Source organism: Seriola aureovittata, chromosome 11 (genome assembly GCF_021018895.1).
Source record: "Seriola aureovittata isolate HTS-2021-v1 ecotype China chromosome 11, ASM2101889v1, whole genome shotgun sequence".
Classification (NCBI taxonomy): domain Eukaryota; kingdom Metazoa; phylum Chordata; class Actinopteri; order Carangiformes; family Carangidae; genus Seriola; species Seriola aureovittata.
Window position 1 is genome coordinate 4,414,544 of NC_079374.1, and position 72,089 is coordinate 4,486,632.

Consider the following 72,089-nt stretch of genomic DNA (forward strand, 5'->3'; position numbering starts at 1 on the left):
ATTCTATTGTTATTTCATGTAAAACGGTTCAGCAGACTGTTTATTACAACTCAGATGAGGGAATAATGTATTTTCAGATATCTGTGATCATCTAATCAGAGTGCGGTTTCTTTTGTCTTTTTCTCTATATTCTAAAATAAGACATTGATATGATTTCTCTCTATTATAATGTTTTTTTCCATCCAGCCAAGGTCTGGATCTTTGGGGACACCTACAACCTCTTGCAGCGATGAAGGAGGCCCTGCACCACCTCCACCTGCAGTGTCCACACATGAAGATCTTCTCTTCCCAAACATACACACAGTGTCTTATATGATAATATAGTAATTTTTAATGTAACACTTGTGGCCATAACATTGTCCAGTCTTGTTCCCTACACCCTCACTGTCGTATTACACTCTCTGCCCTGTGTCAGACATACAATCACATGACTTTTGGACTCCACTGTAGCTGTAACACATTGTCAATAGTTTAAAACATTAGAGTTCATATTTCATAGTCCTCAGCCATTATATATATATCAGTGTGCTGTTCCAACAGCATCACTTATTTAGAGGGAGATTGTTACTGGAGCAAATAAATATTAACTGTCTCACACATTAGGACTCATGATGAATAATTATACTTGTTACTAAAGATTCTGTTGCACTGTTGATTAAACTGCTTCTTTTTATTAAGCAAACTTACACATGACAGTGAAATTCAGCTTTAACTTCATATACAGCTCGCTTTAATCAACAACATAAATACTAGAAATATTTAAATGCTGTCCGACAACACTGACAATGAAGGATCAGAAAACTTGCTGATGTCAGTTGGTAAATACTTTCACCTGTGGAGGTGGGGACAGTGCTAGAGTTGATCCATCACTTAATCACAGCTTAATATTTATAAATTCTGTTCTTAAAAGTGTTGCTACCATCACCTGTCAACAACAGCAGAATGAAGCTGCAGGTAAGAAACTGAACCTGTGAATACTGAAGACAGAATAATAAACAAACTCATCAACAATTGGTCTGTCATTTCCTCAGAGGAAGATGAACTGGGAGGTTTTCTAGCATCATCATCATCCTCATCATCATCATCACAGCACATTAGAGAACTAAGGATGTCCATGCAGTCTCCCTTCTCCACAGCCAGATGAATGGAAACTAATGAGCTGCTCTGTACATGAGCTCCTCCTTCTGTTGCCACAGATCACTCAGTTTTCAGTGTGGAAACCTTTCAAATGACAATAAAAGACAAACACTTGAGTTAAGATGCGGTGGATCACAGTTAATCACAAATATCGATCAGCTGTCAGGATAGGTGCATGAATGTCTGCTTCAGTTGAGGACTGGTTTGAGTATTAAATAAACAATCTTATATATGACAAATATTTGTCTACACAAAAGCCTTGAAGGACTTAATTAAATCACTGTAAATACATATAATACATTACATTTCCAAAAATGTGACCAGATATTTTGTGAGTCACACACTGCTCATGCAGATGTTGCACTACCTGTTTTTCTTGGCCACTGGGGGGCAGAAGAACTATGAAATGTTGATTAACCCACAGTCTGACATGTTGAAGTTGGAAACAGGACAGGTCATTTTAGAAAAAACATGTTGCAGCCATATTGTAGTTTTTCAAATAAAAGAAGATGAAGGGTTCTGTGCAGTGGCTGCAGATAACAATGATATTTAAAGTCTTAATACAGAAGCATCGAAGTCAAAGTAAAATAAAAAATTTAAATAAATTGTGAAACCTTTGTTTTGTTTGTGAAAATGAAAAAAGGGACATTTCACAGCTTCTTTCTTCATGTAGACACATTGAACCAGATCAAAAACCACGACACCCAGACTTGTCAAATCTGAAAATTTTAATCTCGAAATTTAATTGATTAAAAAAGAAGGTGTGCAAAAGTATGTTTGTTTGAAACTTATTGAAATGTAATCAACCATTGGCACAAAGGTTAGAAACTGTAAGTCTGCTGTCACTCTAACACAGGCACTACATTGTTTAAATCATACTGTCATGTAAACACAGCTAAAAGCCTAAAAATCATATTATCCACACAGACACTGAACCTGTAATTAATTTGATTAGCTCTGACTGATGCCTGTACCTGAACCTGTAATTATGAGCAGGAAGTGAACCTGTGCTGGAGGCTGAGGACAGGCTGAGTGCGCCCTCTGGTGGATACAAACCATCATCGTTTCCCTTTTTCTTTTCCTCTCCCCCCACCTCCAGCTTTACATCCTCACCTCAGCACACAGTTGGTTTAAATACTCATTCATCATTCAGCTCTAACACACACCTCATACATTCCCCCTGATGAAAACAGCAATAATGTCACAGCTGCCAGTGTTGCCCTTATTCCTGCCGCCAGTTGCAATTGAGGATTATTTTCATTATTGATTAATGTGATAATTATTTTCTCAATTAATTTTTGGCCTGAGAGTGAAAAATACCCATAATTGCATTTTCTAAAGAACAAATGGCTTTTTCTGTCCGACCTACAGCCCATAAACTTAAAAACAATTAGTTTATTATCGCATAGGATAAATGAAAGCAATAAAACCTACAACTGAGAGGCTGGAACAAGGGAATGTTTGGCATTTTTAACTGATTAATTCGTTGGTCATTGGTGTTTTCCCTGTCAATCTACTGTATTGATTAATAGACTATCGTATTTTCCCAATCAAAAAATGGAAGAAATTCAGTAGAATAAGTTTCCACATGCAGCCGCCCGCCTCCCTGCCATAAAATAAGCAGCAGTGACCATTCCACATAAAAAGAGGTTCTGGTAAAAGTCTTCCTCATAGGACACGGCTTCGCCTCCTCTCTTCTTCTGCAACACATTTAAGGGAGTGGAACATCCTCATTTGATTTTTGGGTCACAGGCTCGAGGACGCTGGAGCGAGGATGGGAAGAGTCTCCGCCCTGTCTCGTCTAAATCCTGCTTCCCTTTGAGCCCAGAGGCTGCGGAGGGAAACTGGCCAGCTGTTGGCACATTAACATTTTAATCATGCTGATAGTGTGCATTGTCCTTGTTTAATAAAAGTGGATCAATGCTTCTGTTTTATCTACCATCTTAGAAAAAAGGGAGTACAAAATAATTGAAGCAGTGAGAAAGTTTCTTTCCAGCAAACCTTGTCCCAGGAGACACTAGAGTATTCTGTTTTTGTAATGTAAACTCTTTAAGTTCATCCCTATGACAAAGTTGTAAAGGCAGAGGGTCGACTCAGTTCACACACATTTGTTGTGCCTTTCAGTTGCTGCTCTGCTGTGTTCAATAGAGTAGAGATAAGAATGAACTGTCACACCTCTGTGTTTGTGATCAGACCACTTCATCTGAAACGGACTCAGCCTTTCATGACATAACATAAGCAAACAACTGACCCACTTCTGTTTGCCTGTGTCTCTTGTCCCGGGTCGCCTCCTAACAGGAGACAAGTGGACGTGAGGGAGGACAGGAAACAAGGGTTTTATTAACAAGCGCCATGAGCAGAGAGATCAAGTCTCTGCCAACCTAAAGATGAAGTTTAAGGTCTGACAAAGGGAAGAGAAAGGTCTTTAAATAAAGATTTGGGATTGTATCTGTCACTGCCCAAATTTCCAAATTTCCCTTCACACCAGTAAAGTTTCACCTTTGTCTAGGTCTAGCTTCTATATTAATACTGTGAAAGTATCAAAGCCTCAGTCCACAGAGAAATGCACACAGCCTGTATTCAGAAACTGAGCCTTAAAACCAGCCGTCAGGACTTCTGGAACTTTGTGATGTCACAACAAAGCAGTCACCAAGCCCCGCCCACCTGGACCCTCCATCCAACCTTGCAGGATTTCTGGGACCTTGATCCCTTTAAATTAACCCACACATGAAAATGAACACTGACTTTATAATAAAATGAGCCAAACACAGTTTTAATCATTGCACACATGTATTTATGAAAAAGCATTTAACTGGTTATTTGTTTAACATATATTATGATATGGATAGTATAACTACTTGGCTAAATAAAAGTGGATTACAATGAAGTGAATAGTTGTGATTTTTCTCTCTTTTTTTTTTTTTTTTAAAACAAACAACAGAAATATGGCAAACTGTCCAGGCACATGTTAGTTTAAAAAATATCAACAACGCTGTGAAGAAAACATTTGGCTCCAGGTTTTTCATAGTGGCTTCTGGTCATGACATGTCTGTATCAAAGTCCAACATCATTTATAAGCTGTCCTTTTAGTCTCCACGGTCTGATTGACGCTGAGGTCCTCTGCAGGAGGGAGAGGGACGTCTCCACCACAACAGAACAACGAGGAGCCGGGACAGAGAGAAGGTCAGATTAACCTTTTCCTTTAAGATATCACTTTCTAAAAAAATAAATTTTCAATGGTATTTCCAACAATAGTTTCTTAAGGAAAGGTAAAATACTGAGTGATTTCCCACAGTGCAGCAGGAGTACAGTAATGCTGCCACGTTAATGCTGTCCTTGCTCACGTTAATCTGAAACCTTTAATGTTGTTTTTGTAGTGTGGATATTACAAACATCTGGTGAGAATGAGATAATAATAATAAAAAATAAAATAAAAAAAAGGAACCACAACTGAAGACTGAAGAGCGTAAACAGGAAACAGACACATCAAAGTAAATATGATCCGGATGCACTGTGAGACACATTCTTGAAATACTCTTTTCATTCTGTTCATTAATGAAAACACGTTTAATATCTCTGCGGACACGTGTCACGACTGAAGTCTTCCCTTGTTTCCATTGTTAGGGACGTTTGTGTGAATGGAAAAAATGGACTTGAAGGAATTCCTCAGAGCCTTGAAATGCACTTAAGGATACAATCTCATTCATTTACAGAGAGGACAGTACTATGGATGCGGCTTCCCTTAAATTAGTGCACCTCTAAAGGGAGAAGAGCTACTGAGGAAAACGTTATTCTAAGATGCTTTATACAGGAAGGCACAGACACATTTATATGAAGATACTTTTCAGCTGCCTATTTAGCAAGAAGGCACAAGAACAATTATAGGGATTTTACTGTATACGGCTCAGTGTGGGTTTGTTCCCACGAAAGATCATAAAATATGGGGGGGGGATAGAAATCTATGAATTCTGCTGCAAATTCATTCACCTACATCTTTTGCCTGAGTGTCTCTGAGAAGCAGGTGTAAAACTTGCAGCAGAGTTGTGTGTACGGAGGCGGTTTTTATTTATCGGCTGTGTCACGGTTCAGGGATTCATCCTTTGAAGTCAACAACATAACAGGCTGACTAGTCAAGAAGTCTATCCGTCATCTGTTGGACAGTGGATTCAGGCTGTCCTCAATATTGTAAAGTCAGTTACACATTTTATTTATCACGTGTCGGCACTCAGTTGGTCATAGGTGATTGGAAAATACATCACATGATGTACAACAATGAAATAAAAGTAATCGAGCGAAAAATCCTTATTATATACTTATAATATATTATCTTTAAGCTGCTACATTGTTCACCACTTCACACATATGTTTTTATGGAAACGCCTGCCAGTTAATTTAACCACCGGGTTTTATCCCTTCGTTGTCCATTTGAGGGCCTGCAGTGAGAAATTTGAAGGTTCTAAATTACAAGAGTGCCTGAACGCACCATACGTTGTGTGTAACTGTTAGAATGAACCCACTTTTGCTGGTTGCATCATTCAAAAGAGGTGACCCCTGAATGTGGACACAGCTTTCATCAACAAGCCCGAAAACCTCATCAGTGTTTTCTTTGAGACCAGACGAGCATCTACTGCCATCACTGAGCATTTTGTTGAGATAACTGCATGATCGCTGATCTAAAACATGTGAACTGGTTTCTTCAGTTTCAGTTGAGAACACACACACACATACACATACACATACACACACACACACACACACACACACACACACACACACACACACACACACACACACACACACACACACACACAGCGAGGTGCAAACCAGTGCGAGTCTCAGTATAAATCTGATTACAGATTACGTGATTCTTAACGGGCTGATTTCTCGGAGCGAACTGGCGCAGGACTTACTGTATGCATTCGCAGCATTGCTTTACAGAACACAACAAAACATGTACAGGTCTTAATTAGCAGCAGTGCATTCAAATAATCTCGACTGCAGCGATTGCTTATTTTCAGTTTTAGTAAATACTTCACTGAAATGGAAATAATAACGCAGCGAATCAGAATGTTTCATCCCTGACAGTTGCAGCAAGCAGAGTAAACCTGACCCTCAGAGTTGAGTCTGCTGACAACCAAGGTTTCTGTTGTTTCCTGACGTGTTAACTGTTGGTCTCTGACTTTATACTGCACACAGATAAACACATGTATCAGGCGTTGATGCGTTCTGTACATACGAGACCTTCTAGTGAAACAAATATGTTATACAGTATAATTACAGATTGTATTTATACACTTACATCAAACTCATTTAAGGATTTCATTTAAAATATACAGATTATTATCTGCAATATTATGAATTTGATGGCACTGCTGTGTTTTTCAATGATTTTTCATGCTCATTTTTACATTGATGATGACAAATTCCATTTAAAAAAGTCTCTATTTGTCAGCGTCAAAAAGTTTAGACTGATTCTATTATTCAGTTTTTTCTTTTTTGTATCTAAATCTGGGAAATAAATGGATGACCCTGGCTGAAGGTTTCCCTTATAAAAACATATTTCTTTGGCTCTTTGGCTGAATCACCTGACCGGGCCTCGTAGCCGGCTCAAGCTCCATCCTGTCACACGCACTCGCGGCTTTATACTTCATTATTATCATCATTATTATTATTATCATTATTATTATAGTGTATCTTCACTAAGAACTGACGAGCAACAGCATTTAAACATTGTACAGACTGGACGAAGTAAATATGACAGAGAGTGATACAAAACAATAAGCGTCTGAGGATAAGCACTGATACAGGCAAACTATACTGTGTTTCGTCCTTCTGCTGCAGCAGCAGTGACGACAGGACTCGGCTCTGCTCCGTCAGGTGCGCGGCTGCATCTCGAGCAGGAGTTCAGATGAAAGTCTTTAATCCTGCTGAACAGAGAAGAGAATAAAACACAGTTAAAGGAAGCAGACACAGGAGGATTTCACACAGGAAGAAAATCAAAAAACTAAATGTAAAGTAGCTGTTTGTGACGAGTGATAATTAAGCCATAATATTATAAAGAAGATGCAGCAAATTGATAAAGGTCATTTCAAAATAAAACAGTTTTTGGTTTTATTTTTTTCTTTTATTACAATTTATGTGAGAAAACAACTAGTCAAGTAGCTAATTAGTAATTTCAGAAAAAATTAATCAACTATTTTGACAATTGATTAATCAACTCAGTCATTTATCAATTAAAAGTGCCACATATTTTCCACCTCCAACTTCTCACATATGAAGAATGTGTCTCTTTTCTTTGTTTTATTTTATTGTAAATAGAATAAATAGACAAAACAATCAATCTGAAAATATATTATATTATATGTATTGTGATAATATATTTAATTATGGCCTGAAAATAATTGTCATCATTCTTTTTTTTTTTTAATTTTCTCTTCAAGTGAAATTTCCCACCCACAGTGGGACTTGTTCACCTGTGTCTGTCTGTTGTCCAGGTAGTGCTGAATGTTGAGTGTGTGCTCTGAGGGGAACATGATGTTGCCGTTCTCCTGGTTCATGGCTGATGTGCCCGCCGCAGGCTCACAGCGCCGCCACTGGAAGCAGCAGGAACCCTGCAGAGTCTGCTCCATGGACGTGTCCGCCTCTCTCAGGCCGGAGGACCCAGAGAGAGCCAGCATGTCGCCCCCTGCTGGACTGGAAGAAAAGTGCTGGTCGAACATGCAGCTGCTGTGAGTAGCTGCCTGGCCACATGCCAGCCCCCCCTGCTGAGTGTGGTTCAGTCTGGTGACACTCCTTGGCCAAAGGCCAGTGTGTGGGAATGTTTGGCTTTCTGAAGTTTGGCTATGACACGCTGGCATCGGCTCATGTCCGTTCTGCATGATGCCAGCGTGAGGCAGCTTCTGTTGCTGGCTCTGCGGCCACTGCTGAAGCTGCTGGTTGTGTGTTTCCATAGGGGAGCTTCCCTGCAGACAAGCTGTGGCAAAGGGGATGGGAATATTAGGAGTAGTAGAGGAACTTAAGTCATTACAAGGAATCAGCGGTGGCAAAATGTCCATTACGCTGGGTGTTACATTGTTTGGTTGTTTAACAGAGCTCTGCAGCAGCTGTCCGTTTGCTGCCATTGCAGGAGCTCGCAAGTTGTTTTGAGGACACAGCAGATGTTGGCTGGACTGCGTCTGTCCAGAAATCCCCTGAGGGCAGCCCAAGTGGCTGATGGGAACCTGCCCACAGGACTGAAAAGGGGCTAAGGGATCATCAGCCGAGGCGCCGGGGAGAGCGAGCTCCGGGAGCTCTATCGAAGGACTGAAGATGTCCTGGAGCTGCAGCTGCTGAAGAGGGGGCAGGTTGGTGTCAGCAGGAGCAATTAGGGGACCTTGGTGGGAGAGTTTCTGGGTGCTGCTGAATATCTGGGACTCTAATAAGCCCTGCCCTGTATCCTGCTGGTGGGCATAGACTCCATTCATGGGAGAGAAAGTCTGATCGGGGCTCGGTGTCGGAAACAGCTGTGGCTCACAGAGCTGAGTGGCTGAGAAGTGGGCAGCCTGAGTGAAGGGGTCGTGCTGGTTATTGTTGCCAGCTGTGAGGCAGGAGGGAGGGCTGGAGTTCAGACAGTCCTGTCCCTTCTCCTTGAACAAAACCGTATCAATGTAATCAAATATGTCATTTGTGAGGATGCCGTCCAGCTCAGACCTGACACTGTTCTGGTGATCCTCCTCCTGACTTACTCTCCTGAGAGCGTTTTCCCATTCGATCAGCTCCGCGTCGTCCATCTCCAGATTCTGCAGCGCTGCACTGAAGTCGCCATTTTGAGCCATTTTCTCAAAGTTGTCAATCACGGCCATCACTGACTGCTTGGCCTCGTCTTTCATCACAGCGGGTTCGCCTGTGGTGACAAAAGCTCCATTTTCCTGCCACGTGTCACTGGCAATGCTGACCAGGGCCCGGGTGTCCATGAACACCTGATCCACAGGTAAGGGCGGGTCCACTGTCTGGGTGTAGGCTGTTTCATCCTGCCTCAGGAAGCAGTCCAGCAAAGAGCGGGGGGTCTCATCCTTGTTCACGTCATTGTTGCCATACATTTTGTTGAACTGAAGCTGTGTGATGTCGATGTTGGGGCTGGTGTTGTAGAGGACGCCCTCTCCTGTGGTGAAGTTGAAGGGAACCTGCAGCCTCCTCTGGCGCAGATGGTCCTCACCCTCCGTGTTGCTGAAAGAGACCAAATAAGTGCGTTACCTTACACGTGTTTTTCCATCTATCTTCTAATTTCAGCAGCTCACACACACTTTTCCGACGGAGAAGTTATCAAACACTCACACTAAAACTTTCTGATACGCGATGATAAAATCAGGTCGTCCTCCTTTGTAGATCAGCTTGGCGTTGGCCTTCACCCACACCCAGCCACTGGACTTACTCAGGAGCCTGAAGACAGTCATCCCGCTCTCTCCTGTTTTAATCACTGTGATAAACACAACACACACAACAAGACGTTACCCCGGTTTTAGCTCCACTGCAGTGGCTCCAAGTATCTTTCAGAATAGATTTTAAGGTCCTTTTACTTGTTTTTAAAGCTTTGGTTTGGGACCGGCATACATTTAGATTCTCTGTTGTTTTATAATCCTTCACTTAGCGCTTCTACTGCCAGGCTTTTAAATACACACACATTTTACACACAAGAAAACAGGCAGTGCAGCTTTTTAAAACTATGGAATCAGCTGTGACAGATACTCAGATACTTTCAAACGACAGCTGAAAACCTATTTATTTAACTTGACTTTTAATTAAGTCTCTCACACTGTACTTACTACTGTATTCTTACTGTTTTTATTTTCATTCACATATTTTGCATTTGCATCTCCGTCAAACAGCAAATAACATTAATATTTAAAGTAGAAGTCATGTTGAAATTGCCAACATACTGCGGATGTGGTTGTCGGCGCAGTACATCATATCAGCTGCGTGGATGAACTGGTAGCCGGAGCCTTTCATACACAGTTCAGTCTCTGAATAGCCCAGAACAATCTTCCCCCTGGAGAGAGAGAGAGAGAGAAAAAAACTTGAAGTTTGTGCAGCTGGAATAAGAAATAAATAACAAGCAAAAAATACCAATAGTCAAGCTGGAAGATGGTGTTTTGAAATGGAGCATAACAAAGTCAGAAAGGGAGAATCTGTCGTACCTGCTATCGATGGCCATGGGTGTGAAGTCCAGCTTGTGCTTGGTTTGAAAGAGGAGCATTTTCGCTCTGATCTCCACAATCGATGGAGGCTGAACAGGCATAGCGATGGTGAACAGTGCCAGCTGAGGTTTGTTACATGTCCTGTTGTCCCTCAAAACACTCTGGCCGTGGAGGTACTTCAGACGCCCCTGGAATTTCAGAGCCTGGATCAGGGAAGAAAAAAATAAGATGTAACATAGCAAAAACATGTGTTTTAGTTTGTTGAATTGGCCCCCAGTATTTAATAGGAGCTGCATCAGATGTTGTTGGATCAGATGTCATTATTGGCTATTTTTGACAGTTTAATCTAAAGTATTGTATTAACCAGGAAGCCAGAGGAGTTGTCCAGGAGGCAGCGGAAGCGACACACGAAGCCCCTCTCCAGGAAGGAAGAGTTCTCTGGGGGCAGCTGCTCCGGACTGTACATCACTGTGTTACCACAACTCTGCAGGACTGAGAACACAGAGATAAAAACATGTTTAAAACTTGAATTTAAAAAAAAAAAAAAAAAGCTTTATTTTCCCATTCATAAGCACCAACATTATACACACCGTCTCCATCCAGGTCAACAGACGGGGGGTTTAGAGCAAAGTGGAGCTGCTGTCTGAACATGGTTCGGTCGTCAGTATGGATGAGCTCAAACACGCTCTGGTGAACCACATCTGACTGTGGGCAGAGGAGGGAACACAACACTTTATCAACAATTCAATAACTTGTGGACATGAGGTGTGTACCACTTCAGGCTGCACTAAACCTGGCTAAGCCACGAGTGTTTAGAAACATACTGAACACATGAAACGACTCAGTGCTCAGTATTGGTTTCATAAGGAGTTTGATCCTGTTGTCAAAACCTGTGGGTGACAAAATGACTACGTGGAAAAATGCACATGCTTCCATATTCTGCGTGGTTGGATGAAAATGAGAATTATGTGAATCATGAGCTATCGCCCTCACAGACACACCAGCGCTCCCCACCTCCTCTTATCACTCCTCTGTTGATTGTCACCGACATGAATTCAAAGGAGGAAAATACCAACTGTTAACAGCCACATTTCAAGTCTAAGAGGGATGAAGTATTTGACATTAACAAAAAAGAATTTTGAATCTAACATTAAAGTGCTTGAAGAATGCCAGCAGCTCACCTGATGGAAGCCCAGGTAGTCCTTGATCGTGGGAGAGGTATAAAACACCAATCCCTCCGACGTGATCACCATCACAAACCCGTTCAGCGCCTGCACAGGAGAACAGAGAGTCAGACAGCAAACACACACACAGGTTCCTTCAAGTAGCTTTAAAGTGCATGCACATATAGTGCACACATGCATGCACAGCAGTTATCAGGACACAAATACCCCAAAAATATCTCGTCTTATCTGACAAATATGTTGTTATGGGATATGAGTGCTAGCAGGCGAGCAGTGAAAGGTTAAACTGATTTTATTCTGGATTTTATTTCCACATGCATCAAATAGTCATTAGTGTTTGCTGCTGTCAGAGGACACTGTTTATCAGAGTTTACAGTAAACAGGGTCCTCTGGTGGCAAGGTCGGCTCTGAATATGTTTCCACTAACACAAAGTGAAGGGAAAAATTGAGAGAAAATAAACAACATAGACCAACTGATTACTGCAGATCAGCCACAATCCTCAGAGGAATAAAAGCCATAAATCTGACTCACACAAGATGTTTTTATAATCCACTTTTCACCAGTTTTTAATAGTCAAATATTCAGTAGATATGGATAAGTATAAACTCAAATTAGGTCTCATTCTGTCAAAATTAAATATTATAAATAAAAGCCATTTTTCAGTTTGTGCTTTGTAAATCCTGCTGTCTGCTTATAATCCACAATAACGTCAACAGCTGCTGCTTCTCAAAGGTCCTTTTGTATAATCACCTCCTGTTGTGATTATTTTGCAAAGCAAAGTGTGAAAAGTACGTGACAGGTGATCGTCAATAAACAAGGTTTTGTTAAAAGTCACAAAAGCATGGCCGGGGCTTTTGGCAACAGGCACCAAGGTGAGCAGCGTCACCTGTCACAACTTCCTCCTGGATGGATAGACCTGGATTAGCTCGACACAACACTACCAGCGTGCAAATAAACAAAGCCTGACTAGGTATTTATGCACCTGCTAGCCTCAGGCTGCTCAGTAATCAATCAGGCCATGAGACTGTGTCCTCAGCCAGCAGCAGAAAGATTCAGTCAGACTGTTTAAAGGTGTAATTACAATATTTTTTAGAGTGCCTGGCTTTAATTTATCATTATGACAGCTGGCGGTTTCACAGGTGCTGCTGGTTGGAGTTAGAAATAAATCCAAAACACCTACAGGTAAGACTTGCTGCCTGCTGTAAAACCAAAGTCCTAAACTTGCTGTGACAGTGTACAGAGGCGTTAGAGGCAATAAATACTAAATGTTTAAATGTACAAATGTGAGGCTTTAAGATGCATTTACAGCTGTTAACTCATTCCTGTCTGGTACCTGGAGCAGCAGGTCCCCTTCAGAGAAGCCCGCCGTGTCCACGCTGTTCCCGTTGTGTCCGTTCAGTCCAGGAAACGTCAGACTGCCGCTGCTGTTCTTCGTGGTCGCTGCGCACAAGGTGAGAAAACAGAGAGGAGGAATCAGCAGAGGTAGCATTAACATTAACATGAAAGAGGTTTTCAGAATTTGAAGCGAGGACATAAAAATATCCCTCAGCTACATCGACTTTGTGTGACTGACAGGGATGTAAGAGGGATTTAAAGTAATGAAAGGCCTCGGTGGTTCACGTCAGACCCCTTGCGGATGTTAAAAGGAATATTCAGAATTGGTTTTTTTTTAAGAAACAGAAGTGACTGAGATCTGGGAACTGAGTCACAATTGTACTGCATGAGAAACTGATTGTGCAAAAAATCCACATTTCAACCACATTTTCTGAAAGACTGCAAACACACACAACTACGGTACAGCAGGTCAAAGTTGAACCATTACTTAGCTCTACAAAACCTCACTGACACTTAGAGGCTGGCAGTTTGGATCGTCAATTGAACGCTCACCTTCACTTTCACTTAGTTTTAATAATTTGGTTTGTAATATATAGTTAAACTGTCAGACTGCTTCTCCTGCTGATTTACTTCACTCTCTAATGGTAGACCTCATCTCCTGACCTTGAATTATCTGTTGGATGTTTAATAACCAAGTGGAATAATAGTCAAAGCTTCAACAATAACAGTTCTTCCCTGAGTGATGTCCTTTGTTGGGCATTGGTGAGTCCTGTGCTGTTTCACTGATGGCATTAAATTGTCTTTTTCAAAGTCATTTTTATTTTCCAGAAATGTTCAAATAGGCCAGTTCACAAACCCGCACTTTAGTCCAGCAGCCTTTATTATAATAATAAATTCCTCCTGATGAAATGATCTGAAATGCTATTGTTGGATGTTTATTATTCCACTCATGTTGAATCAGGGGATGAGCAGGTCACTACAGTTAATTTCAACAACTCTATTAAAAACTCGCGGTTCCAAAAGTGACTCCCTGTGAATTTCAATATTATCTGAACGTCTTTTCTTAGGCCGGCCTCTTATCAATCATCACTGACGCTAACGAAGTTCAGAGCCATAACCACATGCAGGCAGTACTAAGATATAAATAATGTCTGACGTGTCATTGTTGCTATTCCACTGAAATGAAGTACATATATTTGCATTATTTAAGTCATAAACTACTGCAGCAAAGTTATGGAAGATCTCTACCCTGATCTCTAAACTGTGACTGGTTACAGTGCATTCAGAAAGTATTCAGACCTCCATCACTTCTTTCACATTTTGTCCTGTAGGCAGCCTCATGATAAAGTTGTTTAAATCTATTGTTTCGCTCATCAATTTACACTCAACACTCCATCATGGAAAAGCAAAATTTTGCAAATTCCCTGAAAAGGAAAAACTGAAATATCTTTCAGGTATTGAGTGTAGATTGATGGAGGATGAAGGAAAAATTAATTTAAATGACTTTAGCATGAGGTCTGAATACTTTCTGAATGGGAAATCTACAATGGGTCCTTTATATAGTTAACCTGGCAAAATGTCAAATAACATACACTTTGAGAGTGAACTACATTCAGCCTTTATTAAGTCCTCTGATGAATTAAACAATTGGGTCACGTTTGAATGGAAATGTAATTGTATACGTCACTATAACATACTCCTTTCCTGTGACTTAAAGAACCTGATGTAAAAGGATACCACTCGCATTCATGTGATTTGCCGAGTGTCAGACACATGGCAGCCAGAGAACAAAGACGGATTAGACAACCATTTCCAGGTAAGGGATTAAGAGGGACCTGGCAACGTCTCTCTTTTTTTTTATATTAGGGTGATGTGTGAGTGTGATAAACAGATAACCAAAGCTCCAGTGTGGGCAGATGTTTCCCCACCTAATCAAAAGACAGTCTGCACCAAGTACAATGGTTATTGTTCCTACATTTGCATCACCTGCTAGTTCTGTATATGTAATCACCTCACACCCACCGTGTCATGTCACGTTTAGATTTCTTCTCAAATTCTGAAGAGTTGTATTGTGAAACATGAGAATCATTTTTCATATTTATGGTTGAAATGGTTGAACACGTCTGTGCTGCCATTCACGATCCCGAATATGATGCAAAAATATGCAAATAAAAGTAGAAGTTGGTTAAGATAACCCTGCAGCAGCAGCTCATGCACTTCGTTCCATTGTGAAACTGGTTATCATGAACAAGTCAAGATTTATCCTGAATTCTTATACATGCTTGTATGACGGTTAAATCCTGTGAAGGACGGAAAAAATAACAGAAGTATACATAACTAAATAAATGAATGCAGAAATAAACAAATTAAACACATAAATAAATGCGGAATAAATATATTTTGTTAATGTAGTAGCAAGCTAAAGCTCCTGTGTATCAGTCAAGTCAAGGCAGAAGTAGTAGATCCATCTGATCGAGCACACCAATATAACCAATCAGGCTTTAGACTGAGGTGGCACTGCCTACCTAATTAACATATGGTCATTTATAAATAAATAAATGTAGCATCTTTCGTTACCAAAATGTATTTATTTTGCATTTATTTGTCTATTAAATGATTTATTTCTGCACATTTACCTATTTATTTATACTTGTGTTGTTTTTGGTCGTTCATAAGCTGAATGACTGAATGACTTTGCTCAGGTGTGATACCTTTTGCTATGCAGACTGCATTCTCACATCCCTGTGTCCATTTGTGGATCTATAAATAATCTGGATGTGAGATCATGAGTGCGCAGCAGAATAAGCAAAGCCAGCTCTCTGGCTTGGTCGAGCTTCAATTGTTGGTGCCTGGCCAGAAGGCAGGTTTTCTCATTGCTGGAAAACTGATCTGGCAGCCTGCATATCCGCACACACATAACACATACACAGAAATAACACACACAAACACACTCGGTCCTCTTGCATCGGTCCCTGGGGGGTTTTTTGTAAGCAATAGCCGACAAGAGTGCTTCCCTTATCTGGACGGCCACTACAGGAAAATCCCAGGATATGGCCTCTCCCACCCCGTCAGTCCAGTCCTGTCACGCAACTTCTTTAAGGAGGGAAGGGGCCCCTGAACGCTCCCCTCTAACACGGATACATAGGCCGTCCCCACCCCTCAGCTAGAACTCACACAGCGTTTACATAAACACCCTGACCTGCACAATCACACATCCACCACACACAAAGCTGCAGGCCTTTGACTTCTATCAGCATGTAGTGTGTGTTACATGAGCAGCCCGGCAACACTGTCATCAGAAGCTATCAGACAAAAATGAATAAATTTTTTAAACTCATGTTGGTCTTGAGTCATAGCAGGTAAAAAAACAACAAACAGGAAATGCAGGAGACGGATCGGTATTAATATAGAAAACAGAATCGCAGCCCTGAAGCAGATCACTAAGAACTGGCTGAATCCCTCATGTCCATCAGTTCAAAGATGCAAGGTAACTGTAAATCTAAGAAATGGAAAGAATAACTTATAGTTAAAAATGAAGAGACAAAGTATAAAAGTTGTTGGTTTAAGTGGATGAGATAAGAGGCCATTCATTAACTTAGGAAATTACTTAAAAACTCAGAGAATTTACAAAAGAGGTGGATTTTGGGAAAACCAGTGCACACATATTTCCAGTTATCTTCAGTTAAAATACGTTATCTTAAAAGGTCCCATATCGTCTAAAGGTCTCTGTCCATGTGTAGTTTGATTATAGATCAGGTCTAGGTTCTATATTAATACTGTGAAAGTATCAAAGCTTCAGTCCACAGAGAAATGCACACAGCCTGTATTCAGAAACTGAGCCTTAAAACCAGCCGTCAGGACTTCTGGAACTTTGTGATGTCACAACAAAGCAGTCACCAAGCCCTGCCCACCTGGACCCACCATCCAAACTTTGCAGGATTTGGTTTCTCTGAGTGTTTACCTGAAATTTCCTACAATTTTAGTTGATCACTTGGAAAACAGTCAGCCAATCAGAAGAGGGAGTCAGAGCCTCCTCTCTACTGATTGGCTCACCGACCTGTTGTTACTAGAGCTCCAGAGAGAAGCCTGAGAGAGGAGATGTAAAACTACACTGAGACGGTTTCTGATTCTTAAAACCTTCTTATGGATCAACACTTCAAATAAAACACAGGAAAAGTGTTAAATACGGGACCTTTAATAAATAATAGAATAATAATAATAATCTATATCTATAAGGGAGAGTAACTATATCCATGAGCAGGTATGAATCTATGTATATAGGTTACCTACAAATATCTGTGTGCATCCATGTGCATATGTTTAGCTGAATATGTAATTACTCTTTTTGTTCCTTCCAACCTTCCTGGTTGTACTAACTTATGAATTAAGTGCAATAAAAGTAAGTAAAAAATTTTATTTAATTATATAAATGGACGTGCACACACATAGTTGATTCTTCCTGATTCAGCCAAATATACCAACAACTGTAGACCATGCTGCTAAACCCAAATCCAGATAATCCAACACATCCCTCATGTATTTCTTTTTCTCTACTCAGCATTTGCGTGAGTAAGTGGGCCTCTTTGTGGCCGTCTGCTTGTTTTCACTCTACTTTACTTCCCCAGAACTCCTCGCGCCGCGTTCCTCCTCCTCCCCGTCTTTTTCCATCGCTAACAGCATTAACAGTTTATTGCGCTGTGCTTTGCGGAGCTCCTCGTGTGCAGTTAACGGTTCTCCACGCCGCTGCAGGAGAGGGATGTTTAATGATACTTGTCCAGAGCTTGACCAGAGGCTGGAGAGACATTCCTGTGAGTTTGTGGGAGGCAGCGAGGGAGGAAAACCACAGATTCCCACTAACATCAAACACAGACGCTGCCTTCACAGAGCAGGAAGGGGGGTGTTGTTCATATGTGATCAAAATATTGTAGCAAAAATAATTTTACCAAGACTGCTGTACCGACATGATTTAATGGCCTCTGTGTTTCCTCAGGCCAGGAAACACTTATATTGACACTGAAGTCAGATGTTTTCTTTTGAGCTGTTCTGGTGGTGTTGGGGCAGATTTATATGGGAGTTTATGTTTGATTGATGCACCGCCATCTAACACTAGATGGATGATTGCATTCACTATACCTGAAATAGTTTACATTATTTCATTCACCTCCTGATAGAGAGGGATCATCAAGGGGAGAAGGTTTCCAGTGGTAATGTATTTGCTGGATCACAAAATGCACATTTGTCTGGTACTAGTCTTTGTTCATCAGGGTCGACACTGACACGCTGCTTGCTCTGGAAATATGTAGAACTACTAGAAACCCAAGCTGACACCTCACTTTCTGTGGCCACGACCTAGCACACATATGTACTCTGTAGTTTCATGTTTGCACAGGTGCAGACTCATTCCGTTGTCATGTTATATTGGTTTAGGGTTGTATTATTGCAAAAAAATAGCTGTACACGTTACATTTTTACATATAGTTTATTAACGATTTCAGAAAAATGTCAGTTTCCTCTTCATGCACAGAACTTAAATGTGGACATAAACGCTGTTCACAAGTATGAAACTGGTCAGAGTTACACCTCAGAGACTCCATCAGCCTGGAAAAGAAGCATCAGTCCGCTCTTGTTCACCTGCCAGCTCTCAATATATTTACTGTACGATTAATTATTTTATATTCTTGCTTGTAAATAAACAACAAAGTGATAAAAAATACATTTCATCTATTCTGGAAAACAGAAAACAACATGGGGGGATGGGAAGTTCTGGCATATAGGAGGCTGCTCTATGGTGGAGCTGCCCTCAGGTTAAGTTTTACATGAGTCATCTGATGTGATATGGAAATACCTTTCTATCAGTCTGTGACGGGATATCACTGTCTAACAGATACAGTTTTCTTCTTCATTTACTTATACCTTGTTAGTCTCACTGTGTGGTGACAGCTAACTTTTGCTGCGATGTTCCCAAACTATCCAACAATGCTTGTCAAAATCCAAGATGGTGGTATTTGCAATACAATCTATGCACCCCTAGATAGAAGTATGACTTGCCTTTGACAAACGAGAGTATGTCGCACTGTTGGTTTGAACAGTCATCATACCATATTTAGCATTATACATGCTTATGCAAAACATTTTACAGCCAACAGCTTCTTCCAAAACTTTCAAATTGTTTTTCAAGTCACGGTGTAATCTGACACCAAGAGAGGCTCCGTTTCAGCATCAAACTATGGCTTCCTGTTTCAGACAACAGGCCATTATAGGATTGGTGAAACACAGAGAGTGCTTTTGATGCAAGATTCACTTCAGGCAAACATCCCCGTCACTCAGGGGATGAGGCAGCCTTTAAAGGATTTGACGTCTTTTCATCATGGGGGTAATTAAGAGAAATCCAAGAAAAACGATAAAAACTATGATGGGCTGGAGTTTTTCTACCTGTAATCTAACCTGAGTTTTCAGGTAAACAAGTCAGAGTAAAATAAAGTTTGAAGCACTGAATATTGAGGAAAAAAAGCACAGACATAGCTGGTTAAAGTCATATATTCTGGGCAGCATTTAACATGTTGGATGGTATTAGAACCAAAAAATATATAAAAACTGGAACTGAACTAAAAAAAATAAAAAAACCTTGAAAACCTGTATGTTGAATTAAAATAACCTCTGTAAACAGTATCTACTTTAAAGTATCAGCATACACACTGAAACTAAGGAGAGTAAAAGGAAATGCTGTCACGGGTTGGATGCCTGCCACATTCAGAGAGAGAGTATAAAGCATGCCAGCAATGCATAGGGGAATATTATCTTGATTTGAAAACATTTAGTTCCAGTAGATCCTGTACAGAGATCTCTGTTCTCACGCAGATGTGCAGGAAAGGGCAGCGCTCGCAGCAAGCAGCAGCCAATGAGCTGGGTCACTCGGTGCATAGGTTCATCCTCCCATCAGTCTTTTGATTAATGTCCCCGTTTACTTTCCATGACTTTAGGGTAAGGAAACGAGCTTAAATTTTTTTTTTTTTTTTTTTGTGGTTATCAGACAAGAGTGTCATGAAAGCATTTCAAGGAAAAGAAAGAAAAGAGCAGCTTTGGAGGGAAAACAGGTTTGCAGAAGCAGCCCGAGGCTTGTTATGGATACGGGGGTACTGCTAATCTGCTAATAAGAATGATGGAGCTAATTGTGGGATTTCAAAGGGAGTTAGGAAGTACAATTTAAAATTACATGTTTTCGTACAGATTCTTTTTATAATCACAACACATATAGTTTCATTGGTATTTTCTTCTTTGACTGACTTTTCTTTTCGTTTCCACACGTTTTGATGAGCAGACGGAGGGTTTGGTGTTTAGTACGGTGGCCCTGAGAGCTCAACGTTCTCTGAATTTGCATTGTGTTTTCTTAAGTTGCAGTGCATTGAGCTCTCAGGTTCACTGTAGTTTAGGGCCCCAAAAACACTTGAACCTGCAGGTTTGAAAAGGTTTGTGTATTGTAGCAAAAAAAAAAAAAAAAAAGACCTTGATGATGGCAAATCAAAATAAACAGATAATACGCTATTCAAGACACGTCGTCTGTTTTTGTGGTGGTGGTGGAGTCTGGGGGCATCTGTTTTATCAGCACTCTGAGCTATTTTTGGCAGTCCGGGCTCCTTTTTATCTGCTTGAAAAGTAATGCCATCAATTTTGGACTGGGCACACACACACACACACACAGGGGGGAAAAAACAACAACAACAACAAGGGCAAAAAAATAAGGCAAAATTCAGGTTGATGTTTTAGGCGTGCCTCACGTATCACGTCGCTGAAGACGTGATTCTTATCAGTCTCCAGGCGGTAAGTCAAAGTTCTCCGAAGGCGACAGTCTGAACCAGAAATACCGACTTCACCTCCTACACGTTTGTCTAACTTTAGCCCCGGCAAATCAGATAGCGTGTGCTTGGATGTTGTAGCTGCTGGTAGATGGAAACGATTATAAATGCTTAAAGTCTGGAAATATATGCAAATTATAATCAACACAGCCAGTTTACTGTCCTGAATAACAATCACAGTTTATATTTTCAAATTCCTTCCAAACTCTGACAGATTTGAACCATCATCCTTAAATAAATGTAATAATACATCTTCTGTGTTTCTGATCCCCACAACCAAACTCTGAGTGGGACGACAGCTGATTTTGGTTCGGCTCATAAACAAACAACAGCATTTTTTGGAAGACTCTAAATGTCACAGAAAGCCTTGGTGGGCGAGCTCGGCTCTGGCCAACGGGGGAACAAGAAGAAGAAGAAGAAGAAGAAGAAGAAAGGAAAAAAAAAAAAAGGGGTTTGGGTATGAAGGGAGATGTAGTGCTGTGGTTTAAAGCTGGAGAAACTAAGAACAAACCTTCCAGAGAATGGAAATTGGAAAAAAAAAAATGAAAACATGATTAAATCTGTCTCCCAGCGGTTGCTCGCATTCTCACGATATACTGAAAGGCGAGTCGTGAATCAAGAGCCAACAGGCAGCTGCTGTCACCACAGTAAGATGTCCTTCTCTCACATAGTATGACACTGACTTGACAGGTGAATTATACTGAGGTTTTAAGGGTATGTACAAATTAAAAAAAAAAAAAAAAAATCCTAATAATGAACCCACCAGGATTCAATAATAAACAAAACTGGGCTTCCCTGCACTGATCCTAAAATGTTTTTCTTACCTCTTTATTCTCCTGTTACACTTGTGTCATGTACATGGGTTTGTGTGTACACGGTTCAGACACTCAAATACCAAATTATATTGAATTACAGCACATAATATGGTGTTACCACATCAACTGTGATTGCTAACAGGCCCTGGATGTTTTCAATGAGCTTGGAAAGCCAGTCCACATTTTTCTCAAATTTCTAACAGCGTCACACAAATATGTCAGCAGCAGTGATCCACAAGCCTTTCAAAATATCCTGCGATGCCTCATAAAGTCACGCTATGAGGCGAACAACCCAGCTGACCCCAGCGAGATCTGCCATTTTTTCAAGGCCACCGTGAATAGCTTGTTTCGCTATCAGGTCTGTAAATCTCTCTTGCACCCCCCCCCCCCCCCCCCCCAACACTGCTTATGTTTATTCTTTTCTCTAAAGCCTTTTCTTTTACCTAACGGTTTATGAGATCTTTATCTTAAATCCTAGGCACGTCCCCACTTGAACACCCATCCCAGGCTTATGTTTTGACTGGGATAACCCCCGAGAGTCAACCTTGGTGATCTCGTTTAGATAGACAGCAAAGTCTCTGTGTTTTGGGAATCCAAAATGTTTCATCTTATCCAACTTGATATAATTAAAATCAGGGCTGAGTTTAAATGATTTAACTCCACAGAGTTTCATACAGAGTGGAACTTAAGAGCTTATTAATACTGCACAGCTGTTGAAATGCAGTTCTGTGTTTGCAACTTTAAGCTATTGCTCTCCAGTGTATAGATGTCTTTAAACACATCAGAAGAAGAGGTTGTAATACATCCTATGAGCAGCGCCACATCTTCAGGGCAGATTGGAGGCTGCAGTGAGTTGCTATCGGAAATGGCTAGCTGGTTAGTGTGCTAACTTCAGTAGAAGAAAACGTGCTAGAAACAAGAGTTAACATTGGTGTTGCTTTCCACCTCTGAAGACAGCTCTTGGAAATGAAGTTTGATGCTGAACTCACAACACTTCTTCTAAACTGGTAAGTAAACAGCTGTTCATGCTAGTGTTAGCTATGTAGCAATAGCAAAACTTAGAAATAGCTCCTTTAATCATTCTCCACCGATACATGGACGACTCAAGTGCTGAAAAACAAAGATGTACTTATGAAACATAAAATGAGGATCTTCAGTTAGTCATAAGCTTATGGACACATGACTAATGACCTTTGTGTTTGAAGCATGGTCAGTAACTTTGTCGGACTTGTACTCTGTGAACCACAGGAGCTCTACAGTAAACACTGCTCCTGTGACTTTATTATCTCATAAAGGTCATATGGATTAATGTGTAATTTGAAGGAACTCTGATCCAGTGTCTGCGAATTCAACGCCTTGGTTGGAATAAAGAGAGAGTATCTTGACTTACTAAAGGTGACTGAAATTAGGCACAACAAAACCCTGAGATACGCGATCGTGCAATCCTATATCCCGCCTAATAACGAACAACACATTTATTTTGGCTCCCAAACAGCCAAGTCACGAGTACAGACCAGATCCTGTTCAGCAGGGCTTTTATAAACACTCAGTGCCAGTGCCGACAGGTTGAGGGTGACAGGCTGTGTTTGCTGCCCGTAAAAGCATTTGTGGACTTTCTGCTTTAATCCACACCCTAATGCACTTTCATACAGGGGACAGGCATTTAACCTGCGTTGGAGCTATTCTTGTGGGACGACTATCGCTGGTTAATCTCTGATCACTACTGTTAGCAGAGACTCCAGTCTGCAGCGTTAGCTACAATTTACTGCTCAACCACAGAATTATGCACAATTACATTACATAATTACCGGTTACGTTTCCTTTCTCTTGTTCATCCACACGTGCAATCTTTCCCTTTTTTCTCTCCTGTTCTCTTTCATTCTTTCTTTCTTATTTCTTTCTTTCTTTCTTCAAAGAGTCGAGGTTTAAAATGACTTTTAAACATTATTATCATCACTTAATTAATTTTCCATCCCCTAACGAGGAACCCTGGTCACCGCAGACAGTGCCAGACAGTGTCTGACCCATTTTTGTCTCAGTTCAGGGGGAGGGACAAGAAGAAGAGTGTTGACCCAGATGTGACCCACATCACCGTGTTACTCTGAGCCTTGACAAACTCATAAGCCACAGAAACCATGATAGTCTCACCTCGTGTGTAAAGGCAGTGGGTAAGCAATGCAAGGTGCAGCCCATATTCTTGATATGTTAATGTGAGTGTGCTGCTAATTGCAGTAAGCACAATGTGCCGACGTGTTAGTGTCATTAGAGGCTCTGTGAAGCTCTGATTATCAGTTTTAACATGGTGATGCAAATGGTTGTAGGAAGCAAAACCAAAGATATTCTGTTGGAGACATGCATCAAATTTATCTCGTCCATTGTTTTCATATTGTTGAATGGTCTCTTGACCACAACTTCCTGTTCTTCCAGCTAACAGCCTGCTAACAGCTACTGATTGCGTGCTTTGTCTTTCTCTTGGAAACCAATGAATATCTTGAAGTGGATGGGGCGTCTTCAGCCAATAACTAATGTACTCTGCTCCCAAGCACTGAAACATAAATATTATTAAAAGGATCTTAAACATCTAAAAAGAAGAAAAATAAAAATTACAGACCCTGAAATTGTCCGTGACTGTCTAAAGAGAATGACTAAACTTAAAAAAAAATCCAGATTTCAGTGTATTTCCAGAGAACTTTCCAAATGAGATCAATGCTCTACAAAGAGCAAATGCCACTGCAGTTGTTAGCGTTCCCCACAGCTTTAATGTTTATTTGTGGTCAAAACTCCAAAATCTGACACAAGACTCAGTTAGCTGGAAACCGGCACTGCATTCACAAGCAAAACTGATTAGGGATGTCATTTTTTCCAAAACAACTGCACATGAATCCACCATTATCGCAGCAGACTTTTGAATCAGTGCTAACATTCAACAAGAATTTCAGGTTTTCTATGTAAAGAACAACAAAATTATTTCGGGTGGGCTGCCTGACTTTAGAAACAGGGGCAGTTGACTCAGTGTTGCAGAGAAAAGTAGTTTCATTTCACTTTTCTGTGGATGTTTATTTTGGCAACGGGACTTTGGTGCAGGGATGTTCTTTGCTAGACCTTTGACTGGAGTGCTGTGGGTCAAAGTTGGGACAGAGGGAAAAGAAAGGGAGTTACTGTAAATGAAGATGGCGGTATCATGTGATTGGTGAGGGACACAAATTTCATGTAATCTCAGATCCTGTTGTTTGTATGTCTGAAAAGGATGACCGCTTTCTCCTCTGCTGAACTTCTTTTTGCAGTATGTAGTTTAAACACTAAAACTGTGTATGCATGAAGCCAGGAAATTTGCACAAACAAATTATACATGCACGAGATTAGGAATGCAATCTCACCTCACCCTCTTTGCATAGGTTGTCCGTCTGTTTGCATGAGCTGCAGCATAGCTCTTTTTACAGTACAGGTTCAAATGTGAGAAATGGCATGTGCATAGTTTTAGCGTGTATGTATCATTTGTACATCTGGCCCCAGGTGTTTGACATGTCTCCACTGATATTTCACATGTGCTGTCTATCTATTTATACAGTAGAGGCAAACCAGGCAGAACCTGCCGTGCATGGATAACTACTTTTTATGATTTAAAGCAATTTATTTTAATTTATGACATATCACATACCTGTAATGTAGCTTTCAAAAGACTAGAGTTGCATAAACTGACAAACTTGTCCTCTCTTGATAAAACACATGTTGTCTATGAATCAAACTGTAGAAATCAAAACATTTGACTTATGCTCCCTGGAATCCATTAGCTGCCTGTTATGAACCAATGCAAACCCATTTAAAACAGGTAATCGAAGCCGAGGGGAAAGTTTATCACAAGTTAAAAATGTCACGTTGTAAACACAGGTGTGCAAAGTTTATGGAAAGGACTATCTGAAATGATTACACGATGGCGCAACTCCAGCACTTCGGCCTATCTTGTCTGCAGAGCAACAAAAAAAAAAAAGGGTGTGAGAACAAGCAGCGCTGGAATGTCACAACTCCTCTGACTGCACGTAACACATCCATTCACACTGAAAGCAAGTTGGCAAGTGAGAGAATCAGTCTGCAGCCATAAACTGATTTATTGATTTATGTTTTCCTTTCACTGCATTCATAATTTCACTGGGTTAACACAGCTAGTTATGTAAAAACTGCCGTTGTAATAACAATACATGTTATTGTGCTTATTAGGTGGCACTGAATACATTAGAGAAGGATAACTGCCATAGTGTAGTAGCACCCTCTTAGACAAATATATCGTAATGGAAAATCAATACTAAGATGTCTAATCCTGATGATTTCATGGTGTTGGAATGCTTTACTTCACTATATTTCTTGGGGGAAAAATTCTTTGATTAAAAAATATAAAAAATCCTTGCTAGCATAGTAGTAAACCAAAGCCCATACAAATTATAACTCGTCAAAGCAAGCAACTTCATTTATATTCTGCTGGTTAGTAAGATAGTCACTAATCGATGTGAGAGTCACATGGATTTGTATAAGCACCACAAAGGTTGAACAATGCAGCGACAATGTACCAAAAAGCAACAGAGACCAGACACATAAATTTTAGCGTCAGTGACGCCAAGAGGCACTAAAGCAACTTACTCAGCAGCTCGTCTGCCAACACCTCAGCTAGTCTGTTTCACTCAAAAGAAAACTATCATTTGCAGGTGGTGGAGATGTTATGTGCGTGACTCACACATATAATGGACTCACGCACATGACTCATCAGATTTCCAAAGACAAACCAGGGTGCCTGCAAGTCTAATTAACTTAAAGTAAAGACTTGGATCTTAAAAAAAACATTTCATTACACACACACACACACATATACGTATATATATATATATGTTTTGTGACTATTGTAGGTGCTGCTCGGTGAGAGGGTGGAGTAAGGTTGCGAGCACTGAGGATGTGTTGTTTCCTAAAACCAGATTCCTGCATGCTTCTCATTCCTGCCTCAGCTGTCAAAGGTACTGCCAGTTTATTTGCATGTGTTGCTCTAAATTCACTTTCAGCTCCAGCAGTGTTAAGTGGTGGTATGACTCTAGTAACTGTCTCAAACCTTGTTTTTGCAGGTTATGACTCCATTGTCTGTGAAGACTTTGCAACAATGTGCAAGCCTTAAAATGAAATTTGGTGCCAATGGAACAAAATGTTTCCTAGGAATTTCAATAACATGCAATTATTCTGAAGCAGCAGTTACCGTATGTCAATCTAGACCGCGGTGTCAGGTTCATATAGTGCAATGTCGAGTGTCAGAGCTGCAGAACGGCTTATTAGGATTTGATTCCCCAGGTCCATGTCCTGTTTCATTTGCACGGACAGTGTTTGACATTTTAGAAAATCTTAGGTAAGACATATTCCTCACCTTTGAAGTAGCTCTTGACCCTCAGGTATCCCACACTGAGGCGAAGGACTGACAGCTTGTCCAGACGAGAGCGGACATCCTCGGAAAAGGGCAGGAGGTCCGTCAGGCGGTCCAGCTCCCCGTTCAGCCGATCCCGGTGTCGCTTTGAAGGGTTTGATTTAACGACTTCATTGCCTTCAGAGACTTTCTTTCTGTGGGGCCAAAAAGGAAAAAAAACATAGCTGGTTATTGATGTGTTAAATATGCTGATTGAAAAAGCCTGTCATTAAGAGTGTGTGGACCAACACTGAGGCAGTTCAGGCCTGGATAACCGGCCCTGCCAGGCCATGGCATCTGTTGTGGGGTGCAGTGTGACATATGCCAATTAAACATGAGCCATATTAACTTTTAGCAATGCTGCAAACAGCTTCAGACCTACTCAGAGAAACAACAGGCTGTCATAAAAGTTACTAATAAATACTGCAGTTCCTCTGAGTCAACATCAGCTCCATTGTTAAGCGTGTTAAATACAGGAGTGCTGTAGCTGCTGAATGCCAACACAATAATCATTATTTTCATTTAGCTTGAAACAAATCAGTATCAGTCCGCTTGGCTCTCTATAAAAGAACAAGTAGAAACTCCCCAGTCCAGCAACAGAAAGTAGAACCATGCCTTCCCAGATGATACTGAACTGTGCTGCATAAAAAGTTCTCATGGGACTGACTTTTTGTTTTTTTAAACATTTTTATGCCAGGGCCGTCTGAATGCTGTACAAAGCTGGAAGTACCACACTGGGAAATGAACCCCAAGTGTTTGTGGTGGTGGACAGAAACTGGCTCTACATAAAAAATAAAAATAAAAATAAAAAAATCAGGAAAAGCAACACTGACAGTGAGAGAGAAAACATCTTCTTGGCATATTTACCTTCTTTTTTAGCCATTTTCTCTTCTTGGTTTGGCACAATATTTATTCCATAACACATACAAAGTTGTCCAGTTAAAGTTAGTTATGAGCCAATATTCAATAATTTAGATTATTATTATTATTTCCCACCATATGCAATGTTTCCATAATATCGATTTTTTTTTTTGCCCTGCTAATGAGTCTGACCCTGACTTTACTGCTTGGCTTACTGTGCATGAGATAAATAAAACTTTGAACTGCTATTTAGTGGCAGCGTCACTTATTACCATACATTATAAAATGTAATAATATATAATTATATCATTAAAAATTCAGCCTCCTGAGAAAATATAGTATATCATGATATTTGGGCCGGACAGTTGCCCAAGCCTTGTGACAGTAATGAAGATAAACTCCTGGTAAGTTACGCTGCTTGAGCTAATGTTAGCTCACAGACAGACAGCATGAGCTACTTAACATCCCCGAATCCTTAAGGTCTCAATTAGGAGTTATTAAGGTTAATAAGTGTAAATCAATTATGTTAGTTGCCTAACTTTTTAACTGGGAGATTCTCACATTCAGGTTGGACTCAACAACTACCTACCTATAGCAGCTGTTAACTACCAATCTGAAAGTAAAGTCATACCATGCCCGAGACTGTTTATCTTAAGTGAGATGAACCAGTCTGTTTGGTCTTATTGAAGGCAAAAAAAAAAGAAAGCCAGTCCACTCTCTATTTTTTTCAAACACGAAAACAAGACAAAGTGGTGTTTCTCTCTCAAGGAAACAATTTCCAGTCCAGAGTAAATAGTGCAGACAGCAGCACGCAAAATATACAAAATTACCACAACTCATTCCATTGGCTATTTATGTAGTTTGTCAAGATGGAATCCAGTGTTTTACCGTGACAGCGGCTTTATTTGCTCCGCTTGACTTTCTCTTGACCACCCATGCTGAAAGCACAGAGCACAAACTCACGAGGCTCGCTGGAGATACATGTCATTACTCACAAATCAGACACACATGTTAAACCGGGAGTGAAACCAAGTGTCAGGGAAAGGGAGCAAATTGGGACGGCACACGACACCGCTGCTGTCGTCCCTCCACCACACACCTGCTGAGGAAAACTCAGAGTGGCTCACAGCTTTTAAGACCCCAACAGGCCTCCGGTACATTCAGCGGTAAAGAACCTTTTCGGACCGTTCAGAACCCACCCACATGAAAATATGTGTCAGCTCATTCCTGTCAGGAACAAATAGATAAGTCTCAAGAGTATAAGTATCTTATTATGACAGTAAACCGAAGGTGTGGCAGTATAGATATTCAGATACATGCAGATTTATGACTTAACTCAAAATGAACTAATGTAATTTCCATCGTAACTAACTTGATGATGTATTTGTTTACTTAGTTTGCCTGCTCCCTCAGGCACATGAGCATCCTCTCTTTCTCTTCTCCCTTTCTCCTTCCTGCCCCCCACCCCCAGGTATTTCTGCCGCCCGGCCTGGGCCTCGTTCTGCTCGAGGTTTCTGCCTCTTAAAAGGAAGTTTTCCTAAACCCTGTTGGGAATTGCTGGATCTCTTTAATCAATATTATAAATAGTAACGTCTAGTCCTCTATAGGAAAAGCGCCCTGCAGATAACTTGACTTGAGCAGGAATCATCTTACAAGTTTAGTCTAGTTCTAGTAAAGTGCTTTCATCCCCTAATTGTTGGGAATCAGTTCTTGGATGAATCTGAATTCTCTCTTGCAGGATTGGGCATCTCTATCACCAAGCCAGCCTCCCTGATGTACAGCTGTGAAGTTGCATTGTGCAGGAGGAGTGTGGAGTCTGATGAGGTTATGTGACCCAATTTGATAGATGAGGTATTGATAAGCAATGTTCCCCTTGATGTTGCCAAACCGCTCTGTCAAGAACATATCTTTAAGCACTAACAAAAGCTTGCACAGTGAAAAATAGCATTGATTTTTATTAAATATGAATTATTAAGGTTAATTAACTTAATTGGTAACTGCTGTTGTTATTTCAGATCAGATCAAACATGGCTACCATGCAAACCCTGAGCATGAGACTGACAGTGAACTTCAGTCACTGATAGTTTTAATGTTCAGCATACAGCTGTTTAAACTGGCTGAGACCCAGCTTACTCTCCAAATCTTTAGGAGGAGGAACGAATCAGTGTTCTATACTGGCCAATTCTAATCACATTAAATCACTTGGTTTCAGCCCTAAAATGCATCAGAGTATTCTTAACATCAACAGCTATTCCAAGTCAACTACCGCTGTAGCATATCTGCAGTTTCAAGCTTCAAGCTCTCTGCCGTTGCCTAAATTTTTCTCTTTACCGAAACTTCGGTTAATGACAGGCTATTAAATTTCCTCCTCTGCCACTGAATAGTCTGCAGGGAATAGAGCCTAAACTCAATTGCTGGCCACAGACCCGAGCCGTACCTTTTCAGAAACGAAGCAGGACTGATCTCACTCTCGAGAAATGCCTCGCGGAGACAAAAGCCAGCATTCAGAACCATTTTTTCCACCTTGATTTGCTATGGATCACGGGGTTGAGCTGCAGACATCAGGGCATTCATTGTAGAAAAGGTTTACCTCATTCATTGATTTCTATTGGGATTCCTTATCTCAACAGTGAAAGGGGGGGGGGTGGGTTCAATCTAAGACATGAACCCAAACACCTCTGCCCCAGATATAAGGCCGCCCATGTTGCAACCAAGTCTACTGACACACATTTGTCTGCTTAAAGAAGATGAAGTGTCCGCCACATCCAGAGGGATGACTCATCGGCTCACAAGTATGAAAAGTGTGCTTTTTATACGCATGTTTGACTGCAGACAAACAAAGACTGCAACTTTGGAAGTGAGTTTACAAAAGCAGCTTCTGGCCTTAGAGAGCGCTTTCCAGACAGAGAGCTCATACAAAAACATGTGTTGTACATAAATGTACAAGAACAAAGAACATGATTGAGTTACAACAAGAGCAGTTCGATCGTAAGGAGCTGAGTGGCAGCAATTATTGTTGAACATGAACAGTTTTGCAGTCGCACAAACGTAAAGATTTCTGACTTAACGCTCATGCCGGGAGGGAACAAAAAAAATCACTCATGTTCACGCCACAGAAAATGGTAAAAATGCTGCTCAGTAGTAAAGCACAAAACAAAATTAAAAAGCATCGTGAACACACAGAAAAGGGCATCGAGGGCAGATTCAATCTGAGGCATCGCCAACAAATGGCTGAATTTGCTATCTCCAGAGGAGTTTCAGAGACGTGAAAGTGGGGTATTTAGCTCTGTTCTGGAGAAACTGTGGACTATCTGGAGACACAGTGGAGAATTGGATGCAGGAGTTTCTATGAGAAGACATTTTTCATTTTTTGGGCAGAGGGAGGAGGTGTCTTATAGGAGTCCACTGAAAGTACCATCCTCCAGGAAGGAGCAAATCAAAAACTTTTTCAGAGGCAGTCAGGTTTGTGCCAAAAGTTTTTTTAAAAGCTCTAGGGCTGGAGTTTGTTTGGGCTGAAAGTTCTGGCGTGTGTAGTCCTCTAGGAAGCAGCCTCTTCAGCTGTCTAAGAGGTGAGGGAGGGAAGCAGTGGTTGCTTCTATCTTATTATCACACATGCAAAGCGTTTTATAACTTTTAGAGATAGTGCTTCACTGTACTGAGATATATTTTACATCATATTCATTTAGCAGGAACTTGGACAAGAATATGTGTTTATGTTTTACCCTGCTCCACCATATAAGACATAATGAATTATGAGACTAATTAAAAACCATTACAGTTTTCAAATTTTAATGAGATAATAACATAATAAGAAAACGAGTTTTACTTGAGGTTAGGGCTATTAAAGTTACTTCAGATCAATATTCCATTCAACACACATCATTTACTGTAGATGTTATTTCAAACTCTGTCTTTGATGGTAATTCTTCCAGTAAGAGTGTTAGACATGATAAAAAAAAAAGTGATTAACTCTTCTTTGAAAATAAAACAAAGGGCAAAGAACAAAGGGTAACTGCGTAGGTGTTCACCAAGAGTGTTTTGGCGTTGTGCCACACCTCTTATCAGCATGTCTGCCTGCAGTTGGTTTGTGTGTGTGTGTGTGTGTGTGTGTTTGTGTGTGTGTTTCTCACAATCCCTTTAGATTACTATGCAAAACAATATTTCCTTTGGTGAAGCATATTATCCCTATTATCCTATTATGGATACCATTGCTTGCTAAAATAAATGGCCACATTATAAAGTGTATAACCTATAATAAACTTATGATCCACAGTGTTAGGTACACATTCACACACATTACCACTTAGCACCCTGGAGGGCTTTTAATGGGCCCTTTACAGTATAATTAACCCATATTTTCAAGATGACTATTTTTCACAGCAACATGTAGCTGCAGTTAAAAAGTAATAATGTACAGGGGTAAGAAATGATGCAGCAGGTTCCAAATGAATTTACTCTGGTGTTACTGTTTATTCAACAGTGCTGCACTGCAAGTACAACAGCAATGTGTGAAAAGCAATGCAATAAATCACTGTCACTTCTTGCTGTTTGGTTGTCAAACTGAAGGACTACAGTAGCGTTATAAATGTGGGCTTGTCATGAGAGGATGGTCGCCAATTTGGAACTTGTGAGTTCGCATTTTTGGACGTTAAGTAAATGATTGAGTGTTTAAGTGGTTAAATGCATGAGAACAATGTTGCTTGCAAACTGACTAAAAAAAGGTTTGCTGTGAGACTGCTGGGAGACTTGTTCTCATTTGCAAAGTGGTGCATAGAAAACATTAAATAGGTACTTTTAATAACATAGTTGAATTCATGGCAAAGCACACTGGCAGCACACACAGAAGGAATCTGGGTAATAAAACAGAGAATTTGGATGGCCAGATCTGCCGTGGAATGCCCTTGTTGAGTGACCACAGCTTTTTACAGTCAGCCTCAGTGGTGCCTTTGTGCAGCTGAGCCCAGCTGGGCCGTCCAGGAAACCTCAGTCCTCAGTGCTCAGTCCCACATCTTCAGAAACAGACGTCTGCATACAGGCCACCTCTTTATTTTGGGATTTACACTGGGAACAGCCTATTCACACTTACTACACTCTGATTTTAAATCATTGTAAAATAGAACTGCTACTAATTTTAAAGGCATTATTACCAATTTGTGTTTACAATTACTTTTGTAAACAAACTTTTATTATTACTTCAGTGTCAGTCAATTTAAAAGTAATGTTTGGACCCCGTCCTGTGTTATGAATTGTGAGGGGGGGCAATTAGAGGTTTAATTAGAGATTACCAGAAGCTATCTGCTCAAGTGTCCCACTTACTATATGTATGAAACTTTGGGTCACTCACAGATGTCCAATACTCACTCTTCTTGCTCTATTTTGGTCTCCACCAACTCCTAAGAAAAACATCTGGAGCCAATTGCACAAAACACCTTAAGTTAAGATTTCCCTTGAAGTCTGAGTTTTAGTTTCTTTAAAATAAAAACACCCTAAAGTTTTCTCCTTGAGGTTTCCTTAAAATGTTCACTGAGGTATTTAAGGTTTTCTCCTTATCTTAGTCTTAAACTTAACTTAAAGTCGGTTAAATTGTTGCACAAAAGACCTTAGCGACCAAAGTTCACCATGGTGAAGTTCCTGTCCAAACAACGGGAGGATGAGATAGTGGAGAGCTTCTTTAATGTTACTCCTATCCCAAAAGCGACAACAGGTATCACAAGTGCTAATGACAGCAAAATTAGCAGTCTCCATGGAAACAGTAGAATTTTACCAGCTGTAAAATATCTTTCATTGCTGTAAATAACTTAACAACACCCTTAAGTAACTACCTCAGCTAAGGAGAAATTAAACCTTAAGTGTCATACTTCTGTAGAAAACCTATGGTGTTTTGTGCAACCGGCCCCTGGCCTTTTAGCTGCTAAATGGTCCAGTGTCTGTCTATTGTTTGGGGCTGGGCCAGTAGTGTACAATGGGTTTATCGGAGCTTTTGTTGCCGAAAAAAAAAAGCTGTTAATGAGGCTGATGATGGTGGAAAAAACAAAACAATGACGTGAAAAACACTAAAACAATTCATGAAGCCGAAGGCGATATCAGAAACAAGTGATAATCCTCTGTGGGTTTGTCACTACAAGCAACTCTTTTCTCATCACACAGTCATGTGATCTGTTGTTTATAGAAATACATTGATGAGTGCAGCTTTAAGGAATTTACCCAACTTGCGCAGGAACAAACCTGAAGCTGATGTGGAAGCAGGATTATTGCAGCCACGATTTTCCCAAAAATGTAGTTAAAATTTGCACTACAGAGGTTCTCCTCTGTGTTCTGGCATAATAGTTTCCTCTTGTAACAGGACAAACTGCTCACCTGGACTTTTTATTATTTATCGAATTAATCTGATCCCTCAAAGTTTGTGCAGCTCTCTGTATATAGCCACCCAACTTGCACTAATGTACCGCGTATTATGGTATATCATATTACCACCATTGTACAGTGCATATTCAGCACATGTATAGCTATGGGTGTATCTATCTTATTAGCTGTTAAATAAATAAAGTGGTGTTTTAAAAGTAACACATTTTCCTCAGAAATGTGTTGAAATATAAAGTCCAAAGTACAGTCTATGAATAAATGTATTGCCTGGTTCTCTGAGCATTAAACTTAAAAAAAAAAAAAAGTCAAGAAGACAAAACAGGTGGGGAAAAAACACACAAACACACACACACACACACACACACACACACACACACACACACACACACACAGCCAGTACTGATCCCAGAACGATGAAGAGCAAGGCCGTATCAGATTACAATAACATACTCGCATACCCCCCCCCCTCCACCCCCCCCCCCCCCTCCTCCTCGGAGCATCGCGTGAGAGCAGCAGCCGACTCTCCAACTTGATTGTGATTAATGCGCGAGGGCAAGATATCCATGCCAGATCCAAGCTAGACACACACTTCTTAAGGTAGTCCGAAAAAGTGGGAAGCGAAAAAGGAAAAAAAGAAAAGAAAAAGAGACCATAACTCACTCTCAACACACACACACACACACACACGTACGCACGCGCACACACACGAACCAAACTTAACGAGTATTACTTGTTGATATCATAACTTTTGCTCTGAATGTACAGGTCACATGTCGATGATAGACGTTTGCAATCGACTTTAAATAGGTTTATCTTCATTTTAAGCATTTTATTTATGACCCATCTTTTTATAACTTGCAGCACTTAAACTAAACCGACTTTTTTTTTGCATTTACTGTTTTATACGTTGGCCAACGTGAAACGTACGTAACTTTTAGTTCAAAATTTACGCCAATAGTTTAACAGAAACTCGGATAACCACAAAAACGACAACTTGAATGTTTAAATTAAACAGAAAGACGTATATTTTAGCACTAGAGTTGTGGTCAAGTCTTACTGTTTGAGAACAGGCTTCTTCCTCTTCTTGTTAGCATAAGTCCCCGGGTTTCCCAACATGGTGTCACTTCGTTTAACGTTCACAAACTTGACGTTGGGGGTTAACGTTTGTTTGCCTCGTTCACTCCTGGGCTACCGGGGCTTCCTCCATCCGTGGTCGGTGGACGGTGGTTTTGTTCAGCCACTGAGTCCAACTCCCATGTTCAAACAAACAAACAAACCAAAAAGAGTTAAAAAAAAAAAAAAGAAGAAAAAAAAAAAAGTTGCCGGGGTCCGCGGAGGTTTGCTGCCGCGTTGACAGATCCTGTGGGCGGCCACCGTCGCTGACCTTGGTCGGCGGTGCTGTGAGGGTGAAACTGTGGCACTAGACTGAACGCTGCTGCTAAGTTTTGTGAAGAGGGGGAGGAAGGAGAAGTTTAGGAAAGTTTGGCGCAGAATTCAGCCTATGTCCAACCCACCTTCTTTGGATAAACAACGCCGCTTTATTATTATTATTCAGAGTCATTTAAGTTTTCCTTTTTTTTTCTCTTGCACGGGGCGTTTTCAGGAAATGTGCGTACAGTCCGTCAGAGCTGTGTTTTTAAGGTGGACTGGGCTCTTTATGACTGAAGTAGGTTTGCTGCTGCTTGTAACATCCACAATGTGTTGAGATTGTTGACTTAGTTGGGAAAATTTTCTTGTTTGGTTGAGATTTCCTACCAGAGCTGGAAATACTATACATAAAAAAGTTTCCCTAATAATTTCCATAATACTTAGGCAAATTTCAACATTCAGGCAATGTAAATGTTGCATGAATGGACTTTTTCCTGAGCTATTCAGCAGGATAATATCTGATGCACATAGAGTACTGTGCAAAAGTTGTAGGCACTAAAAGTAAAATGAAGATGCATTAGTGCAATAAACAACCTGAATCATATTTTGTGTAACCACCGTAGGTACATTTGCATGCAGTTTTTCAAGGTTGTTCCAAACATATTGGAGAACTTGCCTCAGTTCAGATTTAAGTCTGTCTCTGTTTCTTCTATCTAGTCATGTAATCCCAGACTTGACTGCATGATGTTGAGATCAGAGCTCTGTGGGGGTCCAGCCATCTGTTGCAGGAATCCTTGTTCTTCTTGTCTTTGAAGAAATGTCTTTATGACTCAGGCTGTATGTTCGGACTTGTTGTTCTGCTGCAGAATGAATTCAGGACCGATCAGATGCCTCCCTTACAGTACTGTGTGATAGACAAGAATCCAGACATCAAAAGTGCCTAAAACCTTTGCATAATACTGTATATTATCTTGTTTTTGTTCAATATGTAAATCATAAAGGTGCAGAACAGCTACAACCTGTCTTTAATGTCATTTTCCCAACTATATTTATATTAAGATATGCTGTTGTAATCATATATTTAAACCTTAGTCTCAAACAGAACCCTTTCTCCTTTCATGGCATGTTAATGAATTCAACACATTTCAGTGCAATACTACGTCCAGTATGGTCAAAGCCGCTGTAGATCTTAAAAAGAAAGAGGATAAACAGCCACAAAGTTTTGTCCCAGCAGGACAAGTTAAAAAGATACAAGTTGATGGGCACTTTTTATTTGTAAACTATTCATACTACAGACTTCATTACATGGCCAAAAGTATGTTAACACTCAAACAAAGTATGTGGAGACACAAACATTACACCATATGTGATTGTTGAGCGTCTCTTCTGGTGATATGCTGCGTCCACTACTCCAGTTTCAAGCTTTCCACAAGATTTGGGACCATGGCTGCAGGAATTTGTTTCCATTCTGAGATCAGACCGGCAATGTTGGGTGATGTTTCCTGCCCAAGGTGTTCAAGCTGCTCAAATCTCTCCCACACACAAATCTGGGAAAAGCATTTCTTCATGGAGCTGGCTTTGTGCATAGGGGCATTGTCATGTTGGAACAGGAAAGGGCCTTCCCCAAATGCCTGCCACAACATTAAAAGCAGACTTTGTCTAAACTATCATTGTATGCGGTAGCATTAAGATTTCCCTTTAATTTTCTTTGAACTAAGGAGCCAAGCCCAACCATGAGAAACAGCTCGAGAACAAAAATAACCAGATGTATGCCGTCAGAGCTGTCTACCGTGTACACTGCTGTATAATGTATTTCTAAGCAGGTAGGACAATAAGTGGCAAATTTAGTCAGACTGCACTCAACATCCTCTTGGAAATGTCTTTTTGAATGTGCTGTTTTTTCCTACAATGCAATGCACAAAGGAAATGGAGGAGCGGCTCACAGCTGCAAAAAATGAAGACATACACCCAGTCGCCTGTTTATTAGGTACACCTAGCTATAACTAGCTATAACCAATGCAGGCAATAAATGCAATAAATGTTACCACCATGAAGGTTTACCTTCAACTTCATGATCATTTTGTAGGATGTAGTTTGTGGTGCTGTTGAATACTGGTTTCTAATAATTTAACCACCCAGTTTATAGTCCCATATTGTATAAAGGTCTCTGTCCATGTGTAGTTTGATTATAGATCAGGTCTAGCTTCTATATTAATACTGTGAAAGTATCAAAGCCTCAGTCCACAGAGAAATGCACACAGCCTGTATTCAGAAACTGAGCCTTAAAACCAGCCGTCAGGACTTCTGGAACTTTGTGATGTCACAACAAAGCAGTCACCAAGCCCCGCCCACCTGGACCCACCATCCAAACCTTGCAGGATTTGGTTTCTCTTAGTGTTTTACCTGCTTTATCTGCTTTATTTTTTATTGGCTCAGTCAATAGAAGAGAGGCTCAGAGCCTCCTCTCTTCTGATTGGCTCACCGACCTGTTGTTACTAGAGCTCCAGAGAGAAGCCTGAGAGAGGAGATGTAAAACTACTTTGAGATGGTTTTTGCTTCTTAAAACCACAAATATATCTTCTTATGGATCAACGCTTCAAATAAAACACAGGAAGTGTAAATACGGGACTTTTACTATTCATTTTTTATCTTTTTTTATTTTTTATTTCTTTTGATACATTTTCCTTGGACGAAAATTATGTTGTATGTTGTTGTATGTTGTATGTACAATTCACAGCTCAGCTCACTGATTAAAACCATTACTAATCTCCTCTCTGAAATAAGAAGCTCACTATGTAGTCAGGCTATGCACTATGCAGTCATAATTTGATTTCAGTTATTTGAAAAGCTTCTTTCTGAGAAAGTGGTAGTGAGAAACATGGAGACCATGCACACCTCCCACTCTCCACACCCTACCTCCGTATTTATTTTATTCTATTTATCTTGGACACATTTTACTTCCTCATAACAGCATCTGTCACTGTATGTTCACATTCCCTGAGGTTTGTCAGTCACTGAATGAAATGAATGAAACCTTTATTTCCCATCTGGGAATTTGCTTTCCACAAAGAACATAAAAACATGGCAGCACATAACATGACATAAAACATAAGCAGAAGAAGTATCTTTAAAAGCAGATTTCAACATGCAGTTTTAATGTTGTTTTTGTTTATAAATTTATAAATGTATGATTTGATGCACTGTTTTGTAAACAATAAAATAAACCGTGGGGGTGTTTTTATGTTTGACGTCTCTAGTGAGTGAGTTTTTTGTGTTTTTTCAGACACCGTTTTGTAGTTCGTGTCAGCTTTGTAAAAACATGTACTTCTGTTTCCAAATTTACATCTTAATAAAAGAGAAAAGCTGTAACACAAACGCACTGCAACAAACCTCAAAGTGCAGAAAAAGTGCTGAAGAAAAAGAAAGAAAGAAGGGGAGCAATTGATTTCATCATTCAGCAGTGTGTTTGCAGTGTATCTTTGACAGCTGACAGTTTGACTCACAGATGACTGAGAGACGCCTGAGGTGGAGGCTTCGCTCTGTTATGTCTCTGTCTCAGAGAGAGGATACACTCTGCCCGCAGGCCACAGGTATCAAAACTCGAAAAAAAGACATATTCACAGTCATAGTAACATTCTCCCGATTCTGAGGCCTAGCACCAGCTGTGTAGACATGACACCCTCACAGACGAAGTAGATATTCTGAGTTGAAATAACTGTTGTTTGTTTATTTGTTGGCTGATCAATCTGTATACTTGATTATTTGTTGGTCAGATCTCTGCAACGATCTTGTGAATCCACTGGAATCAAACCTTTAACACCAATTCTGATGATCGGTTAGAAACAGTCATCATCAGTCATTCATAAATGTCTTCATTATCACACACACACATTGTATGCCACTAATCATTTACATACTTGTGGGCATCAGCTGTGTTGTGGTAATCTGTCTGTAATCAAGTTGCTTTTCTCAGTGATGCGATGAGTGCGGTAGTGCTCGATTTCTAGCAATTACACTAATTACTTCCTGGTGAAAACTGAAATCTACTATGTCATACATTAAAGAAAGAGTGAATTACACTATGTGCACAAGGCTACAGTAAAACCCGTGTCAGCTTACATAAAGGAAATAAAACAACGTGTGCAGCAGCCTCTGCACCAAGACGATTTATGAAGTGAAATATTTCAGCATACAATATAAAACATAATGTTACTGGTCATCCAAGATAGTAAAATGACACTTGGGCTGCATACTCGTTTTATTCTGGCTCAGTATACGCCTGGCCCCACGGCCCAAATCTGGCTATTGTCCTCAGCATCATACTCATCATGCTGTGTATGGGCCAGATTCGGGCTTTTAAACCGGGCATCTACTGGGCCAGAAGAGCAATCAACAAGCATGTTTGCAATCTGAGATGACTTGTCAGAAAAGTCACAATCATGTGACCGCAGCTGCAAACTGCACAAACAATCAAGCTCCTGATTTGAAAACAGGCAGGAAAAAGAGCCACTTCATGCTGCTATAACGGTGAGAATACCTCAACTCCTGGGGCCAGTTTCACAGAGATATTTAAGAACTGGTCTGTAGTAGTTAGGCCAGTCTTTAATGCAGGTTAGACAGTTTCACAAAAATGAAGACAGTCTCATTTTAAGCCTAAAAAGTTCATCACCCTCCCTCAGGCAAACCTCTGTCTGCTAGAAATGATGTTTCTATAGAAGTAAACTGCAACACAAATATGTTTTGAGGTGGCCAGGAGGTGATTCAGGTGGCAGCACTGTCACACCAGAGACCAGGGCTCACATCCTCATTCATATGTGTCCTGCAAATTGTATTTTAGATGCCCTGGGCTAACTTAGTGACACCTGCTAACCAGTAGCACCAAATAACAAAAAAGATAAATAGCTCATAGATTGTGGTTTTCTAGTAATTCTAACCGCAACAATATTTCTGACATCCGTCATTCTGTCTGTTTGCAGAAGAGCTGAGCCCTGCCACGTTAGGACGCCACAGTAGCTGAGATTTTATGCTGCTTTTTGTATTGTTTGTCTCTTTGCTGAATTTTCCCACTAAAATCTTCTGGTAACCTTTGAATTCTTCCAGAAGGCAAAAATTTTCTGCTGGAGTAAACAGAGCCGAGCGAGTTTGACGAGGCTGGCTCAGTCAGCCGTGTTTTTCTGTTTAATTTACCCAGAAATCACGGTAAATTAGTCCTACTTCAGACAATTAAGAGCTAGACAGATTTGTGCAACAGATGGATGTAGATGTCTTCTACCTCAAGTCTGACCGTCGGTTTGATCTGAGCCGTAGTCAAAGTCTGTTTTTTGTGAAAGTGGCTCCTGCTGAAGAAGCTAGATTAGAGTGTCAGGCTGGATGGTGCAGAAAATACTGTATCACCATCTGTCAGGCAAATTATGAACAAGAGAGCAGTGTATATATTATACAAGTGTAACTGTAATGTAAAAGTAATGAACAATTACTTTTTTTTCCTGATTTTTTACAAAATTGCATCTGAGAAATGGATCAACAGAGAAGAAAAGTTTTTCAGCACTTTCAATTCAGCTTATCCGGCCGCTCCTCCCCTGAGAGCTAGTTAAAGCTAACCAACCCACCCACAGGCTACGTGTGGTGACAGAGACCCCCACACTGAGCAGGGTAACAGAGAAATCCAGCTGAGGACTGTGGAAAATGGGAAATGCGAGCATGGCAGCTGCCGCGCCGCAGAATTTGGCGTGTGGTTTGCTGGTGAGCGCTGTGCAACTGTTCCCATGGGTTTAATCCAGTCCTGTGCGCTTGTTTATTTGGCCCGGTGCATTCCTGTGTGAGAGCCACCAGCGCACAGCCATCAACACCAGGCTCGATGTCTTTATTTCACTTCACAGTAATATTTTTATTCAGCCCTGCAGTGGTTTTCATTTAGGAAGGCCAGATATACCTCACTGGCTTTTATTGTTCTCCACCCACTGCAGAGCTTCCCTCAAACTTAACCTATTACTGCAACATTTTTTTTCGATTTCATCATTTCAACAGTTCGGTCTCGTCCTGGGGTCAAAGTATTTAAAGCTGAAGAAATGAAGATCGCTTTCTCTTCTTTGTTCTCGGCATGTAAGCTCTTTGAGACCAAGAAAACAAATGAATATGTGAATAAATGAATACGTCAATGATGAAAATACAGTTTATTATAAGGGGGCCCCCTACGGCCTGGGACCCCAAAGCAGCTGCCTGTTCACAAGCCGCGCCTCAGCATGCAACTTTTAAAGATATTCAGTCATAGCTTTAGAGAGGGGATAACCTATGATATACCTTCTCAAGAATTTGACTCTCTTAGTTAAAATGTGTGAAAGTTTGGGTGTTGAGCTGCACATTGTTAAATTAACACCATCTGTGGTCAGCAAACCTACACTGCATGTGTGAAGGGTAGAAGAAGGAAATTCTGTCTCATAGTTTCATATTCTACTTTATCATTTTCAACCACAATGTCATGATTATCAGATGATAAGTCATAATTTTTTGCTCAGAAAACACGCGCGCATGATTTAAATCTTGATTCCGACTTCCTGTTATATACTTACATTTTTCATTTGTACACCATCTAAAGTTCATCAGTGTTTTTATTTTACAGGTTTCTGATGAGATTTGATGCTGCAGCTGAAGTCACGGGAGGGAAAAGTAAAGCGTCAGATATCCTGAGTCCTTTTCAAACAGGCAGAGGCTTGAGGAGAAGCAGGACCGCTGCCCTCTGTGCAGGGAAGAATTGCGTGTGAAAGACAGGGGGTGAGGGGAGGTGAGTGGGGGGAGGAAGATGGGGGCGCCGTTTTTAACACAGTGAGATGTAACTGAGCTCCATTACACCCTCGACCACAGCTCCACTGAAATGAACATCAGGTCGTGAGGATCATGACTTCTGTTCGTCTGCACTTGTGTGGTCGATGAGTTGTGGTGTGATGTCATTATCTAGGTATGGAGGTTACTGTGTGTTTGGTGGGAGGCCAGAGGGAGAGACCTCACTGTCAGAAATACCAGGAGAGTTGTTTGTTTGTTTTTTTTTGTTCTTATAAAATCTTGGAAGTACATACCACAAGTAGGTCTACACATACAGAAGCCATAGGTTTTCATCCTGTGCCCTGGTTGTGGTTGGGCAACTGAAGCTCTTAGTCAATGTTAAGGGAGGACGGTGGTCAGGGTCAAGTGCTGGGAAATGATGCAGAAGCATGAGCATTAACTTTTAAAAATGTCTCTCTAAAAATCTTAATCATTCTCTAATTTTAACCAAGTGCTGTAAGTCTACTGTGAACTGCCCTGAAACACTAACTGTTATATAAGGGGATCTTGTAGGGAAACATGTTGCACTTTACATAACATAAATGTTTTGTTATCATAATAATAAGACGTGACATCATTTACTTACACTGCCCCCTTATAGTTTAACATCCCTTAAATGTTATGTACGGGATATAGATTTTGATGATACTATGAAAGCTGCCCTTCAGTTCATAACAACTTAGCTTCAGTGTTCAGTGCTCAGAGCAACAGGAGCAAAAATAAACTGTTGACACTGAGAAACTTCACTCTTCCGACACATTTTGAAACATTTTGGTTAGGCTACTATTTGGTACAAACTCATTACTTACTTACTCGATTGATTGATTGATTGATTGATTAGGTTAATTCTTTAGTCTAGGAAAATGGTGATGTCACCAAATTGCATTTCAGAACCTGAGAATATTCAGTTTTCTGTGAAGACAAAACAACACAAACAAAAAAAACTCACAACAAAACACAAAAAAACACAGAAAACAAAAATCGTTGAAAGTGAGAAGCTGGAACTCTATAGAGAACTTCACAATTTCCCCTGATAAATAGCTTAAACAATGAAGCAATTAGTCTAAATTCTCTCAATCATCTAATCAATGAATGGACCAATTGTTTCAGCTCCGGTCAGAGACTGTTGGAGTGACCCCATTGGAAAAAATAACAACAACACAAAAACAAGACCAGGTGCATCGTAAAACTCGTATTTGTAAAACTAATTCTTTACGTAACGTGACATTAACAGTGACACATTTTGGCAGTTAGTTATTGATAAGTCGTCATTTCATTATATAGTATATTTCATAAAGTCAATTTGAAGAGTGTTTCTGCTGCTGTAGGTTTCTTTGTATGGTTTCAGGCAGGTGTAGGGTAGAGCAGAAAATGTAGGCTACCATCTTGGTTGCCATGTTTTTCAGTTGTTTTAATGATAAACAGTGCAGATAACCTCCTCCCTGCTGGCACTGTTAAAACCGGTCCAAACTGCAGAGGAGAGAAATAAAATCTGCTGTAAAACCAGGGGAAATTTGGCAGAGAGAGATTTGCCAAACCCCTCAGCTGGCCTCACAGGGTTTCAACCGTGAGACCTGAATGTTGAGTATTGTTGTTTTACTGTTGACTAATTACTCCGGTTCCTGTGGGGGGGTAGGGGGTGGGGGTGGGGGGGGGGTAGGTGTCTTTGTGTGTCAGGATGTATACAAAGGAAAGTTTTGATACTGTAACTGTGTGTATGTACCATATGTGTGTGTGTTGAATGAATTTATCTCTCAACACTGGCTGCAAAGGTGTATTGCTTGCACACATTTCCTTCACAGTGTTATTCTTTCACTACACGTTACAACTTCAATCTGCTGTTTATCAAAAACTATATTTACTAGTCCTTTATTCATCAGTGTTGTCAAATTGATGAAGCTGTTTTCTGAATTTGTTAGTGTTTTGTCTATTTGATTGTGTTTTCTTAAGTTGCAGTGCATTGGGCCATCAGGGCCACCGTATTCATGGGTTGGACCATAGCCATCTTCAAGCTTCGCCTTCATTTTGATCTCAACTACACACCTGTAAAGTTTCGTGACTGGATCTTGCATGGTTGGGAAGTAGCGTGGTGACAACATCTATCCACAGACATATAAACACCTGTCAAAGCACTCAAAACCGCCTCTATGGTTGTTCCCGATCCAGGACCACATTTTGCCATAATGACACACACACACAATGAAAACACAAGCCATGCTGTTACAGCTGGTAAAAATTAGTCAGTTGTCCATTAATCCAATCATCTGTCCAAAACAAGATAAATATTGGCAGCTCATGGCCCGACTGCTGTGAAAATTGCAGAGGATATGCATGGTCCCTAGAGGAGGAATCGCAATATTGTTGATGAAACACTGACTTTTACCCAGCTGCCAACATCAAATTAAAATTTCCACTTGCATGAAACATCTCACTCCATGAAATCTGCTTCCAACAAGACAAACCCTGTTTGATTATAATTTCCCTACAGTGTTTTCTTTATCTACCCTCAGATCATCGACTATGAACGTCATGTTGTGGGGTGTAACACACATCGCAGCCTCTAGAGGCCACTATTTGGGCTTGGGATTTTGATTTGATGAAAATCAAGATTTTAACCTTGTTTACATTCACCAATGGATACCGCAGTGAACCAAGGACAGCAAGGGTTTCATACGTCATTAAAATAAGTAACCAATCCGGTCGACTTGTATGGACGGGGGACGTAAACCCAAAAACCCAAAACCTTGTCAGTAAAGAGAGCGTGAGTTAGCATTAGCACAACCACTAACACTGTGTCAGCCACTGCCAGTTACAAGCTAACAAACAACATAAACAAATAACAGATGCTAACTATGCTAACCATTCTGATATGTCTGCTAGTTGTCGATTTTAGTCACAACACAGTCCTCATCTGAGTCTGGGTCTGACTGAGGCTCAAACATGTGGCTGAGTCTCTCCCATGTTTCCTCTAACACTAACCATCTGGATATGTGCTGCTCTTTCACCGGTCACTGAAACTTTGTCAGTACAAAGAGCGAGAGTTTGCATTAGCACAACCGCTGAAACTGTGTCCGCCACTGCCAGTTACAAGCTAACAAACAGGATCACCAATTAACTACGCTTATCATTCTGATACGTCTTCTAGTTTGATTTTTTTTTTCACCTTTTATGTGTCAAAATCATGTTAAACAAAATATTAATCATAGCAAAGTATTTAACAGAGTTTAAAACATGTTTCGTGAGGAACTTTAAAACTGCAGCTACATTGGCTATCAAATTGGTTAGCTAAATGTGTTGTGGCTCAAATAGAGCAGAAAGCTGGTAACTGAAACATGCAAAAAGCAGCATCAAAGGTCAGTGTTTGATACATTTACAGATTTGTTTACAGATTCCAAATCTGAGTACTCACATATGGATTGAGATACAGTTTTTCAACTCTCCACATTTGCAAATAATACGTCTACAATAATATCCCCATAGAGAGGAAGAGAAGTCGGAAGATAAGCTGGGGAACATAAATCACTGCAAAAGTTAGAGATGATAGTAACTGGTGTTCTGGGCAGTTCCCACACTAATTAAATAAAATGTATATCTGCCAGCGGGTTTGTGCAAGCAGATTTGACTGTGCAAAGCTAGTGCTATGAACTATGAAGTGGTGTGGCTGATTGACGGCCATGTTTACATTGGTGGTTTCCTAGCCTACAGAGGAAACAGCCCGTGAGTCATACTCTTATGTTGACAAGCTGAAGGTGTTATGTAAAGTCTTGAGATTTCATGAGTGAAGGTAATGAGCTTGTAGCTGTAGGGGAAAGTGCAAGTGCAGGAAAACACGAGCCCATAAACAGAAGGTAAGAACTCAGTGTTACCATTGTAAAATAAGAATTAAAGAGAATAGGATGATTTGTCAGGGTATCACTCTCTGTCGGCCAGCAGTGTTACACTTACAGCCTACTTATGAGGCTCTAATCACAGCATCTCCACCACACCTCTTACACTACCTGTCACATTGCTGAGTCATTACTGTATTGCAAAGACATTTTGAGATACCGAGCATTGTTTGGACCCACATTATGTAGATTTCAGTCCAGGTTGTTAAGATTCCTAGCATTGAAATATATTTTCATGCTGGATCAGAAACATTTATAAAAGTAACTTGGTTGCTTGGCATCTAGAATTTTCCCTTTGATGTAATGCTGAACTCAGGGCCATAGTGACAAACAAAGAAACTGAGATCATAAAGACTGGCATCAGGGGAATAAATCCTGCTGTTCACAGTCTCTCACACAAAACCTTAGAGACACTATTCTTATTTTCAGAGCAGCACCTTTTTGAGCAAGAAATTTGGTCTGTCTGACAGTAAGTGTAGTGCTATGACCATTAACATTTCTTATGGGAAAACAGACAAAGCAAAATTGTTAGTCCGTCTGTCTCATGAGCTTGGTCTGTGTTAGCGCTCCAACTAGCCAACCAATTGTTTCCACTAACCTTGGGGATGAAAAACCAAGGGCCTGTAATAAAAGTTGCTAATTTGTATTCCTGTCGACTTTTTGACTGCAGTTGGTCACATTGCCATGAAAACATTATAGGCTTTGGCTTTTACTGACAACAGTGGCAGGGCAGGCTTATTTAAAACAAACTGATACCACCACATGATAGTGAAAAGACAGACACACACCAGGCTTGGATCTAGTTGGCCAAACAGTCCAAGTACAGTATGTACAGTAGTTGCCCCTCACAGGGATTGATGGAGATGTACAGATTGCAATATGAATGGAAAGGGTGGAGTCTATGATCAGAACCAAAGATAAGTACAAGAATGATTATAATAGTCACAGAAATTTGATAATAGAACCCATATGATTAGTCAATTAATCAATGTGTTCATCAACATATACATTTGAGTTTTGAACTACAGGTTAAAAAAAGAAAAAAAGAAAAAAAAAACAAGCAACTTGGGCCCTGAAAATTTTTTTATAGATAAAATAATTCAGCAGTCAAATTAATATTATGGATCAACTACCTTTCATTCAAACAGCACAGTAGAGTTTTTAAATTAAATTTACTGGTTTTGTTTAGAAAAAAAGCTCTATTTTTTTAATTTTACCTACTGTGCATTGTAATATTATTATTATTTTTGCTGTTCAAAACAAGCTAAAAACGAAATAAATTCAGGCAATTGACTAAACACAGTCCAGCGTATATTGCATGAGACAAGACTAGTCAAAGGCCCCACCTCTGACGTATAATTCAGTCGCAGAATAGGCTGCGGTGATTTTTCGGGTCAGGTCGGAGGGTTCTTGGAGGACAGTTAATCATGGCCCTGAGGGTGATCCGGCTGGTCATCCCGTCGGGAGCAAATGCTTTCAAATCGGTGAATGCTGTGCAGAAGGTGAGGCCAGAAAACACACGGAATGGGAACCTTACCTGTCCTGCCGGACGCTTCTAATTCACAAGGGCAAGCTGAGTTAGCTAGCTAGCTTCCTAGCCGCTAGCATCACAATCGGTCAACAACAAGCCAGTTTCCTACTGGTTAGTTAATAATGTTGACGGCCAAGAAGTAAACAGAACAAGCTGTCAGTACATCGAAGTAGATAATGTTATATTATTGAGTAAATGGGTAACATTTTCACAACAAACTGAGTCCAGATAGCATCTTGTAGCTAGTCCAGATATGCTGCTAGCGAAATTTAATCGAGAAATGTGTCGGTTTAAAGTTGTTGCTCGCCTCATTGTTTACTTCAGCACTCCAGAGTTTAGTCTGTTAGTTATTTCATTAATTAGATATTTACGTTTTATTCGGCCCTCAGTTATATCTTCATGTTCCCTCAAGTGTCTGTTTAAAATGGTGAAAATAAATCCTGCTAATATTATCACTCAATGAAACCAACACAAGGAGTGAGTTGGGGCTAATTTGTCATTGCTGACAAATGCACACTCATTGGGGTGAACAGATTATTAGAAACAATTGTCATTATAATGCAACCATAAAGTTGAATCACCACTTTGAACCTTATAACCTCCCAAACTGTTTGTTACCATTTCTTTTTACCATTTTTCTTTTTACCATTTTTATCTTCACTTTGTTGTATACGGTTTGTTGTTGCCACTACAGTTCAGTTTTCACAGGGACAGTAATTGCACCGGTGTATTACATTACTACCATTTTATAGTGTATAATAGACACAGGAGTCTTTAGTCTCTATTTTCCTATCTATATCATCTACCATCATTTATCTATAGTTCATCCTGTCTGTGTCACGGCTGGTTTATGAAGCGGGCAACGCTGGTTGTTTGCCTGGAAATTACAGTGTGGGAAACTTCATTAATTGCAATATTTTGTTAATATATGTACCACTAAATCGCAATAAAAACTGAAACATTTTTGTGCATATTCACAAACAAATTAGAATGAAATCAAATTATTGCAAACTAATTTACTAATAGTAGACTTGGGGCAGGGTAGTGTTCCAGTGTAGAAATACGTAGTTGGTTTTTGGGACTTTAGGCAGAATGGTTTTGGAGGAAGCTCTGTGTTTATCTGGCTCTGGTCTGTGATTACCCCATGTTTTCATTAAAGTGTGGTGTTTTTTTTTCTGTCATCCAGGCAGGTGTTCACACAAGCTCAGTGAGAAGCCTGCGGTATGGCTGGTGGGCCTATGCACTGGGCGAAAGGACGACACCACGGTTAACGCAGAACAGCAAAATCATCTCTGTGGATGGAAACTTGGCCTCAGGGAAAGGAGCACTGGCCCAGAAGCTGGCTGACAAGCTGGGTAACTATCCGACTGCAGGGATCCTTCACTTGATTTTACGATCTTATGTTGTCTTGGTGACAGTAATACAATTGGAAAAATAAATTGCAGTGGGAAAAACAGTGTGGACAGTATTTGTGCTGCTCAAACTTATAATTCTGTATCTACAGGGATGCTCTACATGCCTGAGCCTGACACCTTCTACTTGGACAAGATGTGCGGAGAGAAGCAGCCGCTCTCTGTCGACTTCAATGGGATGTGCAGCCTGGAGAAGTTCTACGTCGACCCCAAAGCTGCTGATGGAAACAGCTACAGGCTGCAGCTGTGGATGTACACCATGAGGCTGCTTCAGTACGCTGACGCCATCGAACACCTGCTCACCACAGGTATCACAGACTCAGCGGTTCAGTGTAGTTTCCCGTGATCAGCTAACAAAGGAATTGGACTTGAATTATACTTGTAGTTCTTGTGATATTTGTAGATTGACTTCCGTAATAATATTTACTGATTGGTGTGAAATGATTTACAGTGTATTAACATCTCCATCTTGATCTTCTGTGTTTAAGGCCAGGGAGTGATCCTGGAGCGTTCCCCATTCAGTGACATGGTCTTCCTGGAGGCCATGTCCAAAGAAGGCTACATCAGGAAAGAGTGTGAGTATGGCAGTGTCACTAATAAAAAAGATAATAATGATGATAATATGTTTATTTATATAGCACTTTACAAACAAAGGACAAATAAAATAAAGTAGTAAAAGACAAAGTTTCAGTCTAAAATTCAAATAATGTGAAACAGTTAAAAGTAACGGTAGAATATTTAAACAAAAGCCAGTTGTGAGTGACGATTCAAAAGCAAACCGCGAGTTTTCTAGTGTAAGTTCCTCTCACAAGCTATTCCATGGGGCTGGAGCCCAAACAGCAAAATCCCCGTCACTTTAAGATCTCAAGCCATGGGATGGTGGATAGGTAATTAGAAGCTCAGACAGGGAGTTTAGTGAAATGCCGTGCTAGGCCGTAAAAGTCGAGAGTAAAATTTTAAAATGAATTCTGAAATGGACAGGCGGCCAGTGACGGGAAGCTTAAATAACAGAGACATGATCATGCTTTTGTGATTTGGTTTAAAGACTGGCAGCTGCGTTTTGGACAAGCTGAAGCTGTGCAAATACGTTTTGGCCGATGCATGTAAACACTACATTACAAGAATCCAGACGAGGTTGTGGTCTAAAATAAATCCAAGGTTTTCAACACACGTGGAGCTGGAGATGCGAGAGCAGGCAGAACTGGACCATAGGTGCGCTCAGAGCCTGTAATAAGGATTTCTGTTTAGCAAGGGTGAAGTCAAGGACAGTTTAGTACCATCTGAGCCTTAGCCGCAGCTCGGCAGTTATACAGGGAAGAAGACTTGGCTGAATTGGACGGTTTGCAGCACAATGAAAAGTAAATGTCCTTGATTTAACCTCCTATTAAAATATAACGCCTCATATCTCAGTATCTCATTTGGTTTCACACGGATGCGTTGATAAAAAGAACACATTATGATGTTTTTAACAAAAGCAAACTGACCCACACGTTGCACGTCTTGAAATAACCCCCTGTGGCCTGCAGGTGTGCAGCACTACTATGAGGTGAAGAACATTAGCGTCTGTGAGTTTCTGCCTCCACACCTTGTCATCTATGTAGACCTGCCAGCCGAGGAGGTGCAGAAGAAGCTGAAACAGAGCAGCAAGGTAATGAGACTGAAACCACAGGATACTGCTGTAATTATGTGAAATATCTAACCTTTCTCATTAACTTTCCATAGAGGGGATTATATTCCATTTTCAACTGGAACAACAGCCTAAAATCCACCTCAGGAGTGTGAAGTTGGATGTTTTTAATCACTGATATTGATAAAAAACTATCTTTTTATTCTCAGTCCTATCTTCAGAATGTGCCCCTGACATATTTGAAGAGCATCGAGGAGGGATACAAGAAGTCTTTTCTGCCCAAAATCAGGTAGGTAAAGGTGTAGTAGATGTCAGGCCACTGTCAGACTTCAGAGCTTTCAACCATGATTCATATTTGTTTGTGTTTGTTTCTTTTAAGTGAAGTGTCAGAGGTGCTCGCTTACGATGCAACCCAACCCCAAGACGTTGAAAGGGTAAGAGTGTGACAGTAGCTGGGTGGATTTTATTTTTTTAAAGCTATTTTGACCCCTAAAATCTAGTATTTCTATTTCTGTACACTGCTTATTAACTGTTTGTTGTCCGCAGGTGGCTGAAGACATTGAGTATTTGAAGTTTGAAAAGGGACCGTGGTTGGAGCAGGATGACGTCACCTACCACCACATGAGGATGCTGTGAGTCCTTGATGAGTGCTTGAACACATTTTCACATGTGAAATGCAAATTACACAAAAGTAAGATTTCTTAAAGGTGAAGTTTCACACAAACGTGTCATCATCTCAGCTGCTGTTTGTGATTCTCGTTATGGAAAATGTGCAGAGAACCTGAAGGGAATTATGTAGACAACTGTAACTGCAGATGTGTTGTAATTCATCATCTTTCACTCTGCCGTGCAAGTTTGAAACACTGTGCTCCCGGCTGATTTTTCTTTCTTTCTTGTTCTCTGTATTTTACAGCGTGGAAGACAAACAGCAGGTGGCAACCCTGACCCACATACCTAGATTCCTGCCGGAGATCACCATCGGGGCTCACGACTATGATGAAAAATACTACGCCTATAAATCAGTACGTAGAGACGATCTGTTCATTCTCTCTGTCTCTCTATCCTCTTCATTTCATCCACACAGTAGCTGCAGAAAGTATTCATGCACAATTTTTGATATTTTAAATTTGAAAAAAGGTCTAAACATGTTCATCTTGTCATTCTGTCCCACTGAGTGTAGATTGAGAGGCAAAAATGTATTTATACAGTTTATGTACTCTGGATCTAATATATTTATATGGAACCCCATTACCAGCGTTTATTTTTGTCACTGTAGCTCAATCATCCAATGAGTCAGAACCGGAATATGAAAGTATTTCTAGCAATACACTGTGTTAGGAACACCTGTACACCTGAACACCTGCTTATTCATGCCGTCAGCCAGTCAGCCAGCCATGTGGCAGCGGTGCAGTGTATATACAGATACAGGTCAGGAGCTTCACTCAATGTTCACGTCAAACTTCAGGAACTTCAGAATGAGGAAGAACTGTGATCTCGGTGACTTTGACCTTGGCGTGATTGTCGGTGCCAGGTGGGCTGGAGAGAGAGCGTTTCTAAAACTGCTGATCTCCTGGGATTTTCACACGCATCAGTCTCTAGAGTGTTCACTCAGAGTGGAGACAAAAACTAAAACCGTCCAGTGAGCAGCAGCAGCAGCTCTGTGGAGGAAACACCTTCGGCGACGAGAGAGGTCAGAGGAGAACGGACAGACTGGTCGGAGCTGACAGAAATGCAACAGTCACTCAGGAAACCGCTCTTTACTGTGGTGAGCAGAAAAGCATCAGAACGAACATCATGTCCAACCTTGAGGAGGATGGACCACAATAGTTGAAGACTGTCGTAGTTTCCAAATGGAACAAACGTCGCCTGGTCTGATGAATCTGGATGAATCCGTGGACCCAACAGTCCGGGTGTGGGGAACGTTTTCTTGTTTCTTCGGCCCCTTAATAACAATCAGTTATGGTCTGGATGCCACAGTCCATCTCAGTGTTGTTGCTGACCATGTGCATCCCGTTTACTTAGCGTCTTCTCATGGCTACTTCCAGCAGGACAATCCTCCACGTCACAAAGCAAACTTCATCTGTGGACACAAGAAACTTCAGCCTTATCTGTCACGAGTCGCATGAAGTGAAATGACAAGAATCCTTATTATTCACTACAGCACAGCATTAGTGTGCATTAGTATTCCCCCCCCCCCCCCCCCCACAGTGTTAGTGTGGTGATCCTACAGTGAGTGTGCATTCCTGTCGCAGGCTATTCCACTCCTCGACAGTTGGTGGCAGCAAAGAGCAAAAAAAGGCAGAATGCAGATGTCACCCTCTGGACTTCAGGACTGAGCCCTCGCTGACCTTTGGTCGTACGCACAGTGACGTGTTCACTGTCATCACGTCAAGTCTGCAACAGGGTGAAACGCGCTATGAAGCAGGACTTGAGGATCTTGTGTTTCCATGGAGATGAACCGACACGTCTAACCCCGTAGCTCATTTCAAGGTGTTCTCCCTGAATGGAACAATAAGTTGCGTAATCTTGCGCCGAGCGCTTTATTAAGCCCTACAGAATCATATTATTGTGAAACCCGTGCCTGTTCTCTTTGTACTGAGTACTTTTCTTCTCTCTACCTTCTCCGACGTGGAGCAGCACTGTCAGCATGACTGAACTCATTTTCCCTCCCTGAAATATTGAGCGACTCGTAGCTACAAGAAGGCAAATGTCAGACGTGGAATGTTCTACAGGGCTTTTGGTATCATCAGTCTTGCAGGGGAAACATTTGGGTCTGACCTTTTCTGTTTGACTGGAGACTTTTTTTTTTTTTTTTTTGTCTCCCCTGCTGCAAAAATCAGGCTGCATAATGCTACAGGAGGCTGTGACCCAACATATTGTCATGAGCTGGACCTCGGTGGAGGGAATGAGGAACTGTGACTCGTGGTGGCGTGATCTCCCGCAGCACATTTGAAAGACATTTGATGTATCGCAGCTCCTATTGTAAATTTTACAGCAAAATGCTGTTTGAGACAAAAAAAAAACCCTGATGATATTACATTTAAAATCACATGAGACAAAGGTTTTTCTTTTTTTACTCACTCATTACCTGATTATTCAACTGTCAAAATTGAGGGAGTCCCTGCTGATGAAATAAACACTCTTCCTGCATTACATGTCGATTACATGTCTTTATATTCAGTGTATCATGTGATTCTGCTGGTTTTAATCTTCAGTCTTTTTTTTTCTTAATCCGTGCAGCTGCCTGGGAAGAAGTACGCCCCCGGTTATAATGCAGATGTTGGAGACAAATACATCTGGCTGAAGTGAGCGAGTTCATCGGCCCCTCAACAAATTCAACCCTCGTCACTGGCTGATCGGCTCCCTGGGTGAATCTGGACCACTCGTCCATTATTGATCCGGTTGTCTTCTGTTGTACATCCCAAATAATATGTATGTATTAAAATAATAAATTTTGAATCTATTGAATGTCTTGTCTTATGTTTTGACTCGTTAGAGACTCGGAGATGAAGATAGAAATTCTTACATAGAACAGCCCCGTGGACAGTCAGACTCTACTTGCATTTAAAGCAAAACTGCAGCTGTATCTCAGGTTGTTTTTGTTTTGTTGTTATAAAATGTGCCAACACAAAAACATGACAAGACAAAACAAAGTCACAAACTAAATAATAAACACAAACACATGTCATCAGGCTTGACATCCTGAATAAGATATTAAAGGGTAAAATAAATAAGAAACCAAAACAAGACAAAGGCTAAATAATTCAGATTCTGTGTTAAAATAGTTGTTTTTCAGCCTTCTTCCTCAATTCACAAACATTTAATAAATATAAATGTAGTTGTCTGCAGCTGTAAGGACATTTTAAATGCTTATCCTTTATGTATTTGGCTCCTTATCAGCCACTACCAAGGAAACGATGATACAAAACAGTAATTACAGTAATTTAAAAACAACATATACAGTGACTGAAGAAAAAAAATGAATAAAACAAAATCAATGTAAAGTATTTGTCAATAACTGTGACTACTCCTATGAAGACATTACAACTACATTACATCTGTTGTTGGGTTCCACTAAAAGTCCAAATGACCAATATGGAACAAGACATTCAATAAAATACATGTAAAGTGCAAAATACTCAACACATTATGGAATATTTTCTTTTTTTCTTCTTTGATTAGATATTTTTTTATTTCAAAACTTCTATTTCATCATATTTTTCCTGTGACATCTGTAGTCACCAACCACTGCCGCCGTCACTCCGCCTCTCAGAGCTGCACAAAGTGTCGCTTCTTTGAAGTCTACTTATTTGGCCTTGAGTTTTATTTTTGAATGACTGGGCCCGAGCTCCCCGTCTTTGTACGAGTTGATTAGTTTGTGTTTCCTATTTGCTGGAGGAGGCTCTTGGTGTAATCAACAATTGATCATCAGCACAGATACAAGGATAAACTGGGCTCAGTGGCGTGTGCAGAGAGAGAGACGTGGGTAAATCTCCAGTGACTGCCAGATCTTAGCAAAAGATCTCGCTCTGCTACGCCGCCATCTCCTGGGTCAGCTCTGTCTTCACCACAACAACCCAGTCTAATCTACCTGTACTGGGATTGATCACCACTGAATAGAGAACGGACTGTGGACCCTACATATCACTTGCCTTGAGGACAGCAGGAGACATGACAGCCTCTGAAGGAGGATGAAGGAGGGGCCAAATGTGAGAAAGGTTAAGCACTGAGGACCAAAGATACACAGAAGTTATATAACATGAGCCAGAGGTTGGATTATGACGCCTTGCTTGGCTTTGGCTCGGGCGGCCTCACAACAGTTGTTTAGTTTAACCCTGAAAGACTTCACAGGATATCGAAAGCCCTCAGCGCATGAAGAGACGGAGAAACAAGGTTTTTGAGCTCAGTTTTCACAGGCAATTTGCGTAATTCTTTCATCAAAGTGTTTTTTTGGATTTATCACAAAACAAAAATGTCAAAAAACCAAAAAAAAAAAACCTAGGCAGGAACAAAACCAGAAGTCAGGAAACACAGGAGCACGACAAAGAGGGAAACACTGCAGTGAATCAACAGTACAACTGGGTCAAACAGGACGACGTGACAAAGGGGAGCGCAGAGACTAAATAGACGCCAGGGTGATTGAACACAGGTGAAACACATTAGGGCGGGGCAGACAGTCAACAAGGAGGGAAACAGGACAAAGACAGGGATTAAAATAACCACAAGACTCACAAGGAAAGGGATACAAACAAAACAGGAATAAATTAAATCCAACACAATCAAACATAAAATGTCCAAAAGAGTCAAAACAAAAAGTGTCTGTCAGGGCAAAAGATGACAAATACAAAGTTAACAAGAACCTGTGCACATGAGAGTGGCTGGAGACTTTTGATTAAAGCTGTTACTCTGGAATAACTGTTCATAGCACATCACATTTCTTTCCACTGTAACAAAGTAAAAAATGTCCTTGATCGAAACGAATGCTGTGACTGCAGTTGGTTCAAATGGAGTCCTGACACAATCTGATATTGAGCTGAAAATTTCTAACCAGTAGGAAGAGCAGGACCAAAACATATGAACGTGAGACACAAACAGATGAGATCCCACAACTCCTCTGAAATCTCCTCCCCAGATCTTCCTGAATAAAGATATAAATAAAGATAAATGGAGGGAAGTACGGCTCATTAAAGTGTTTTTGGTTTGGCTGAAGCCGGGTACAAGGAGCCACACAGAGACGGTACCTACCTCGCCTCTCCATCATCAGGACAACAGGAGTTAAGGAACCAGACCAAGCTGTTCTTGTCTGAATCTAGAACCCTGATTTTTCTGGCCACAGGTGAGTGACTTCAGTGACCCACCTCTATCTCAGCGTTCTGGATCAAACCGACCGTCTTCTTCAAGTTGTCACACGTTTCTTGATTTTTGCCAAAGCAACATTTTCCTCTGAAGTCCTGTATGATACTCGCCGTGTCGATTGCAATAATGATTGAGCAGAACTCTGCCTCCTGTAGTCAATGGAAAACTCTATTAATTATCTCAATATAAATAAGGGTCCAACATACAGAAAAAAAGGGATCTGCTATTTATAATTAAGTCCATAGGACTAAAAATATTCAAGAGTAATCAGGGACTCTGAAAAGAAGTGGTGATTAACTTTGATCCCCTCATTATCCTGTCATATAAATGATTGGCTTCTAATTATCACCATAAGCCTCCAGCCCCAGACTCTCCTCTGGTGCACAACATGCTGCTTAGAGCTCTGCACTTGACATGCTGGATAACGTAGGCTCTTTAAGTCCAGCTTCAACAAGAGATTCTCAGAAGTTCTGTTTTCCAGGACACAGCGAGGTAGCGGGGGGTGGGGGGGTGGGGTGCGGTGGGGGGTTAGGAGCCGGGAGCCAGGAGTCCATGCCCGGAGAGGAGTCTCCCTGCAGGACATAAAGCTGCTTCAGCCTCTGCAAACTTTGGAAGTTGATGAAAGTTCTGCCAACCACAGAAGAGATGTTATTCCCTTTCCAACACTTCAGACCCTAAGTGCCCCAAACAAGCCCGAGGGGTGTTCTGTCAGAGGGCTCCTTGACGGATCCAAATACCTGGTGTTGAATGGGGAAGTCGCTGAGAGCAGAGGAGAAATATCTGTCTGAGGAGCTGCTATATTTCAGGTCTGGGAGACAGTTACATCCCTTATAACAAGCTCCAACCACCCTCGGAACTGAAGAGGTGCGAAATGATAGTGACATAACCTAAAGGCAGAGCGGGAAAATAAATAAATAAATGGGCTTATTACATTTTCATTCATACATTTTTCATTTGTTATACTGTCAGATAACACGCAGTATATATAAAACATTTTTACATTTTAAAAAGCCATATGTATCAACAAACTGATCACACAAAAAGGTATAAGTGTGAACAAAGCAAAACAAAAAAAAAAGTACTTCACAGGTCAGTCAAAGTGGAACAAAGTAAGAAATCAGCTCTTCCTCGGGCTGGACAGTCAGCAGAAAGTGGAGGCCTGACGCCTGTCAGGAGCTGAAAAGAGGTTGTCCACCTGCACTCGCAGTGCCAGAGCGTCAGGACTACTCAGACAAAGGAAGTGTGAATAATTGACAGCACAGCAGCCCGGTGCAGTCACATTCAGCTAATGGAGGATGGAAAACATGAACTCTGGAGAAGGAGGGTTGGCACAGTATCCTGTCTGGTCTGATGTAACACTGAGGCCTTATCAGTAGTGAGACTGTGCAGGGGGAAAGGTGGGAATTTTTCACAGAATAGATTTGTAACTCGGCAGACGTTTCAGATGGAGGACTGGAGAGACAGACAGATGGATAGATAGATGGATAGATAGATAGATGGATAGATAGATAGATAGATAGATAGATAGATAGATAGATAGATAGATAGATAGATAGATAGATAGGTAGATAGGTAGATAGGTAGGTAGATGGATTTAATGTTCGCCCAAAGTAACAATTTAAGTAACCTTAATGAAATGAATAAGTTGATGAACAGCTACAAACATGAATCGCAAGACTCTATAATAATTCCAGTGTTCATTGAAAATGTATTCCCGATCAGTTGTGGGCTAGCAGTTAAACACTGATAACAGTTTACACAGTTTGTTTATTTGTCTATTGAGCTGCAGCCACCACGTATGTTCAAAACGTGCAACCTTTACTTTGAAGACGAGCTGTTTCTGTTTCTGGTTCTTGACATCCTTGTTCATGGTACAAGTTGGGAACAAACTGACGCTTTGGTGCGCTGAATTGAATTGCACGCCTTCATTCAGTGAGACAATAACACACGCAGCATCGGCTAATGAAGAACAAGCTCACAAACATCAACATACATTTGCATTTAGCATAAGTAGGACAATGAAATTAGGCAATACCCCCTAAACTGGCATTTTTATTATACAACGTGATCAACTGCAGAAGAATTATACTTCTTGCACTGACCCTTTTGGACCCTACTATCTATAATATCAACTGACAGGCTGTGTGATGGATATATATTTATGTAACATATGTCTACAATATAAGCATACATACATAAATGTATATATTTGTATAGCCTATATATGTCAATATTTGAAATTGTTCCAATTTCAAATGGGTTTCATATATCATTTTTACATATATATATATAGATATAAAATAAAAATGTAATTACATATATGGAAATTCAATATTTGCATATGTTTTGAGGCCTGGAGTTGGGTGTAGCACACAATTACAATTTTACAGTTACATTTTTAAAATCAATAGAAACCAACTGAAATTTAAAAGTAGTTGTAGTTTAGTTGAAGCTTTCTGGTCAAACTGCCTACCTAGCGAGCTGGCTACATAGCTGAATTGCTAGCTAACTGGCGACTGCAGATCAGCCTGTTAGCATTTTTGGCATAGTAGCTGGCTTGCTAAACTTGTCTAACTAACAAGTCCAGCCAATTTACAACAAGCATGATGTGTACTATATTTTTAGCTAATTATTTCTATAATGTATATACCGACCTAAACGTCTGGGAACTTTTAAACAACAGGTTGAGAACTACAACATCTTGGTGTGTGAACTAGCTTCCTTGCTAATTTTATTCATTGTTATTTATATATTTTACCCCCATTTTATACCGTGGCAAAACAGAGAAGATAAAAACTGCAGTTTCTGGTGCTATTTTTATTTTAAGAAGATCAGTTGCAGGGCAACAGAGTTTCATTCTAACACAATACTGTGGAAAATAAACAAAGGTGGAAAGTCATTTTACTGAGCAGCAGCCTTCTAACTAAGGATTGCTTTAGTTGTGCATTTCATAATGAAGACAGCTAAGTAAGACTTAACTGAAATCCCATTTTATTTGCAGAATTAAGGGGAATTAGTTTCCAACATGTGAAGCCTAGGCTGTTGCAACACAGAAGTAGCATAAGAAAAGGTTAGCCCCAGTGTTAAACCTGAAAAGACAGGATTAGAGCCTGGCTGCCACACTCTCAAACTGAGTGACTGGTCTTGATACAGGACAAGTGCTTGGGCATGGTGGGAATTGTTGGGTCTCGTCAATCAATATTACAGAGAGTAGCGTCTAGACCTGCTCTATTTGAAAAGTGCCTTGAGAAAAACTTCTGTTGTGATTTGATGCTATATAAATAAAATTTGTCTTGACTTGATGTGATTTGACATGTTAAATAATAACTCAGTCTGAAGTCTGTGGCTGATGCTGCTGAAGGTTTGTTTGCATCAGTAACGATTGTGATCACAATAGAAAAAACTCTTTAGCTCTTTAGCTCAAAAATTATTACCTGAGAAAAATTGTTGTTATGATATTATGATAAAACTTACAGTGCTTTACATTCAAGCAATAGTCTGTCGTATTTATTCATTCTACATTAATACAGTAGGTTGCTTATAATGCTAAAAACATTACATTTCAAAATGACACATAAAAATATATATTGTTATTTAGAGATTTATTTAGAGTTTTTCCCATGTTTTTTTCCCCTCACTTCTACGCCACTGCTGCTGCTGCTGCTGCTGCTGCTGCTGCTGCTGCTGCTGCTGTTGCTGCTGCCGTTGTTGCTGCTGCTGCTGCTGCTGTTGCTGCTGCTGCTGCTGTTGCTGTTGCTGCTGTTGCTGCTGCTGTTGCTGCTGCTGCTGCTGCTGCTGCTGCTGCTGCTGCTGCTGCTGCTGCTGCTGTGCTGCTGCTGCTGCTGCTGCTGCTGTTGCTGCTGCTGTTGCTGCTGCTGCTGCTGCTGCTGCTGCTGCTGCTGCTGCTGCTGCTGCTGTTGCTGCTGTTGCTCGCCCTCATTCTTTGTCAGTTACTGGAAAATCCGAATTTTGCACATTAGGCAGAGGACGGAGGTGGGACAGGCAACCAGCAACCTGAGATAGTGTGAAGCACCCATAAATCAAGGCACCACTCTCCAGCCACACTGCAGCAGTGATTCTCATTGACTTTAACTTTTATCTCATTGTGGTGCGTCACTTTAATCCACAAAGACTACTTAAAAAGAGCATGTTGTCTTTCTGGACAAACAGATTTGACTAGCCTTGAACTGGTGCCACAATAGCTACCTAGATTTTAAGCACATGTTACCTTGGTAACCTCGCAGGATCATGAACATCTGTGAAAAGAATCTTATACTTTATAGTTCAACATTTTGGGAAATACCCTAATTCACTCGACAACAGTGTTACACAAGAAGATCAATACCGCTCTCGTCACTTCATACAGGACGTTTTTCAGGTTATGGCTGATCTTGCAGATGATGATGAGGTCTCAGAAACTAATGTATCAAATATAACAAAAATAAGCTTTACAGGATTGAAATACTTGATTTAAAAGTACCATTCAATACCCACTTTAATATTTATATAAGCCAATTATACAATAGTGCTCCAAATAACTCTATTAAACTCTGTCTATTGAGATTTATGACATTCTGCCCCCATAGAAGTTCACCGGTTAAATCTGTAATATAAATCTGATTATTATTCCAATTACTTTACACTCCATACATGTAAATTGATGAATTTTGACCAAATAGTACCATCCTGTCAGTATTCATTTATTATTACTTCCCCTTTCAAAGGTATATTGTATAAACTATACTTGATTTAATCCCATCCTGCCTTTCCTTGGCCCAAGAGTTTCAGCAATATATAGTTCAGTATAAATGACTATAAAAGAGTAGAATTTAGGAGATTTAAAAAATCCTGTCATTAATCAGTGGCCTGAGTTTGTACCATGAAACTGAATGGGTCTCTAGGCTTTAGAGGCAGATGATGGCTGCAGGAGCTTTGTCATGTGTTGGGGATTTGGGAATTGACATCCCTGCAGAGCACTCCACTAAAAGCCGACTTTAAACTTTCATCTAAAACTCACAGCCTCCTGGATTAAAACTAATTTAACGCTTTACAGCGGACTGATATTGAACATGTTGCGCCAGAAAGCAAATTTTGTTCCATCACAACGCCTTGGGACGCTTCGCAGTGACTCAGTGATGAAGCTGAGGGAAGATTACTGGTGCCGGGGTTCATTTCTCAGCTGCAGTGAGCTGTGGCTGCTGCTCGGCATCATGGGAGTCCCTGAGCCTGGGAAAGACAAACCAGAGCAAGAGGGTAAAATGAAGGGGGAAGGCACCGTAATCAACGGGGCTAATTAACATTACTTAATCACCGCAACATAGCTGCTTAATAAAATAATTTCCTCATGAATTTATTTAGGGTTTCTGTCTATAAGTGAAGCAGGTCTGATGGCATCCCATCAGGCATCAGTGTGGAGGCAGCAGATGGCAGTGTTGCTATCTGGATCCGTGCAGCCTGAGAGCATTGTCTTGGGGAAGGTATTGTTTTGACAGTGTGTATGTAGCTCTGGGCATTTGTGCCTCTGGGTAACGCCACTGAAATGCAAAGTACACACTGCCAGATACCTGAGTTATTATTTGAAAAAGCAACACTTTGTACAGTGTTTATAAATGCTAAAATAAACATTTAAAAATTTATGTAGTGGTAAGGAGATATATGCATTTCCTAATGTATTTGTTGAGTATAACTCCCCCTGTGGGAACCCATAGGTGGAGGCTGCTGTATAAATAGATAAAGCATGACAACAGCTTTAATTATATAAGCATTTAAATGTATTTATAGCTGTGTACAACTGCATTATAGTGTGTTATTAACCATTTATTGAACGTTAGTCGTAAAGTGTTACCTGTGAATTTGTTTCCTTTTGGTTACTGCAGATTTCCACTGTAACATTAAAGGTAAGGTTTAAACAGAGGATATGTGGGTGTAGAAAATGTATGTGTGGACAGAAACACAGCAGCTCTCCAGGATGAAATGCTTCGATGTTTCAGTTGGTAACGTTGCACCATAATTGCTGACTTCATCTAAAATTGACCCACTATCTGAGAGTCGATTGATTTAAACTGCTGAATGTTGTTTCTGGTTCTTACAAAGCGAAAGACTTAGCTTGCAGGGTGGTGTTAGCAGGCTGTGCAGTTCAAAAATAAAAAAGCTATAAGCTCTGTGACTTGTTTTTTCTTAGCAAAACACTCTTTGGGAATTCTAGTTAGCCTCTCTTCTTAAAAGATAAAGCTAGTGTTCAATTATGTGTTAATTCACTAGCTGTTTAAGATACTAATTTATACTCTGTATGATACAGTCCATGACTCTTAGCCATAAGCCCATTCATTCTTATAAAGAAAATATATATTTAAAAAAGGGGTCACAAAGATATCTTTAATTCTTTAAGTAGTTGCCGGGAGGCGGATGAGATAGATGGATGAAGTGGATGGTGGATGTTTCGCATCCAGAATCCTGACGGTGGTTATAGGTTTAGGCAACAGAAGCTCTCTGGTTCAGGTTCGGAGAGACTCTTGGTAAACACATTGTGTCTGAAGTAACTGAACGTTCTCTGTATTAAACCAAACCATAATCATTCCCCAGCCTTAACCGAGTGCTTTACTGAGACGTTCATTTACATTTACATTTACTCATTTGGCAGACGCTTTTATCCAAAGAGATTTACAAGACAGGGACATCACTAAAGCTTCAATGCAGAACTAAACCTTGACGTTGTTCACTACTTGCCAAATACATAAAGTAACAACATCCTTAAACAACATGTTAACAGAAAACATAGTCCAGTCCTACTAAAAGTATTTGCTGTTGCACTTCAGTGGTGTTTACATGTTATTTCTAGGAGACAGGTTGATTCATGTACACAGGTTGTACCTTTGACTTTTTTTTATATATCATAGATCCTGATACTTTAATACTGTCACTCCCATTTTGACCTGCATGTCCATCCAAGCCTGGGAGTGGACTGTAGGCGAGGCACCTACCACAGTCTACACAGCAAATGAATGTAAGTCTTATTTCCCACAAATCACACTGCCACTTTACATCTCTAGTCATCTCTATCAGAGCTCTATTTTTGGCATATCGACGCGGCGAAGGCGTCCGCACTTGGTAAGAGGATTTCACCTTTTGTTAATTTTAGATGTTCACACAGGCAGCGAACACAAACTGCAAATGTAACAACACGAGCCATCCGTTTGGATCGCTAACTGTAAAAGAACTGACAACAAATAATGTTTTCAGGGTGTTGTGATGTGACATGGTGGCAGGGCTCTCTGTCATATCCCCTGACAAGTCATATAATAGGGTTATTGATAATCTGTCGCCTCTGGTACTTTATGTGTTGCTCTGGTTCAAGTGTGATATTTGAGTGAAAGCGCCTCCAGTTCTCATGGATGTTTGCAGCATTCTACTGTACACCTCATTGATTTCACGCACCATTAATCTGACCTGTTATTTTCACCCTGTCCGAGGCCCAAAAGTGTTTCTAAATTTTTTTTTTTTCTCAGGAAGATACAGCGCTGGAAGAGCTGTGTGGGATTAGTATTGATATGTGAAAACAGAGCCAGCTGCAGCATTAATAAAATATACGGTAGCAGCCAAGTTTAACCAAAGCCAGATAACAATTGATTAGAGAAGATAAGCCGAAGATGTGTAAAGTTTCTTTGCTCTTCTGTTTGAGATCAAAGTGTGGGTTTATTTATCTCCGTGTCAAAACTTGCAAAGTTTTCCATGTGAAAATGTAACATCTTCTGGACATATAAAGACATAGATGAAATACCCATAGTAAAATTTGTATATGTACAAATATTAAAAATGTCTGTGATGAATTTTTATATGGTTTTATATCTTGCAACCGTATACAGCGGGATCCAAGAGTCTGAGACCACTTTCCCATCCACTGTAGCAATATATGTTTAATTTACATATGCAAGTTTATTAAAGGAGTTATTTATAAGTTTTGCTATTGCTACATAGCCAACGTTAGCATTAACAGCTGTTTCTTTACCTGTGTTGCCAAGAGCTCATCATCATGTTTATGTTACATCCTCTGAGCAGCGCTTCTTCTTCAGGGCAGACTGGACGCTACAGTGACTCTGTATTGGAAAGTGAAGCGACGGGCCAGGGCTAGCTGGTTAGCGTGCTAACGTCAGTAGAAGAAAAAAAGTGATAGGAATAGAAGCAAAATAAGAGGGTTGCTTTCCATTGCTGGAAACAGCTCTTTGTGAATAAAGGAACAAAGTTTGATGCTGAACTCACAAGGATTGTTCCAATTTCTGATGTATATGTATATTATATATACATATATTACATTAGTAAATTGGTTTAAACAGTGTATTTTCTCACAAAAATGAGTTTTTCTTGCAGGCTGTATCTGCTGCCAGTTCATGGGTAAAAACAATTCCCTAAGTGTTACAACACTTTTCTTTCTGTATGTCGACTCCCTGCCGGCTGTGTAGAAGTGGACATGTGGCGGCAGGAAAGAAACAGTGTCCAAGAGGCTCTGTGGGATGAAGAAAAAGACTAACTGCAACCGGTCCATTGTGCAGAAAAAACCCACCTCATGTGCCAGTTTCAAACTGTAATTGAGTGTCCTCCAGTCTTCTGAGCTGCCATCCCTGAGCTGCTTCGGTCAATGCATTGTGACACTTTCAAAAGATAACATCAATATGTCAACTGCGAGTATTGGGCTCAAGTGAAGATTTCCTCTTCTTTGTCTGATTTGATTTTTCCTCATGATTTTCCAGAAAGTTTAAAGAGTGGGAAGTGGAGAAAAATTTATTGCACTAGTTGCACGGCATATATCTGACAAATGGTCCTATATACACGTGCTCCATGTCTTGGAGTCTTCTACTAATTAATGTGTGTGAAATAGGCTTGCAGGATAAATTTGCGGTCGGTTCGTGATAAGTCTGCAGAGGATGATAATGTGAATAGAATTTTCCTTCGTTATCTGGTGACTGATACAAATGGTTGTATAGCAAATGTAATTTCCAAGCCATTTCCTTATCTTTGCCTTGCTTTCCCATATAAAAGCGTTGCTTCTCATACTTGAGGAGCAATAAGATCGTGAGATGAATGTCAACTATCCCTTTCTTTCATCTTAAAATTGTTTTTTTTTTCCCTTTCTTTCTCAATTCTTTCTCTTTGGGCACTTTAGCAAGGATATTCTGAAGGAGTTGCAAGTGATGGACACGAGTAGGTGCCCTTTGCATCAGCTCAAAGAACAAAGCAGTGAGTTCCCTGATTGACAAGCTACAGCCAAGCCCTCTGAGGGGTTGTTAATCTTCCCCTGTGAGTGCTGGAATTATATTGCTGGACCTCCTGCCCTTTCACAAAGACTAAGAAGTCAAGTTTGGGAATTAGACAGCACAAGGACGTGCTTCATCATTTAAGCTACACAAGGGAAGAGTTTTAGGTGAAAGAACAGAGTTGGGCTGAATTTACCAACAATTTCATTTAATCCAGGTTTGAACCCAAATAACAGGCGTAGCAGCCTTTTGTAGGCGATTGGAGTGGGTACAGGGAGTACAGGTTTTCAAGCAGGCGTTTTCGAAAAGAGGCTGATACAACAATCGTTAGTCAGCAAATCAGGGGGAGTATTTCTCGGCTGTCTGCACTGACTTCCTGATGAATCGATAAGCGCCCATGCGCAAATGTCATATATGCAATTTTCATATGCAACAATTTAATATATTGACATATATATCTAACTTTTACAAGTATATACATTTATGTTTGTATGCTTAGACAGGTGTTACATAAATATATATCCATCCTGTCAGGATGTGTTGATATTATAAACAGTAGGGTCTGAGAACACTTGCCAGAATATGAAGATAGACCTGTTTAAAAAGAATTAATTCATGAGAAATTAATAAGGAAAACATATATAAACATATGGATTTTTTTTTACATGTATGTGGCTTCAATAAACTTGCATTAATAAATTAAATATATAATGTTAACAAAATTTTTTTACATAGAAAACATATACGATCTATGTAGAAATTCATCACATAGATATGTTTAAAGTGTGTATATACAAATATTACTATTGGTATTTCATATATGTTATAAACTTATATCTTCACAGATCCAGAGGATGTATATATATATATGATAATAAAACATGACATGATATATATGGCAACATCACTCTTGATATAGGGACATATAGGTCATATATAACGTTTCTGTGTGGGCGCCTGGTATTGATCTTCTCATGTCGCTCTCGTAATAAAACAAATTACTGTATTGTCTCATGTGCACCTTCATGTGTTTAAAATCACGCTTGTTGTTTGTTGTTTATCCCAGTGTTACATTTTTAATCTGTGGCATTGCAAACACTTCACAATATTTGTCATTTACCTGATTTAAGTGTGATTGAAATACAACTCTGATGGCTCTCAATTCACCCAGGGCACATTTTGATTCTGTCACTATCTGGAGAAAATAGTCGGATGTTATTTTGAGTTAATAAAAGAACCATTTCATAATCACGGAAAACAAGTAACCGGTTTGTTATGTTGATCACAGAATAATTATTTTCTTATCACAAGTGTGCAACCAGATTTTCCTTTCTTATGTATGTATTGTAGCTTTTCACAGAAATGGGGTAAACAGCTCTACCTACACATCTCCAGCATAGATCTAAGATGCAGCTGCCTGCTAAGCATGGCTGGATGCTAATTAATGTTTGCAAAGAACACAGCCGGGTTCGGAAAGTTAATAAAGCAATTTTCAAAGTTTTACCTGGCAATGAAAATTAGAGAGGGAAACGTGTAGCAGCTATTATATGACTGTGTTCTATAATCAATGACAAACCCCAACTCTGATATTAGTTTGTAGGAGCCGCATCCTTTGCAGAGGATGCCGATGTTTCTAGTTCTCATTGTATAACTGATATCGACTCAGGCATTTTGTGGTGTAAATATAGTCCGTGCTTTCACCAGTCCGATCAAACACCTTGAGAATCCTGTGCTGAAATGTGATGATTGAATAAAAGCTTTCAATAATTTGGAAGCTGAGTTATTTTGACACCTGAGAAAGCATCAGTTAATGAATTAAATTAAACGTTACGCAGAAACAATCAAAGAGCAAACATCCCCAATAAAGCAGCCTCATCTCGTAATGTTCTGTTTGTGTTATTTGGTCTCTGTTTTGGTGGTTGTGTTATTTTTGCTGAAACCAATCAGTATTGACTGACATGTTAGATATGTTGATGTCATTTATAGTCGATACGCAAACTGCAGAAAAAGTTGTTGTTAGGGAACAGGTAATGTTTCCAAAGTCAACAGAGGAAACATGCAGATGTAAGAGTTGTTATTTCTGTAAATTGACTTAAAAACAGCCCGTGCAGCTGTATCGATCTCATCCAGGCTTTTGTTTAGCTCTGCATATTTATCTGGGTGATCATGTGTGCACGCTCATGAGAACACTGAGCTCAACCAGGAGGTGCAGCTCTCAGGAAGCCACTGTTGAAAATAGAAGATGCAAGAAACAACAAGAAACTGAAGAAACCGGTAAGTGAATAAAAATAACTTCAATAAAGCAAATGAATTAATCCACTAAACTGGAACTGGAAAGTTTTTCAATTCATTTGTAAGTAAATGAATGATGCTCCCTCACACATGTTAGGACGAGTCAAAAAACAAAATGTGCAACAACAAAAAAGGAAAAAAAAATGTATTCAAGCCAAAGCTAAACCTGCTGAACTCACTCATACTATTTGCATTTAGATTGTCATTGATTTTTGCATCGCTTGACTTGGACCAACTGCCAGATGCAAACAATTGGCCCAGTGGACATTTTGACGTTTCTCAGTCGGAAAACCACAGATGCAAATAATAAAATTAATGATGGCTCAATTTCACTTAGCTGCTGCGGTTTGGCTAACATGTTAGCATTCAGCTGATAAGGAGCAAAATTAGCCTTTAGCTCCATTTTTGGTCTTCACCTGCTACCAAGGGAAATATAATCATAATAATAATGATCTTTATTTATAGACCAATTTTCTAAACCGATGCTACAAAGTGCTTTACACAAACAAAACATGCAGGTCCATAATTAAAACAAGCAATCAGAAATACAGTTAAAATTAAAGTGTCTTAGTGCAAATAGACCAAAGGCAGTAGCTGCCATTTAGGAACAGTTTTAATTCGAAACAGGTGTATGAGAGGTGAGAGTGTATCAAACAGTGAACACAACAAGAAGCTGAAAGACAATATGCTTCAATAAAATCATTTTTGGGTCTTCACCAGCTGCCAGGGGAAATATCTGGCACTTTAGTTGCTAAATGCTACGCTAGATGTTCTCAAGCTAGTTGCTAACTTTGCCTAGCTACTGTTTACGAACAATTTTAACTCTGGAAACAGGTTGATGAAAGGTGAGAGTGAATCAAACAGTGAACACAACAACAAGCTGAAAGATGTATGCTTCAATAGAGTCATTTTTCCATTGTTAAGATAAAAATATTAATTAGTTCAGCTTTACTGACTATATTGTGATTGTTATGCACGTGTAAATTTAACCCGTTTTGAGCGCACGTTAGTTTAGGTTATTTTTTTAGTTCATTCAGGGTAAACAGTGTTATAGAAATGTGTTGTATCTCCTACAATCATCTGTATTGTTATTCCAGTCTGTTCTGTGCCTGTGCTTTTGTCTAAGTTTCTCAATTTCTCACTTCCACTTGAGAGCAAGCTGTTGGTTAATTGGATTTTTTATTCTCCTTGGCAAACAAGAGGAGACATGCAGGCTCATACACACACACACACACGCACACGCACACACACACGCACACACACACATACATACACACACACACACACACACACACACAATGATGCATACCAAAATCCATTAGTATTTGGCCTTGAGAATATGCTACTTACGAAAGCTGTCCACTCTGTACTTGCAATTTCTATCATTATGATGAGGGATTTGATGGGAGGGTTGATGTGAAGTGAGCGAAGCTGCGGGTCAGATAGCCGACACCTTTAACACTATTTGCAGATTGGATGGTTAGCTGACTATTTGGCTGCGAATTTTGAAATCGCATCTACAAGAGGGATAGACAGGAAAACAAAAAGACTCTTCAGACAGATCTGAGCTCTGTTTGTGTTTGTTGGAAGAGATATGATCACTGTAAAGGAGACGTGAAGCCGTGGAAGTCGAGTGGAGTCTGTGTGGCTTCTACTTCATTCAGACTGTGCCTGTCGGAGAGCTAACGCTAGCTAACAGCTGTCTGCAGATATCAGGCTGACGTCTTGTCAACACAAACTGTGCAGATGAGCTAGTGAGAAGACGCACAGTTTGTGTACTGTGATCATAAAAGCGGATGTCTGTATGTAGTTGAAGCATCTGCTACTGACAGTACATGTGTAGCTGTATGGGTTAGCATTTAGCCTAGTCCTTAAAACATGAATAAAGATGATACCCTTGTAACTGGTGCAGGTTGTTTTTTTTTTTAAATTATTCTTTCTCAACTGTTTTATACATGCAGGCCTACGAAAAAAGGTATAACCATGTTTAAGTCGTTTTGCAACTTCCATTTTCCAAGGAAAACAAATCTTTGGCCTAAAGTTTTATAACTGGGAAATGTGGAATCAAATCACATTGGATTGAATCAAAATGAATTAATTTTTTTCACTAGCCGTTAGCAACATAGCGACAGACAAGCTGAGGTAAGGTTCACCCACCTTTTATTTTACCACAACTGCCCTGATCACTGTAAACCTACTGTTTCTGAGCCCCGTCTCTGAAGTCATCCTTCCTCCTGAGGACAAAGATAATAACTGCTCCAAATAAATAAATAAATAAAACACAGTGGGTAGGTTGTCAGGTGGGGAGTGTTCTGTCACCTGCAGTTGGTTTCAGCTGGGTGGTCTGTTGTTAGTAACAACCTGCCACTGTCTCAGCTCCAGCAGTTTAAAGCCTCATACTGACTGGGTTTATTTCTCCTGCGGAGGTTGGGTGATTTTACCATTACCTTTTGCTGGTCACTGATTTTAATCCCATCGAATGTATGAGGGTAATTTTTCACTCCCACCCCAATAATAATTACAGCTGCAATTATAGTTTTCATGTGAACTCACTGGTCCTCCTGTAATTTATATTCCATCCGGAGAGAGGTCCTTGTATTTTAAAGTGGATCTCTGAGTTTCTTCTGCATGAAAAGCTGCCTGTCCTACTTTTCCTTCATTGTCTCAGTCTGCACGGCAAGTTCATTTAATTTCTGAACGGAGGTGAAATGTTTTAGCTCATCTGATGGATATAAACATGCTAACTTCACATATAAGCTTATTTGGAAACCAAAATAACGGCACAAAAATGAAAGAGGAGAGCAGGATCCCCTCTTTGTCCTGTTTCTATCTTTTTTTTCCTTCAGCCTATATTTGTTTACATCATGGCACCATTAAAAGTCTGCTGAATTAGGTATTCACAGTTCCTGTTTGCACTGTGTGGATTACCTTGATACTGGAGGAAATGTAAAAAGGTGATATTTCTTAGGCAAGTTGAACTGTGGTTTCTATGATTTCTCAGCAGATTTATTATCAACGAACATCAAACCTCCCACATTATCTGGAAGTGTAAATCACACTGAATCATATCAATGTGTTTACTGCCTCGTTGAGAGTCGACCGGGTTGAAACTCAACGGGGAACGATTTTTGACTCGATTTCACCTCATGCAGAATCTTGGCTTCCTCTTTGTCAAGACTTATTGTCCTGCTGAATTTCCACGTCTATGAGACGTTAGCACAGACTGTAATTTTCAGATGGTTAAAATCCCATCCACAACCATGAGTTAAATTACAGAGGAGCACAGTGAATATATCATTGCCCGCCTCCCACTGTAATGTTAATCCCGTCACAAATGGGGCTTAATTGACATTATTACCGTCCGCCTTTTGTCAGATGAGCTGTGCCAAGCAAATATTGGCAGGCATCTTTTATCTGCTCTCTAAATGCCCTTGTTGGAGTGTTATCTGTATGTACTCCTTTTCATCATGGCTGCTCTGTGAAGGTTATTAAAAGCACAAATCAACACTTTTTCTGCCATCAGTTTAGATAATGAAGCTAGCTTTTACATTACCTGAGACTAATGTGTAACTCTGTTCCTTTACTGTTGGAATAACATACTCTATGTATGTGTGTTTATTACCGTGTTGCCCTTAGGGACATAATGTTCATCTTTACTGGTGATATTTGGCAAATGCAACTATTGTCTTACAGACTGTAAATCCACTTCTCTTGTTTCAGTCCCAGTTCATGTTTACAACATCTTAGGTCCAACTCCCCTTGGTATCTTTTTTGTTTTGTGCTGATTTTGTTCCGACCTCTTTTCACTGTTTCAGAATTGCTTCAGGTAAAAACTACAAAAGAATAACTCCTGTCTACAAACTCAAACCGAAGTGTGTTTAACTCGCTGTGCA

General features: G+C 40.2%; 2 protein-coding genes across 4 annotated transcripts; one reads left to right on the forward strand and one right to left on the reverse strand.

Annotated features, from left to right (window-relative positions):
- Window positions 1–3,891: 3,891 nt before the first annotated feature.
- ahr2 (aryl hydrocarbon receptor 2) lies at window positions 3,892–35,732 on the reverse strand. Of its 3 annotated transcripts, none has more exons than XM_056389020.1 (11): window positions 35,214–35,731; window positions 26,897–27,087; window positions 12,829–12,935; window positions 11,492–11,581; window positions 10,901–11,015; window positions 10,675–10,802; window positions 10,311–10,513; window positions 10,053–10,162; window positions 9,451–9,592; window positions 7,611–9,342; window positions 3,892–7,061 (listed from the first exon to the last, which is right to left on the reverse strand). In XM_056389020.1, exons 1-11 carry the CDS (start codon window positions 35,270–35,272, stop codon window positions 7,056–7,058), a joined length of 2,883 nt encoding a protein of 960 aa, XP_056244995.1. In that variant the 5' UTR covers window positions 35,273–35,731; the 3' UTR covers window positions 3,892–7,055. The 3 variants fall into 3 exon arrangements, with proteins under 3 accessions (XP_056244995.1, XP_056244994.1, XP_056244993.1); XM_056389019.1 differs by having other exon boundaries at window positions 3,892–7,064; XM_056389018.1 differs by lacking the exon at window positions 3,892–7,061 and having other exon boundaries at window positions 7,364–9,342; window positions 35,214–35,732.
- Window positions 35,733–47,574: 11,842 nt separating this feature from the next.
- ndufa10 (NADH:ubiquinone oxidoreductase subunit A10) lies at window positions 47,575–54,268 on the forward strand. Its single transcript, XM_056388451.1, has 10 exons — window positions 47,575–47,732; window positions 48,948–49,116; window positions 49,266–49,481; window positions 49,662–49,748; window positions 50,700–50,821; window positions 51,010–51,089; window positions 51,180–51,234; window positions 51,347–51,432; window positions 51,714–51,822; window positions 54,041–54,268. Exons 1-10 carry the CDS (start codon window positions 47,658–47,660, stop codon window positions 54,107–54,109), a joined length of 1,068 nt encoding a protein of 355 aa, XP_056244426.1. The 5' UTR covers window positions 47,575–47,657; the 3' UTR covers window positions 54,110–54,268.
- The last annotated feature ends 17,821 nt before the right edge of the window (window positions 54,269–72,089 follow it).

Excerpts from the sequence above, each read along its gene's own strand:
- ahr2 (XM_056389018.1), bottom strand. The coding sequence starts at position 35,272 with ATGTTGGGAAACCCGGGGACTTATGCTAACAAGAAGAGGAAGAAGCCT. Across the intron at positions 12,936-26,896 it reads GGTCAAGAGCTACTTCAAAG|CGACCACGAAGAACAGCAGC; the intron begins GTGAGGAATATG and ends CCTTGTGCGCAG. Across the intron at positions 10,514-10,674 it reads ACAACTCCTCTGGCTTCCTG|GCTCTGAAATTCCAGGGGCG; the intron begins GTTAATACAATA and ends TCCCTGATCCAG.
- ndufa10 (XM_056388451.1), top strand. The coding sequence starts at position 47,658 with ATGGCCCTGAGGGTGATCCGGCTGGTCATCCCGTCGGGAGCAAATGCT. Across the intron at positions 49,482-49,661 it reads CGAACACCTGCTCACCACAG|GCCAGGGAGTGATCCTGGAG; the intron begins GTATCACAGACT and ends TCTGTGTTTAAG. Across the intron at positions 50,822-51,009 it reads AGCTGAAACAGAGCAGCAAG|TCCTATCTTCAGAATGTGCC; the intron begins GTAATGAGACTG and ends TTTTATTCTCAG.